This window comes from Glycine soja, chromosome 19, assembly GCF_004193775.1.
Source record: "Glycine soja cultivar W05 chromosome 19, ASM419377v2, whole genome shotgun sequence".
Lineage (NCBI taxonomy): Eukaryota > Viridiplantae > Streptophyta > Magnoliopsida > Fabales > Fabaceae > Glycine > Glycine soja.
In genome coordinates, this window is record NC_041020.1 from 3,498,578 (window position 1) to 3,567,835 (window position 69,258).

The 69,258-nt window shown below is 32.7% G+C and overlaps 4 protein-coding genes and 2 pseudogenes across 11 annotated transcripts in view; 4 read left to right on the forward strand and 2 right to left on the reverse strand.

Moving 5' to 3' along the window:
* Positions 1–246: 246 nt before the first annotated feature.
* LOC114399943 (chaperone protein ClpB3, chloroplastic-like) lies at positions 247–12,996 on the reverse strand. Of its 2 annotated transcripts, XR_003663868.1 has the most exons (11): positions 12,622–12,996; positions 11,102–11,320; positions 9,930–10,167; positions 9,215–9,410; positions 5,975–6,029; positions 5,560–5,710; positions 4,931–5,239; positions 3,373–3,638; positions 2,209–3,135; positions 1,455–1,845; positions 247–556 (listed from the first exon to the last, which is right to left on the reverse strand). XR_003663868.1 is itself a non-coding variant. In XM_028362174.1 (10 exons), exons 1-10 carry the CDS (start codon positions 12,865–12,867, stop codon positions 1,516–1,518), a joined length of 2,937 nt encoding a protein of 978 aa, XP_028217975.1. In that variant the 5' UTR covers positions 12,868–12,996; the 3' UTR covers positions 1,258–1,515. The 2 variants fall into 2 exon arrangements, 1 of the variants encoding a protein (XP_028217975.1); XM_028362174.1 differs by lacking the exon at positions 247–556 and having other exon boundaries at positions 1,258–1,845.
* An 8,195-nt stretch (positions 12,997–21,191) lies between these two features.
* LOC114399563 lies at positions 21,192–23,602 on the forward strand (annotated as a pseudogene).
* A 3,166-nt stretch (positions 23,603–26,768) lies between these two features.
* LOC114400236 (probable galacturonosyltransferase 13) lies at positions 26,769–33,872 on the forward strand. Of its 5 annotated transcripts, none has more exons than XM_028362579.1 (6): positions 26,769–27,482; positions 28,647–28,702; positions 28,818–28,973; positions 31,025–31,615; positions 32,128–32,430; positions 32,999–33,872. In XM_028362579.1, the coding sequence occupies exons 1-6, from the start codon at positions 27,296–27,298 to the stop codon at positions 33,281–33,283; spliced, it is 1,578 nt and encodes a 525-aa protein (XP_028218380.1). In that variant the 5' UTR covers positions 26,769–27,295; the 3' UTR covers positions 33,284–33,872. The 5 variants fall into 5 exon arrangements, with proteins under 5 accessions (XP_028218380.1, XP_028218379.1, XP_028218378.1 ...); XM_028362578.1 differs by having other exon boundaries at positions 26,770–27,482; positions 28,815–28,973; XM_028362577.1 differs by having other exon boundaries at positions 26,772–27,506.
* A 3,350-nt stretch (positions 33,873–37,222) lies between these two features.
* On the forward strand, positions 37,223–40,208 carry LOC114398020 (membrane-anchored ubiquitin-fold protein 1-like). Of its 2 annotated transcripts, none has more exons than XM_028360127.1 (4): positions 37,223–37,293; positions 38,126–38,406; positions 39,228–39,392; positions 39,900–40,208. In XM_028360127.1, exons 2-4 carry the CDS (start codon positions 38,274–38,276, stop codon positions 39,953–39,955), a joined length of 354 nt encoding a protein of 117 aa, XP_028215928.1. In that variant the 5' UTR covers positions 37,223–37,293; positions 38,126–38,273; the 3' UTR covers positions 39,956–40,208. The 2 variants fall into 2 exon arrangements, with proteins under 2 accessions (XP_028215928.1, XP_028215927.1); XM_028360126.1 differs by lacking the exon at positions 37,223–37,293 and adding an exon at positions 37,310–37,776.
* A 1,154-nt stretch (positions 40,209–41,362) lies between these two features.
* On the reverse strand, positions 41,363–42,163 carry LOC114398019 (annotated as a pseudogene).
* Positions 42,164–58,740: 16,577 nt separating this feature from the next.
* The window catches only part of LOC114400673 (alpha-1,4 glucan phosphorylase L isozyme, chloroplastic/amyloplastic-like), an 11,138-nt gene continuing 620 nt past the window's right edge, over positions 58,741–69,258 (forward strand). Inside the window, exons 1-15 of one of the 2 annotated variants that reach the window (XM_028363244.1) lie at positions 58,741–58,972; positions 59,021–59,181; positions 60,778–61,016; positions 61,101–61,202; positions 61,604–61,780; positions 61,912–62,187; positions 62,503–62,774; positions 62,890–63,007; positions 63,087–63,497; positions 64,032–64,184; positions 64,784–64,912; positions 65,721–65,957; positions 66,912–66,988; positions 67,957–68,143; positions 68,646–68,846. In XM_028363244.1, the coding sequence (XP_028219045.1) occupies positions 58,932–58,972; positions 59,021–59,181; positions 60,778–61,016; positions 61,101–61,202; positions 61,604–61,780; positions 61,912–62,187; positions 62,503–62,774; positions 62,890–63,007; positions 63,087–63,497; positions 64,032–64,184; positions 64,784–64,912; positions 65,721–65,957; positions 66,912–66,988; positions 67,957–68,143; positions 68,646–68,846 (2,781 nt within the window). In that variant the 5' untranslated portion in view covers positions 58,741–58,931. Of the gene's footprint in view, positions 59,182–60,777; positions 61,017–61,100; positions 61,203–61,603; positions 61,781–61,911; positions 62,188–62,502; positions 62,775–62,889; positions 63,008–63,086; positions 63,498–64,031; positions 64,185–64,783; positions 64,913–65,720; positions 65,958–66,911; positions 66,989–67,956; positions 68,144–68,645; positions 68,847–69,258 lie in introns of both variants that reach the window. The other variant, XM_028363243.1, reaches the window with a different exon arrangement.

Genomic DNA, 69,258 nt, shown 5'->3' on the forward strand with positions numbered 1-69,258 from the left:
ATTAGGAAATAAATTCATAACCTAATCCGTTTTCAATTCTATGTATAATCATAATCATGAAAATAAAAAATAGAATTGAAGAAAAAGATGAACATTCACAAAAACTAGAAATATACTAGAACTCAAATTCGATCTTGCTTGGAATAGATCCTTGAATCGATTAAGTGTTTAACCTTCCATGATCATCACCAATGAAAAAACCATGAAATTTATGCAAGAGAAAGGAAGAACAGTTGAGAAAATAAAGAGAAAAAAGAATTTGATTCTAAAGCTTACACAACAAGTAACTAAATCTATTCTTTACAAAAAATAAACTAACTAACTAACTTCCACTAAAATATAGTGACTACTCAAAAGAAAGGGATTAGCCTTGATTAGGCTTATCTAATCTACCTAATTAAACTAATTACACAAAACAAAATCCAAATTCACATCCCAATTCTCACTTTCAAGCCGAATTTGACCCTCGAAATGGCAGAAATACCCCAAGCTTATTTGTGACACAATTGAAGATATTTTTCTTAGCTCTCCATAGAATACTAGTGTCCTATAGGCCCTGCATAAGTCAAATAAGTAAGTAAGCACAAAAATCCGAAAATAAGTTACAATTATCAATTAAGCTCAATCATTTGCTTAATACTAAAATTAAATTAAAATAAAAAAATAAAAGTCAAAGAAATATTAATTGAGCTAAGAAGAATAGAAAAATATTAAACTATAAATGTTGAATCACACATGGCAACTTATCATTCCAATACTTTCTAATTTTTAGTTATCATTCCTATACTTTCTAATTTTTCTTCTTAAATGCCGTTCATGTAAAGTGCTTTGTAAGATGGCTGGGATGACATCTGATAGTTAGTAATGATTGATGCTATTGGAGAAAATTCTTATATAATTTAAAATCTAGGTTTATGGATTCTTAGATTTATTTATTTGAGGACTTATTATATTTTATTTAATAATATCATTGAGAACTGACACGTGGTTGTTTTAACATAACTGATCTTGAGTTTGAATCATACGTAGTGGTTTTACTCGATCAAAAATCTTGAATTTTATGTTTATGTCTTGACAAGTCCCATCCCTTCATATTTAAATAAATTTATAAACAAGTTCCTAATTTCAGTTCATAGATGCACATTAATTTTTTAGATTTACAGAAACCATCCCTCCTCAAATAGTATCCTTTCTTTTTCTTAAAACTCAAAACACTTGAATAGTTCTTTATTTTTTTAATTAAAAAATGAGAGAAAATTGTAAATTAAGGATAATAATTACCATGAAACTATATTACAGAAATACCAAAAATCTGCTCCTAATCCATCCGTGGACCACACCAACACTTCTTAAGCATGGTATTTGTATTGACCAATAAAAGTTATTCTATGAAGAACTATAAACTATATCATGCTATGAACAGGATCAGAGTTGCATTAGTATAAGAAAACGACCTATACTCAAAATTTGTTGTGAAACCTAACATGTGGAGAAACGAGGAGCAGTGAAGTGCGTTCACAGAATCTGTGGAAAGCCTTCCCGTCTGTCTTCAGCAGCAGAACTGGAATCAGCTTCAACCCTCCTAAAAACTAGCTTTTGTTGGGGAATTTGACCATTGGCAAGTACTGTGACTTCTGTGTCTACTAAAATTGTGTCTTCTTCCTTGAACTCTCCTCTAAGAATACCCTTGGCAAGTTCATTCTCCACGTTTTGCTGAATCACTCGCTTGACTGGCCTAGCACCGTAGTTTGGATCATACCCCAAACTTCCAAGAAGTTGGATGGCAGCTTCTGTAACTTGGATTTTCATCTTACGATCCACAATTCTCTTCTGCACACGCTCCAACTGTAACAAAGAAGAGAGTCTTGTGTCAAATTGAAAGAACGTGAAACAATTCCCAGAATTATATTTCATAATCAATATGTAAACAAGTAGTTCTTTTTTGGGTAAAATATATTTTTAGCCATTATAAAAATTTAATACATTTTTAGTCTCCACATTTACCAATAGTGATGTAGTTTTAGTCCATCATCAGAGACTGAAAACATGTGGTTCTGTTGAAATGTAGAGACTAAAAACATTAAATCTTTATAGGGACTAAAACCAAAATTTGAGACAAAAAACATATTCTACCCTTCTTTCTTTTTTAGGTATGTGTGGAGAAATGGACTTTAACATAAATGTATGTTTGAGTGAGGACAAAAATACCTGTAACCTGACAATACTACTTATTTGGTCGCGGTCTAGAGGCTGGAAAACAATATACTCATCAACTCTATTCATGAACTCTGGGCGAAAGATGGATCTTGCAGCGTCCATTACCCGCTGTTTTATAGCTTCATATGTGGACTCTTTGGGCACAGTGTCATCATCTGTATTGAGAATGTACTGAGATCCAACATTTGAGGTCATAATGATAACTGTGTTGGTAAAACTTACGGTCCGACCCTGTGAATCAGTTACCCTTCCATCATCCAAGATTTGAAGGAATACATTGAAAACATCTGAGTGTGCCTTCTCAATCTCATCAAACAAAATGACAGCATATGGTCGGCGACGAACGGTCTCTGTTAGTTGCCCTCCTTCTTCATACCCAACATATCCAGGTGGAGCCCCAATCAATCTTGAAACCGTATGCTTTTCCATGTACTCACTCATATCAATCCGTACAAGTGCTTCTTCTGTGTTGAACAAATATGAAGCAAGGGCCTTGGCTAGCTCGGTCTTTCCTACACCCGTTGGTCCCATAAACATGAAGCTAGCGATTGGGCGATGGGGATCTGAAAGACCTGCTCTTGAACGTTGGATAGCCTCAGCTACTGCCTTGACAGCAGGATCTTGACCGACAACACGCTTATGGAGCTCTTCCTCTAGATACAACAACTTCTCTCTATCTGATTGTTGAAGTTTAGAAATGGGGATACCAGTCCACTTGCTTACAATTTCAGCAATGTCATTTCCAGTAACTTCCTCTCTTAACATAGACTTACCAGAGTTCATATATTCATGCAATTCTTTCTCTGCACTTTCAAGTTGGCGTTGCAAGGAGTTTAGACTACCATACTTCAATTCAGCAGCACGATTAAGATCATACTCTCGCTCAGCCTGTTGAATCTCAAGATTTACCCTGTCTATCTGCATACATATATAAACATTGGAAATGATCAAAATCAGATTTTAATCTTCTAAATAATAAACCATTCTTTTGTGCAAGTAAATTTCTAATGTTAATGCATAATTACCAAATAAACCCATATACTTGCACTAGCTCAAAGTGATGAAACCCAGCCAAAAGCTGTGTTCTAAAAGTTCACTTATTTATAAACTGCAAATGCACCTTTAGCAAAAAATAACAAAAATATGATAACATACCTCCTCTTTAATCGACTGCAGATTAGTCATTACAGACTTTTCATGCTCCCACTGTCCAGTCAATTCATCCTGTTTCTCTTTTAAGAGAGAGAGTTCTGTCTCAAGACGATTTAATCTATCTTTAGAAGCCTTGTCTGTATCATTCATGAGAGAGAGTCTCTCCATCTCGAGTTTCAGGACTGACCGATTAATCTCATCAAGTGCAGTAGGTTTTGAAGTAATTTCCATTTTTAGTTTAGCAGCTGCTTCATCAACCAGATCAATGGCTGCAATTTAGAAGTAGCTCACAATTAGCACTTTATGAGCATTATTGATGTGAATCTACACATACAAAAAATGTAAGAGTAACAGTTTAACATTTTTGCTTAAAACCACAGGAATTTTTTATCAAACAGAAGGAAAAAAGGTGTTTGGTATTGACTATGCAAAACAGATATTGACTCAATGTTATTCAAAAGACAGAGTATTAACCTCAATTTATACTAGTATGAGACTCATAATTCTAATCAAATGAGGAAATCAATAAGGAAATATAATGAAAAACGGGAACCACACCTAAGTGATCATCCAAGATACATTATAAGCTATTTTCGATAAACTGAGAGGAAAACAGAGAAGAAAAAGGAGAAGAACAAAGCTGATTTTATTGATATGAAAAACCAAGTTAAGGATAGTTACAATCTAAGTATTTAAACCTCTATACAACAGAACTAACTATAACTAATTCTAACAGAAAGCCAACTAACTGATCCTATTGAGGTGCAGTTAGAAAAGCCCTTATACTCCCCGAATTACTAACTAACACGAAATGGGTGCTGTTAGCTTTTGCTAAAAACACCTACAGTAGATATTCAGTACAGAATGGGTGCTGTTAGCAAAGGCTAACAGCCCTTATAGACAAAATACAAAACAGTTTTCACAGTTATACATTGATATATACTGATAAGCTAGAACACTAAAATTATGACAATACTCTAAATATTCTGAAACTTTTAACAAAAAAAAATTAAAAAATTAACAAAAGATAAAAAAAAAAAAAGAGAAATTGTAGCTATATATTAATCTTCGAAATGCAATAAATTGAAAATGATTTAAACTATGGCACACGCATGCTCGCAACAGCAGGGAATTACTATATAGCTTTAAAGATCTTTACATAACAGTTTCTATTAACACCATATTAATGATATGCTATTTTCTTAGCATTGGGATTTCCATGGTTTTGGGAGCAACAGCAAACAAATTCTTCTTTAACAATCATCTATTCTGTAGATTATCCATAAACTATCAACTGCATGCTTCAATTAGTCATAAAATATTCTAATCCAGAACCCAAACATCATTCTTTTGAAACAAGTAAGGTATCATAATACTATAATTATTTACCAGGAAAAATGCTAATGAAATTTCTCAATCTTTGTGTAATATATATAACTTGCCAAGAGAATTGCAGGAAAAAACCTTTATCAGGAAAAATGCTAGTATTTACCAGGGAAAACCTGTATCATAACACTATAATTATTTACCAGGAAAAATGCTAGTATTACTGTATTAATACCTTTATCAGGCAAAAACCTCCCACTTATGTATCGATCTGAGAGAATTGCAGCATCCACAAGTGCACTGTCAGAAATGCGAACTCCGTGATGCAGCTCATATCTTTCCCGCAGTCCCCTTAGTATTGAAATGGTATCCTCAACAGAAGGTTGGTCAACATAAACTTGCTGGAAACGACGCTCAAGTGCAGGGTCCTTCTCAATATACTTTCGATACTCATCTAATGTTGTTGCACCAATACATCGCAGCTCCCCCCGACCAAGCATAGGTTTTAAGAGATTACCAGCATCCATAGCACCATTTGAAGCACCTGGTGTATGATGGATATAATTGCAATCAAATTCACATCCACGTGTTAATTAAAAATTACTGTTGTTACAAACAGACGCAATATTTTTTTTTTTTTTTGGGGGGGGGGGGGGAGGGAGGGGGGGAATATGAATTGAAATGTATTATCTTTCAAGATCTGAATATCCATTGATCTAAAAGGTTTTGGTATATCAATTATGCATCAGACAGAAAGAAAAACAAAAGTTGAAAGAAATTGAAGACAGTTGTCAGGACCCTTCAAACAGCATTTACAATACCAAAAATCAGCTTTCTAAAGTAGCAAACTCTTAAACACATTACCTGCCCCGACAACTGTATGGATTTCATCAATGAAAAGGATAGTCTGACCATCAGATTCTGTTACTTCTTTCAGAACAGCTTTCAGTCTATCCTCAAATTCTCCCCGGTACTTTGCTCCAGCAATAAGTGCACCCATATCAAGGGATATAAGCTGAAAAGAGACAAGGGTATCAGATCAATTTTACAACTTGACCAACACATGGTTCAAAAAGGGACACAAAATAAGATAAATATTACATTCGGAATTAAGGGTAGGATTTATACAGGGTATAATATAGTGAAAAAGAGATAAAAACTTAAAAAGCCAGATATTTTAATCCCACATTCCCATTCTTGCCCCCCTTTTTCTTCCATTTTCAGCTTATCAATAATAGTAGAAACTTAGAATAGCCAAAATATTAGATAAAGCACATACCCTTCGATTCATCAAAGCTTGAGGAACATCTCCTTGAACAATTCTTTGAGCAAGTCTGTTTGTAAGGCAGAGCTAGGTCAATGTATAATGAACTACCAAAACCATCCACATAAGGTACAAAAATTTGACCTAGTCATCTTCTAACAAAATTATGAGAAAAACCAGGACATCTGGTTCAACAAAAATGTTTCACTGGTATCAATCTCCATACCATGTACAGAGCACAGTTTCGATTTAAATCACGTCACCTGACCTGATGTGGCTTTAATATTACAGTTGGTGCAGTGTCGCAACTACATCACCCTGTAGTTGCAGATTGAATTCACAAGAAAAAACACAATGACCGTAATGTTGCTGCTTTTTTAAACAAAATAATATTTAATGATTGCAAACTTGGAAAAAATGCAACAACCTACATCACAGTAACTGCAAGGGCTGTGACAATAAACATATAATTGATTATATTGTTTCTTGCATTGATTCTAATCTATGCTGCTATAGGAAAGGTAAAGCACCACTGGATCGCCATCTTTATCCTAAATGATTGGTTTTAGTATAAGAAGAAAGTGGAATATAATGTTATTTCAAACAACGGGTCACCACTTACACCCAATTCCTAATTTTAAGGAACTTTTCTTTCAAAAGCAGAAGAGAAAATTATCATTTTTTTTTATCAACAAAGATAAATTATATATATATTCGAGTACCAGAGGTACAAAGATTACATAGGTGAGTTTGTCCAGGCAATTGGTTCCAAGTATCAGACTTAATACAGTGTGTTACATATATGAATCTATAACCTATTGATGTCCTATGATTGCTACCCTCGGATGATAAACAAAACCTTTTCTAAGATTAATGGACCATTGGTTAAAGTGTGTTGCTGTCTCCAGATTTCTGAACCATGTCCACAGTAAGAATGTTGCATCATCCAACAGTTTGTTGCCATTGGAAAAAAGTATGTTGTTCCTCTACTGCCATATGGTCTATGCCAAAGCCAACCATCAGCATTACCATCTGTTAGCCCTTATTCCATCAGCCAAACCAAATACATGTTGAAGGAAATGCTGCCTTGGATTTTGCAGGAAAACACCTAGGATATTCACCCAAGACAAAGATCCCCACCAAATAGGAAGGATTTTGCTGCAGTGGAAAAATAAATGGGCTGCATCCTCCTCCATGTTCCTGTAGAATGGGCATAGCATGTCATTAATCTTGACCTGTTGCCTTCGCATATTTGTTTTTGTTGGCAATCTATCTCAATTAACAACCTCCATGCAAATACTAAAATTTTGCTTGGAACCTTTAATTTCCATAATTCCTCAAAAACTCCGTCATAGCTCTCCTATATTGTTTCCCCCCTCCATATTATAGACTCCATTTCCATTTGCCAAGCAATGCAAGATTGAAAGTCCTGATGTCATTGATGCCTAATCCCCATTTTTTCTTTTGGGAGGCACACTGTCTTCCACTTAATCCAGGAAATCTTGTTCTGTTCAGTTCCACCACCCCATAGGAATCTGCGCTGTAAGCTTACTAGCTTGTCCACCACTCTATTAGAGACCCGGAAAAATGAAAAGTAGTAAATGGGAATAGATGTTAAGACCAACTATATAAGTGTCACTCTCCCCCCAAAGGGAATGTGTCTTTGCTTCCACTTTGTTAATTATCTCTCACACTTGTTGATGATAGGATCCCACAACTGACATTGCCTTGGGTTTGCCCCAATAGGTATGCCCAAATAAATTAAAGGGATGGACAGCAAGCTACAATTCAAGTGGTTTGCAGCCTCTTGCTTCCACTGGTCGACATTCCAATTGTTCCAAAACAACTTTTTGCAAAGTTAACTTTGAGGCCTGATACAAGTTCAAAGGTCCTTAGAATGACTTTGATTGCGTTGACATTCTGCATTGACGCCTCACCAAAAAATAGTGTCATCCGCATATTGTAGGATGTAGATATCCACATTATTTTAGCCCACTAGGAATCTTCTAAACAGATTTTTCTCCACAGCTACTCTCATCAATCCATTTAGAGCTTCAGCAACAATATTAAACAGAAGAGACACTAATGGATGCCTAAGTCCTCTTTGTGGGATGAATTCAGCCGAGGGACTTCCATTCTCCAATACTGAAATGGATGCAGATCTTAAGCAACCATCAATCCATTGAATCCATTTGGAACAAAAGCCTATCCTTCTCAACATGTATATCAAGAAATCCCACGAGACTGAATCGTATGCCTTCTCATAGTCTACTTTGAACATCAGGCATGATTTTTGACTCCTATAAGCTTCCTTAACCACCTCATTTGTTATGATCGCACTATGCAACAAATGTCTGCCCCCTATGAATGCAAATTGTCTTTCATCCATTATGAGTGGCATCATCTTCTTCAGTCTTTTAGCCAACAGCCCTAAGGAAGAAGATGATGCCACTCATAATAGATGAAAGACAATTTGCATTCATAGGAAAGTTATTGGCAGTGGTTTCATATTGTTGGTAGGGCAGTAGCTTAAGGATGTTGGCTAAAACTTTCCTTAACAACTGCCAATAACTTTCCTTATGAGTGGCAGTGGTTTTATATTGTTGGTAGGACAGTGATTTCACTAATATGAAACCACTGTCAATAACTTTCCTTTCTAGTTTGAATGTTTTTTCACTCCATATACATAAAATCCCTCCTGCTGTGTTAGATGCAGGTTGCGCTTCCCAACTTACTTCAAGATCTCCCCACAATGCTTGACACATGGATTTCTCAATTATCTCCTTCTTTGTCTCTTGAATACAGATCATGTCTATGTGCTCTTTCTTGATCATTCTTCTGATTGTTGTCCATTTGATCCCCTCCCTAGCCCTCTGACATTGTATGTGATGATGTTCATGGGGTACTGCTCCTATTTAAATTAGGCCAATCTCTTAATCTTAATTCCTACTTTCATGGCACTTCTATTTCGAAATATTATACTTTCATAATCATACAGAATGTAATATTTGAAACAATTATCATTTATTTCTTAAGAATATTAACAAAAAATAGAACTGTCATGTAAAAAAAAAAAAATTGTTTCACACCATCACAAGTGCCATTCTTGTATGTATGAAACAGGTTACATGTGAAACTCAGTTAACAGATAACAGTAGCAGCCTGTAAAATTTAATCAAAAAAATAATTAACAGTAAAATGCTAACAAATAAGACAAACACAGGCAGCACTTGGGAGGAAGACCTAAGCACTTACCCTTCAGAGATTGCAGTCTTTCCAACACCAGGCTCCCCAATTAGCACAGGATTGTTCTTTGTTCTCCTGGAGAGAATCTGAATGCACCTGCGTATTTCGTCATCTCTTCCTATGACTGGGTCAAGTTTTCCTGCTTTAGCCATTGCTGTCAAATCTTTCCCATACTTTTCCAAGGCTTCATATTTTCCTTCAGGATCTATAACAAATTTAAATTGGGACTTAAGAATCACAAAATATTTATAATAAAATAGTTCATGCACAGATACTAATGGCCCATGGAAAAGTCAAGCACAGCCTGAATTCTCTGTTTTTAGCACGTTCTGAAGAGATTAAGAGTCCATTTACTTTTAGAAAACAATGTCAGTTTTCATTTTCTGTCTTCCTTTTTAATTACAAAACTGCCACTTTATTTTCAATTTGTTTCCTGTTTTCGACGATTTGTACAGGAAACAGAACAACAAAAGAATCGCTTTCATTGTGTCTTGTACAAATCTTTGAAAACAGAAAATAGATTGAAAACAAGGTGACAATTTTGTTACTAAAGTGAAAATAGAAAATGAAAATAGAAAATGAAAACAAGATCTGAAGTTTTTAATAGCATAGATTTAACTCCCCCCAAAACAAAAGCAGGTAACAAGGAGGAAAAAAATGACAACGGTGACTTAAAATACAATTATACATTATAACTATAAAAAGCGGACAGATAGTAAATGACCTTGGTCAATAACTAACTGGCGTCCCCTTATGGACTCTATGGCAGATTTTAGTGCTTGCTGAGATATTTGAAAATCTCTAAACAATATCTTCCCAAATCGTTTATCTTGGGCAAAACCAAGAACAAAGTGCTCAACTGACACAAATGAGTCTCCATATTCTTTCTTGAAGTCCCTGGCTCTCTGAATCAATGCCTCCAAATCACGCCCCAACATTGAACCAGTGGATTCCCCTACAACCTAACATAATTGGACAAAATTCTAACAATCAGGTTCTTGGGCAACAGACATGGCTAGTAATTTACTCAGCCAGCAAAAAATATAAAAGTGTATTTTATAGGCATCTAAAAAGATAAAATGAGTACCCATGTGTTTGCTCCATATCATTTGCATTAGGCATATGCGCAAAACCATACATTGACATACAATAGTGAATTTGGGAATTCAAGTCATATTATCAGATACTATTAATATAAAAGAACCATCACAAAGATCCACAGTCTGACAATTACTGGACCTAAACTGCAGCCAACAGCTGTAAGTCAGCAATATTTCTAACATCAATACAATAAATAAGTCTTTTCTAGGACAGAACCAGAGGTGAAACTTTAAGTAATTATAGACTTGCCATACAATCATACTGAATGAAGGATGTGAATAAATAAGTGATTTCACCCACATCAAATGATATAATTTGAATAAAGGAAGTGTAAGGGTTCAAATTGCATATCACCATATATTAACTGTTTGATCAAAATTAGTTTTGCATTTTACTCTTATCCTCTGCAATTTTTGCTTTGGATGGGAACAACGCTTCATAAACTATGAAGATAGGTCAGCCATAACCACATACGTGGTAGTGCTATGTTAGTTTCATGATTCATCTCAATGTTATGTCATTATAAAAACAGAACTAAATGTCTATTACTTTCCTTCCAAGCTTCTGTTATACAGCTAGCATTTCCGTAAGAAAAAGTTGTGTACTTAAAATGTCTTAATTCTGAAGGAAAAGTACACCCATAATCCACCTTGCAAGAGAATATAGGTAAAACCAATAAAATCCCATGCCTAAAATAAATGCCAACAAGAGGAAGTGAGACTACAATAACAAGCTAAAAGCATAATTAAGAGCACCAAATCATATCCAAAGGATTTCAGATTATTTGTCAATCACCTTGGGTTGCCGCTGAATGTGCTTATCAGTAGTCTCCAGAAGCCGAGTATTATCTACCCCAACCTTAGAAAAGATCCGGCGAGCAAGTCCATTCTTTTGCTCTAACAAAGCTTTCATCAAGTGCTCAGTCTCCACAATCTGATGCTTGTTCTCCTTAGCTACTTCTGGTGCTGAGATAATTGCTTGCCATGCCATTTCCGTGAATTCCTGTTGTGTAATCTGCCATTGCATCAAAACCCAATATCAACCACTACATCTCCAACTAGACCCGATTAGCACAAGTGACCCAAAATCACAAACAATTCAGATTGCTACAATTGAAATGAATCAAGTTGAGTAGAGTTAAGCCAAGTTAGACCTGACTTGCATAGCTAATATCAACCCATTAAACTATAACGACTTAAATTTTCAACACAATAAAACCTACTTTTCTATATATCTTTACTCACAAGTAATTTAGCACTGAGACAAAAAATAAATACAGTTATAATTTAATTAAATTCTTTCTATAACAAGTAAAAACAAAACCTTCACCAGGAAATCTTTAACTCATTTTCAAGGAAACCATTATAGCTACAAAGCACAGCTATGGAGCAAGTTCTAGAAAAACATAACACATGTCACAACAACGAAAATACATAAAATTAATATAAAATTAACATAAACCACAAATCTTAAATCAGAATAGAGAACAGAGAACCAATGTTTCAGAAATAAAACACAACAAAATCTCACAGTTTATCTAATTATTACATATTTTCCCATCTTAGGTTTAAAAAAAGGTTAAATACGTATTCAATCCCAAAAAAATGATCATTTTTAGTCCCAAACAAATCACCTCTTCTTAGTACATGTTTGGATTGAAATTAGAAATACTGTGCGCATCCTAATTGCAAATCCATTGGATAAAAGCAAAAGCAAGGGTCTCTTCTTTGGCAAAATTATTTTTGCCTCAAAAGTAGTTTTTCACTTGAAAATAAAAAATGTACTTATCATGCTTATGAAAATGTGTTAGTTGTTACTGACGGGTAACACACCCGACACATTCTCATATTTTATTAGAGGCTAAAAAGGAACATTTTCCACTAAAACCATATTTATCCCATAGTTAATAAGTAGAGTACTTGGAGTGAACTAAAAAGTGACACGAGTCTTAAATTTTGAACTAAAAAAAAACAATTGTGGAAAAACGTTTTTTTAAGAATTTGTTTTTAAAAAAAAAACAGAAAACTATTTTTTTAAGCAAAATCAATTTAAACAAACAAATTAAAAACAGACCATTTCTTATTTTATTTTTTAAAAAAAATGTTTTTTAACAAATAAGTTTAAACAAATGCGCGCATAATAGTTCCTTCCCTTCCCTGATAGCTCACTAATCTTCAATCCTGAAAACAACTAAAATAGAATGTTTATAACAATGAATATTGTTATGAAGAGAAATGGTGGTTGGTATTCTCTTTCTAACACTCTCTTCATGATTGGTTAAAATTTATTAGAAATCATCGAATGTACAAGTTTACCTTTCCACTTGATGAAACTGTGCAGCGGACAAAGAACAATGGGTTTCTTCGCGTTCTCGAAGACCCATTTGAGAAAGCTTCTCTTTTCTTCAACGGTGTCGAATTCAAACCCTTCAGGGAAGTGGGGTTCGCGGGAAAGTTAAAGGAGACTCGAAGCTGAGAGAATCGAGTGTCGTTGTTTCTGTGGGCGCAAATTGGAACGGAGGGGCGAAGGGTGGGGCCCGAAAACGACGTCGCCGAGGCCATCGCCGGTAACCGGAAACGGCGAGGATTTTCCGGCGAGGTTGTTGGTGTTGTGGAGAAGGTTGTGTGAGTTCAGTACGGAAGCATGCGAATTTATTAAGAGGTTGGATGCGCTGGGTTCACCAACGTGGTTCAGTTTATATGTGATTGGATCATATTTTTATGTGGCATTATCATATTTGATTTCATTTAATTCATTATTATTATTATTATAGATAAAGTTAAATAAAAATAAGTTTGTTATGTTTTTTATCAACTGCAAAGGGATATGTTTATGCGAGGAATGCTGAATTTTGTTGAAAAATTATGATTTTTGTGGATCTCATATTTAAATTAGAAGATAAAATTATTCATAACAATTGTGATCTATAAAAAGTTACTAACAAATTTTACTAACTTTTCTCATGTTTAGGTGATTAATATATGAGATATTTAGTTATTTTTTTTAATTTGATTCTTTATCTTTTAAAAAAATTATTTTCATCTTTTATCTTTTATGTTTTTAAATTCATTTAGAATTGTAGATCTCATATTTTATTTTATTTTTATTCAATTTAATTCTTCCCCACTCTAAACCATTTTCGGGTTTAGGTTTGGAGCATGCGAAAAAAAGGGTTCATCCATTCACTGTTGCTTTTATCAGCGGCGCCTCCGTCGCCGTTGTGGGTTGGAAAGAAGAAAGAAAAAAAAAAACTCATTTTTTAGATAATTTTTAATCGCTAATATCTTTATTTCATTAATACTTAAGTTTGTCCCGTAAACATCATTTTGATCTCTTTTTTAATATGAAGGATTAAAATAAATTTTTTAATAAATAAAAGACTTGATTGAAAAAAAAAAATCAAATCAAATAGGTGATTTAGTTTATTAATGATTAGTTGAAGGAGAAACACTTCTTATCTCTATATGTATTTTTAAAATAAAAAGAGATAAAAAGTAATGATGACAATAGTTACATCATAAAAGATTTATGAATGAAATGGAATAATAAATAAATGGATGATTTAGGAATAAAAAATGTGTACTTCAAAGAAGATAATTATTTTTATTAATAGTTATTGATGAATATTATTATATTACATAAGTTTTGTATTATGGAAATAAATCAAGATTAAAAAAAAGTCATTTTCAATTATATGATGTATCAAAATTTGAAATTTCAAACTAAATTTAAAAGAAAACTGGTATATTAAGCATATATATTACACAAGACAATATTTATAACAAATAACTAAATTTAATATATAAATTATATTATAATTAAAATTAATGATAAATAAATACTACTTGAATGTATAAATTATATTTCAAAATTATAATAAACTATTTAGATATAAGATTATTTTCAACTTTAACCCAAAGAAAAGATTATTTTTAACTATTGTTTATGCAATGCAAGAAAATATTTATAAAACTTTAACCCAAAAATTTATAAAAAAAAAATAAGTATTTTAACATATAAAATATATTTTAAATTTATGATAAATGATTTACACGGTGGTATAAAGTTACTAATGATCATTTCTTTTGAAAATATTTAGAAATTCAATTTATAAATTAAAAGTGATAGATTAAAAGAGGTTTAGTTTTACTGATAGATTAAAACAGATAAAAAAAATTAAGATTTTTTAAAAATATTATCATCCAAGATTTTTTTAAAAGAAAAACACTATTGTTGAAAAATAACTTCTACAAACCCTCTCATTCAAAGTTGTTATTCTAGTCTATTTTAGATAGATGATTTATTTTAAAATTATTGAAATTGAATTTTTTTGATAATGATGCTTTTTTAAGGGAATGATTGAAGAGGGAAAAAAACTGACTTTAAAATCCAAATTAACTCCAGGAATCTCTCTAATGTGATTAATCAATCAACACTTCACATTTTGATATATTATCCCTTTGGTCTTGATATTGTGAACTAGAAGTTTGCAATCTAGTGATTCTATCAAGAAGATTAAACTTAATTAATTGAACATAATATTGACTTTTAAAAATTTTATGGTGTTTATCTTTGATTTTTAAGGATAAAAAAAACAAGAAGATAAAGCTTACATTCTGACTCAAAATCACCGAACGGAATCCTATTTTCCATGAAAAAGACAGCAATATTTCACTTCACAAAGCCAGCAGCAGGAGGAGAAAATGATCAACATCAGCTTTAAAATGATCAACATCTCCAAATATGCCCAGAACTAGATTATAACCAGATTTGACCGAGAAAATGCCTCTATGATGATCATGTTTTCATTATTATCATCAACAACAACAACAACAACAACAACAACGCCTTATCCCACTAGGTGGGGTCGGCTACATGGATCAACTTCCGCCATAATGTTCTATCAAGTACCATACTTCTATCCAAACCATTAATTTCGAGATCCTTTTTTATAACCTCTCTTATAGTCTTTTTGGGTCTTCCTCTGCCTCGAATTGTTTGTCTTCTCTCCATCTGGTCTACTCTCCTCACTACAGAATCTACCGGTCTTCTCTCTACATGCCCAAACCACCTAAGTCTATTTTCCACCATCTTCTCTACAATAGGCGCTACTCCAACCCTCTCTCTAATAGCTTCGTTTCTAATTTTATCCTGTCGAGTCTTACCACACATCCACCGCAACATCCTCATCTCCGCTACACCGACTTTATTCTCATGTTGGCTCTTGACCGCCCAACATTCTGTTCCGTACAAAATCGCCGGTCTTACCGCAGTCCGATAAAACTTTCCCTTTAGCTTGATCGGTACCTTTGCATCACATAACACCCCCGATGCTTTTCTCCATTTCATCCATCCTGCTTGAATGCGATGATTCACATCCCCTTCAATTTCCCCATCATCCTGTATTACAGACCCAAGATATTTAAACCGTGTGACTTGAGGGATAATATGGTCTCCTATTTTCACCTCTGAGTTAGAAACCCTCCTTCTTTTGTTGAACTTACATTCCATATACTCCGATTTGCTTCTGCTTAGGCGAAAGCCATGTGTTTCTAGAGCTCGTCTCCAAGTTTCCAACCTCTCATTCAATTCCTCCCTCGACTCTCCAAGGAGGACTATGTCATCTGCAAAAAGCATGCATCTCGGCGCTATCTCTTGGATTTGTTCCGTGAGGACATCCAGAATTAAGGTAAAAAGGTAGGGGCTAAGGGTTGACCCTTGATGTAAACCAATTGTGATGGGAAAATCGTCTGACTCTCCACCCTGTGTCCTAACACTAGTCGATACCCTATCATACATATCTTGGATAGCTCGAATATATGCAACCCTAACCCCTTTCTTCTCTAGAGCTTTCCACAAAATCTCTCTAGGCACTCTATCATACGCTTTCTCCAAGTCAATAAAAATCAAGTGCAAGTCTTGTTGGGCCATGCGATATTGCTCCATCACCCACCGTAATAAATAAATCGCTTCCATGGTCGACCTTCCCGGCATGAAACCAAATTGATTCTCAGTAACTTGAGTCTCCTTTCTTAATCTCCGTTCGATCACTCTTTCCCATAATTTCATGGTATGACTCATGAGCTTGATTCCCCTATAATTTGCACAATTTTGTATATCCCCCTTGTTCTTATAGATTGGCACTAACGTGCTTCTCCTCCATTCCTCCGGCATGCGTTTTGACCTCATAATTTCGTTAAAGAGTTCGGTGAGCCACTCAAGACCTCTATCTCCAAGAGTTTTCCACACTTCAATAGGTATGTTGTCTGGCCCCACCGCCTTACCATTACTCATTCTTTTCAACGCTTCCTTTACTTCCTGTTTCTGAATTCGACGATAGTACTTATAGTTCCGGTCCTCTTCTCTTGTGTCTAGACTGCTAGAGTCATATCCATATCCATCATTAAATAAGTTGTGGAAATACGCCTTCCACCTTTCCTTGATATCTTTTTCATGCACTAAGACTTTGCCTTCTTCATCCTTAACACACTTTACTTGATCCAAATCTCTAGTCTTCCTCTCTCTACCCTTAGCAAGCCTATATATAGATCTTTCTCCGTCCCTGGTTCCTAGAGCTTGGTATAGTCCGTCAAAAGCTTGGGCTCTTGCCTCACTCACCGCCTTCTTGGTTTCATTTCTAGCTATCTTATACTTATCCCAAGTTTCAGAATTTCTACACCTAGACCACTCCTTGAAACACTCCTTTTTTACTCTAACTTTGCTCTGAACATTTTCATTCCACCACCATGATTCTTTACCCCTAGGTCCAAAACCTCTAGATTCACCCAACGTCTCTTTAGCCACTTTAATAATCTCTTGGGACATCTTGTTCCACATATCATTTGCACTTCCTTGTGATTGTCCACACCAACCCTCCCATATCTTTTGTTGGAAGCTTCCTTGTTTCTCACCCTTCAAGTGCCACCATTTGATCCTTGGTGCTACCAGAGGACTTCTTCTCTTTGCCCTATCTTTAATTCTTACATCCATAACCAAAACTCTATGTTGGGTAGTCAAGCTCTCTCCCGGGATAACTTTACAGTTCAAGCAATACTTCCTATCAGACTTCCTGATAAGGAAGAAATCTATCTGAGAACATGTCCCTCCACTTTTGTAAGTGATAAGATGTTCCTCTCTTTTCTTAAACCATGTATTGGCTATAGAAAGATCCAAAGCCTCCGAAAACTCCAAAATGGATTTACCCTCCCCATTCATCTCCCCTAGGCCAAAACCCCCATGCACCCCCTCAAAACCTCTAGCCACGCTACCTACATGTCCATTGAGATCCCCTCCTAGGAAGACTTTCTCTCCTTGGGGTATATCCTGAAGTACCCCTTCTAGATCCTCCCAAAATTTTACCTTAAAGTGTTCTGCTAACCCAACCTGAGGTGCGTACCCACTAATAACATTAAAGGTGTCCTGTCCCACTACCAATTTTAAGACTATGATACGATCTCCTACTCTTCTTACATCCACGACATCCTTCTTCCACTCCTTGTCCACAATAATCCCTACCCCATTTCTTGATCTGATTTTTCCCGTATACCACAGCTTAAATCCCGAGTTGTCTAATTCTTTCGCTTTTTCACCTGTCCACTTAGTTTCTTGTAGGCACATAAAATTGATCTTCCTCCTCACCATAACATCCACTATTTCCATAGATTTTCCAGTAAGTGTGCCTATATTCCATGTACCAAAGCGAATCCTCCTGTCATGAACTAGCTTCTTTACCCACACCCGTTCACGAAAATGTGGGAACCCTTGCTTACTTTTCACTACATCCGGACGGCGATGCAGCGGCTCTTGTTCTTTTGACACTGTACTCGAGCCATACAGCGCGTTGCTTCCGGGCAACGACCTAGCATTCACATTATTACGTAATTGATCCATGTCATAGAGATTCGACAAAGTTTAACGTTGGCTGTCGAAAGCCTAACACAACCCTCTCCTTTTATCCGGGCTTGGGACCGGCTAAGAATAGCAAAGCTACCCTAGGCAGGATTTCATTATTATCATCATATTAAAAAAATTAATTTGTCGTATTTTTTTTTAGATTTAAGAATTAAATTTAAATTTTTTATTTTTTAAGATCATTTTATCAATATTTCACGTTTTTAAGACGAATTTGATTATTTATCTTGATAAAATTGATATATAAAAATACATGTCATATATACATAAAAACTTCAATTCTTAAACCTATTAATCAAATACCATAAATTAATAATACGGAGTCCTTTTACATACATATTCATCTTGGTTGAGAAATTAAAGTATCAACTAGGGTTTATTTGATAGAGGAGATGAGATAGTAAAGATAAAAATATGAGAGAAATTTTTAATTAAAATAGAGGATAAGAAATGTTGATCTCACACAATTTCTTTTGTTTTTCTCCCTTCATTCACCCTATTTTTCTCCTGCCAAACACACCACTAAGCCAATACGATTCCAATGAAGAGTGGAGTGGTAGATCTACTATACTAATGTGAACTTTATAGATGCCAACATCTCCTAAATCCTAATGCATATCCTTACTCTTGCCTCTGAAAAATATAAACATCAAGAGTATTGCATATCTTGTTGACGGGCTCAAAGATACAAGCATCTTCTAATCAATTAATTTTTTTTTAAGTTTTTAACATATGAAGGATTTGCGGATCAAAACATATGAACTATCTCCTAATCAAACCCTACCTGCCATTGAGAACTACCTATCTTATCCAATGAATACTTGTTTTTTTTTATATCCTGAAGAGATAGCATCATTTCCACTTACCTAAAAGGCTGAAATTAAGCAATTTAGTTTTTAACACTCAAACTTCTACATTAGTTTGAAGGATTTATACCCATGATCAGCAAATCAACTTGATTGATAATCAGAACGAAATTTTTTATTTTCGAAAAAAAAAACTCATGAACCATAACATCGCTAGAGCATGTAGACAAAGCAGTAGATTTGCACTGCAAAAGTGCAAACTTGGCTGAATCTTCCAAACCCACAAACTTCTTTATAAAACTAATTTTTGTTGTAGGTTAAAAAGTTACACTACATTTTATAACAAACTTGCTTTAAGAACAAGAACATTCAAATATAAATCACTCGGCCTAAAAATCAAATATAACGAAAATCAATATTGCAAATCAATCCAAAATTATTTTGCAATTAAGCACTTATTCAAAGACATAGAGTATGTTTAGGAATCCGTTGCAAAATTACATTTAAGGCTCTCTTACTTTTGCGTTCATTTTTCTTCTATTCACTGGATTTGTATTGAAACCAAACATACTAACTACTTGCTAAAGAAATTATATCTCTAAGAAAGCTTTCATCTCTTGGTCAAGGTGAATAAAATCCTTCTCAAGGTGCTGCAAACCAATATTGCAAATCAATTCAAACTTATTTTTGCAATTAAACTCTTATTCAAAGACATAAAACATTGTGTTCATTTTGCTTTTATTCTTTAGATTTGCATTGGAACACTTACAATAACATTTTCAGGGATGGTAAAGAACTTCTTGGGAAGACAGTTAGATTTCATCTCAAAATCAATTTATTTTTAGTGAAATTGTCCAACAGATATGTAAGCTAAGCTGTATTCTAAGGAATGAGACAACCGATGTGGGACTTGAGTATTTCTCAATAAAGACAATACAAGGATAAAGTGTGTGGCTGTGCCTGCCAACGAGAACCTAGACACGAGAAAGTTAACCAGAAAATGGCCAATTTATACTAATTTCTTGTAATTAAATTTTAGAAGGTTTCTAGTTATCATGTTTAACTTTTTTCTACGAGCAAATATTAGCATTGTTAATATTATTAGTTTTTGTTAGCTGAAACATTCGAACATGTGACCTTTTCCTTTATATCTCTTATCATTTTTAACTTGAAAATAATTTATGTTTCTTGAAATATGATATATATTTCTTAATTACTGATTTTAACTTGAATAATTTCCATTTTTATGGTATTTATGTCTCATTAATTTTAATACGTCTCATTATTTGCTTTATGTTTTATTTTAAATTGCCTTTATTATTTATTTTGAACATATCAATTATGGATTATTTCTTTTTAATCACATTATTATATCGATTTTAGATATGTTTTAAAAATGAATGATAATTAATTTCGTTGAAAAGAAAAAAAAAACATTTCAACACATCATACACGGGTAATTAATTTTATATTAACAACTTCATATATATTAAATCAATATGATAGTATTGTTAAAATATTTATTTGCATGCTAATATTTGCACATTGATTGATATGTTCCGATATAAGGTGGAATGTAAAGTTAATTATCTAAGAGATCTACAAACAAGGAATTGGTCAAAGCTTTTGAAAAGAGAACTATGCTACTGCTTTTCAATTATAAAATTAGCATTCCTTCATTAATGTATCGTTGGAATGTGAAAAAATAGTTGTCCCAATTTAATTGATGAATTAGGTAAGTAACTCATTTGACTTACAAAATTATAATCACGACAATTATTATTATTATTTTCCTCTATTCATCTCCATATTTTTATCAGTAAAGTATTAGTAAAATAACTTAGAACGATAATGACAAGGAATAACACTTTTTTTACCAAATAATACAGACTATTTTTTGTTTATGACTAAAATTACTTATAATATTGTCATACCTACTATAATGTTTACAGAAAAAAGGTCTAAAAATTAATATAAAAGAGACACAAATTTAATTTTATAGAAATTTATTTAAACTTATATTAATATATTATGAATATTAAATTCCAACCCGTGCAAAGCACGGATAACCGGCTAGAATTTTTTGTAATTGTGGACAAGGTACATAAGGCAGACATGTTTCTCTATTTTAATATTTTTTGTTTGTTCCTTAACCTTTACTCAAACACTTATTTACTTAAGTTTTTCATTCACTGTTGCATAGAGTGCTATCTCAAATCACTTTGAAACTATCTTAAGCTTTAGTTGGTGAAGGTAAGAACAACTCTCACGTGTATCTGCTTTTTCTGCTGTTGATGGATACATGATACCGTTGACTTTAAATTAGGTAGTCCAATTTGAAGAATTGAGCTTGGTGGTGGTGTTAGATGCATGTTGTTTTGGATTTGGATATTAATACTTACTGGTTTTGGCATTTTGAAATTTCTTTAATTTTGTTCTGCTGATTAACTGCTAATGCATTATCCTCTACACGTTTCTATGCTTTGGTTGTTTCCATTAAGTATGTTAGATTTATTATAAAAGAATCGCATGGCATGTGTTTCTCAATGGAATCCGTTTTAGCTTTCCATTCATTGTAATGTAAAAATGAATTATTTGTCATTCTTTTAATTCTCTCACTTTTTAGGGAAATGACCATTGTTTCAGCACCAATAACACAATGTTGGGATCTTATGATGTAAAGCAAGTTTTGAAAGTCTTTTTTATGACCAAAATAAAATTTGTTAATACATCATTAGATTTAGTTCATAGAGTTGTTGGTTAACCCCTGTATCATAGGGATCTTTTTGCAAAGATTTCTGTACTCATGTTATGTTTGTTTAATTGCTTATGAAGTTACGAAGATGTTTCCATGAACAGGCATGGTGTGCTAAGTGTTAAGTTAACTAATGCAGCCACACTCTTCATCATTGATCAGTAAATTTCACATGATTTTTACACACAAAATGATTGGTTTAACTGAGCAAGATGGAAAAGTTAAGAAGAAGAAGAGGAACAAAAAGGATAATAATTCAGATAAAGGACAATAATTGAGAAGTATTTGAGGGACCAAGTTGATGGTTTATTAAAAAATTTGAGAATGGGTTACTCATCAGCAACAAGAAAGCCACATGCGGTGTTGACCCCATTTCCATTTCAAGGCCACATCAACCCATTGTTCCAACTAGCAAAGCTGCTTCACCTCAGAGGCTTCCATGTAACATTGTCAACATTGAACACAATCACAAACTCTTTCTCGAATCGAGGGGTCCGAATGCCCTTGATGGCCTCCAAGGCTTTTGCTTTGAGACCACCTCCGATGGACATGGTGATGCAGATGTTGCTCAAGACATAATCTCTCGTTGTGAATCAATTAGAGAACACATGTTCCTCCCCTTTTATGATCTTCTTGTTAGACTTGAAGATTCTTCCACTAAGGGTCTTGTTCCCCCAGTTACTTGCTTGGTTTCTGATTGTGCCATGTCTTTTACTATACAAGTTGCTGAAGAACTTTCACTCCCTATTGTTCTATTTCAACCGGCGAGTGCATGCTCGTTATTGTCTGGTTTGCACTTTCGTGCTATTTTTGATAAAGGTCTCATACAACTCAAAGGTGTGAATTTAAGCCCTTTCTTTAGTAAAGTACATGTACTTGAGTAAATATTCTAGCATGACCAACGATTAATGTACATTGAAATAGTAATTGAAGGTAACAAAGTCCTTGACTCTTTGAAAAAGTTATTTTAAAGTTATCTCAAGTTTTTTTTATTAGTTTTCATATTTGTACATTTTATATATGTTTGTATATTAGTTTTCATGTTTGTATATTTTATATATGTTTGTATATTAGGTTTTTTTTTATATTTTTAAACTTAAGTACCAGAAATTGCATGTTTTCATAAATGGAGCTTGGAACAATTATTGGCTTTTGTAATTATGACCCTTTTTGTGGATCATTAGAGCTGACCTTGTCATGGGTGGCTCAGTGATTTTGTCATCTGAGTTTGTTAATGAAACTTCAGATAGAGGCCTAATAGCAAGCTGGCGTCCACAAGAGCAAGTGCTGAACCAGACTTCAATTGGTGGATTCTTGACTCATTGTGGATGGAACTCAACAATTGAAAGCATTTGTGCAGGTGTGCCAATGTTGTGTTGGCCTTTTTATGTTGATCAGCCAACAAACTGTATATATATATGCAATGAATGGAACATTGGGGTTGAAATTGACACTGATGTGAAGAGAGAGGAAGTGGAAAAGCTGGTCAATGAATTGATGGTGGGAGAGAAAGGAAAGAAAATGAGGCAAAAGGTTACGGAGCTGAAGAAAAAGGCAGGGCAGGACACTATTTGATTGTTGTGCTGTTTGAGAATTAGAAATAACTTCCTCAGTTAGATGAGTAACTTATTTCACATAATATTCAAATCTCTTATGAGATATTCTAAGCTGGAACTACTATAGAAAGCTGGGAGCCTAGTAGTTGCAGTAGCATATGTGCAAATGCTTAACACTTCGAAGAACAAATTCAATGCTTCAAACTTGTATTTCGCTAAACACTTCACTTTTTCTATATTAATTTTAGTCCTCATAAATTTATTTATATTTTAAATGATTTCTGTCATGTAAGTGATAATGTAACATATATTTAGACATGCCACTTCAGTGAATACTCGAAGATGATATATTATGTGATATGTCCAGACTCTGGATGTCTGACATATCATTGCTAAATGAAATTACAGATCACTCAATATAGTAAAATAAGAATAATAATGATAATGAACCGTTTAATTTTACTTCGACAATTTCACCATATATATATATATATATATATACTATTTTGATGGTCTTAGATTCATCATCGATGAGCCCTATAATATTATGATGATATTTATTATTTTGGTAAGATAATATAATTATTTTATGTTTATTATAGTATCATTATTGTTCTGATATTTTGGGTAAGGTATCAAGAGGCCAAGGGGATACAACAATGATTAATAAACATATTAAACCTGTACAAAAGAAATAAAATAAAAAGTTGTTCTAATTTTTTAGTGGTCGGAAAAGAGAGGTTGTTTCAAGAGCTTGCTCTAATGTTAAGCAAGTACAGATTTTCAAATGTCAGAACCTCAGAGAAACCAATCCTCTCATCACCCTTTATGGCCCACACTATAACTTCAGCCTCATGAAGGGCACAAATTCTCCAAGGTGGTCCTCACAACATGTTTCATTGCAGAGTTGCACCATGGCAGTGGCCCATATAAAACGAGCTAGTTTGGAAGCTACAACATAAATGGAGAGTATGTATTTAAATTAACTTTTTTTTTCTTCAGAAAAGTCTTCTTTTCAATGCTTAAAAGGGAAAACATATTGAGTACAAAAATTAAAATAAATTTTAAAATAAGCTAATTCAAACATTTTTACAGATTAGTGATTTGGATATTTTGTGCATTTCACACTGGTTCAAAGGGGTAGCTGCCCCTACTTTGTGTATAAATAATCTGCATATTTTTCTTCCACAAGTAGTTAACCATTTACAGGCTGCTACCTTTGTTTCCTAGAACCAAACAATAGTCAAATGCAGGGTCCTCCACAGCTCCCTTTTTTTGAATTCTTTAGCAATGAATAGTGAGTTTTCCTTCTAGTAAGATTAGTAATTTTAGCCCACGTTCTTTTTATGAAATTTTGAAGTAGTCTCAAACTGCTGGCATGTGGAATTGTCCAATTAGTGCGGGCATGTGGAATTGTCCAATTAGTGCTGGCATGTGGAAATGTATTCTCAAATTTTGAATTCTTTATTTTTTAATATGTCGAATGATGTTATGTAATTCAGGTAGCTGATCTCATTTAGTGGAATAAAACTTTGTCGTGCAATAGTAATGGGTATTCAATAGTACTATATTTTCTTACAAATTTTGGTATAAATCTTCTCAATACTTTCAAATTCTGGATGTTTTAGCTTTCTTTTATTCCAAAATTATTAATTTTTTTTACAAATTATAAGTATTGTTAAAAAAAATCACATATACCCCTTTTTAATAACTAGATTTGATTTTTATCAGGACTATCATACTTACAACCTATTTAAAAATAAATTTTAACAAAATTAAACCACCTTTATTTCTAATATTAAATAAAGATGTTTCAGATTAAATGCATTAATATTTTACACTTTTAAAACTTGTTAATAAAATGTTCCTTGGTCTGTATTAATAACATCAATAGATATCCACACACACAAAAAAAAAACATAACATCAACAGATTTGGAATGGAGACAATATTTTATAAAAGCTTCTACTCCATTTTTCCTTTAAAAACATCCATCATACAAGAAAAGACGCCTGAATTTGGAATAGACGTGGCCTGTGCAGCTGTATCATTTTTATATTTATTAGATAAGATGCATTGCAGTTTTAGTTATGAAACTTCACCATGCAACCGAATGCTTAGTTTGATTTTGATAGGTTTATATAGTCTCCTGCCCTTCCATTTTTATCCCTAGTGATACAAGAAAAGACACCTAAATTTGGTAAAGATGTTGTCTATGTAGCTAAACATTTCTTCTTTATCGGATGTTCTCTGGGTTTTAATTAGCTAAAAAATCTCACTTACAGTGTTACCATACATACCCCCACTCTATGCTTTTATGATAGGCCTACATAAACTTATGCTCTTCCATTTTACTTTTCTCCTTACAACAAAATTTGGTATAAATGCATATTTTCTAATAATAAATTTTATCTTTACTCACACGTTATACATTTAATTTTTGGATTCTTTTCTTTTTGTTTGTCAGAATTCTCCACTCGTCGGAATTCTTTATGAGTAATTCTTTTTTATACTTAGACAATTTGCTTCTTCTATTTCCAGGAACAATGTTTATCTTCACAAATCGACACAAAACTTTATAATGTGTTTTGTTGTCTTAACTCACGTTTTTTCAATTTTTTTTTTTAAAAAATCATTCATCCCATAATTACTCTAAGTTAAACACGTTTAACTATGAAGTTTTTAAGTGATGAATTATAAAAAAATTAGATACATCTTGTTGGAATAAATAATATCAATTAATTCGTTTAAATTATTTTTAATTATACAATCTCGTGCCTATATAACATCTAGATTCCTTCTTTTTTGGGTATTCATCTGGGTGTTAGTGACAATTAGTTCCATTATTATTTATGGATTATGACATGTGTAAGTTTTAGGTAAAGATAATAACATTGCCTCTAAACTTTTTTTTTGTTTAAATTCAGGTAGTTTCTCATCAAAAGTAAAAGACTAATTTTTTGAAGTAAACAAATTTATTTTTAAAGCTAATTTCTTTTAGCATATTTGTTTTTCTATATAGAATCCAGTATTATTTCTTTTGAAGTAAACAAATTTGTTTTTTTAAAATAAATATTTTTCTCCATACACACATTAAACTTATGATCAATCATTAAGTAGATTAAGTAAATTAAATTATTTTAACTAAGATTTCAAATTCTAATCATAAATATGCAGTTGCTTTAAATACTTTAAAAATCTTATCATTCATATCATCTTATCTTATTTATATAGAATTGTCTATAATAAAAAATTATGCGATCTAACAAAAATATTCTCAACATAATCTTATATAACATAGTTATATATTTTCCAATGTTTCCTCACATTACACCACTTTTTCTCACTAACACAAACATTTTGTAAGAGAGATTAACTATAATTAACCGCCACTTCCTCTCAATGCTATGCTATCCACATACTAATCCTAAAGACTTGTCCATAAACATAGGACCTACCTAAAATTAACAGCAGAAAACAATGTCCTAGTAGTTCCTAATCTCAAGGTCAAACACTCACCGCACGTTTCTCTCTCCTCCTTCTCTCACACACAGACACACACAGATACTCTCTTTTCTCTCTCTCTCTAACCCAACACGGTTTTGACTAACAAACAGAAGGTTTTCATATTTTTCATAATTTTCCGGAAATAGAAAACATAATTTCTCTCTCTGTGTTGGGTGTGTCTCTGTTTCTCTCTCTCTCTCCGTTGTTGTTGTTGATCCATGGAAGAGGAACTTCAGAACCCAGAAGAAAGTTGAAACCTTTGGGCTAAACTCCGATACCCAATTGGCTGAAAGCTCCAATGCGGTGTTGTTGGAGGAGGAGACCCTCCTTGAAGAAGGAAAATCGTGGATCTGATGATGGTGGGGACATGGGTGATGAAGATGGTTTCAGGTGGTTGTAGGGTTGTTGTGGGGGGCAACGATCCGGTGGTGGTGCGGCAGCAGCATAGACGACGATGCAGCTTCACTTCTCGCCTAGCATGAGAAGCATCACGATATCGAGCAAAAATGGGTTTATTGACTTGATGAAGATCAAGGTCGCAGCTTGCCACATTTCCTATCGAACCCTCTTCCACACCATCCTCATCCTCGCTTTCTTGTTGCCCTTTGTCTTTATTCTCACTGCTCTTGTTACCCTTGAAGGTGTCAACAAGTGCTCCTCATTCGGTACTCCTTTTTTTATTCATTTGGTTACATAGTGTATGCATTTTTTTTTTATTTTTTTTTGTATTTGGTCTTTAATCGAGTCTAATGGTATCTTGTGATCCATGTAGCCGAACTCCTATGGTCTGGTGAGATAACTGATGAGGCTTTTATTTATTTCATTTGGTTACATTGTGTATATGTTTGTTTTTGGTCTTTAACCGAACCTAATGGTATTGCGTGATCCATGTAGCAGCCGACTTCGCCTGGATGGATATCTGATAAGCCTTTTTATTATTCATTGGTTGCATTGTGTATATATTTGTATTCGGTCTTTACCCGAACCTAATGATATCGGGTGATCCATGTAGCCGACTTCAACTGGATGGATATCTGATAATGCTGTTATTTATTCATTGTGTGATCCATGTAGCTGACCTTACCTGATGGGATGTTTGATAAGGCTTTTGTTGTTGTTGTTGAGTGAATATGTTTTAGATTTTGGATAAATTGGTTTGGCATGTTTTTGTTTGTTTATTTGTTGTTCTAAGATGGATCTTGATTTGAATGTTGGGTTAAAAACTTTCACGTGTCAGGGAGACTGGAATTGTTATATTGCAATTGCAATCAATCATAGATTGTTTCTCTTGTGGTTTTTCTTTGTCTAGCTAAGATAGCATTTGCCTTTATTTCAAGATCTCAAGTGTGACTGGCCAATTTAAGTGTTTCATGATAATTTGTTGCATAGCTTGACTGCACTTGAACTCTGGAATAGTGATGATGCTTTCCTGACATGCATTGCTGAAACTTGTGCCCTGTTGTGTTTATTCTTTCTCGTGACAAATTGTTACATGCTTTTTGCCTTTTAGCACTGGAAAACTATTGTTTTATCATAAGACATAAATTAATTAAATCCTGGCTAGTGTTTGTGTTTTTTGAGGTCCCTGTCTTTTTAAAGCTGGCTTATGCTTTTATCACTTGTTGATGAAAGTTTTGATAGACTTTTTTTTCTGTCATTTTGAAACATCATCCCATGTGTTTGTGTCTTTCTTTCATTATGTTACCCATATTCTTAAAGTCGATTGTTTTGTACATATTAATATCATGTCTCACCTTTTGTCTATTTTTGATCCATGATTGTTTTTTTTTTTTTTTTTGCTCCAGATTGTTTAGGTAGGCGGTTGGGACCAAAGCTTCTTGGTAGGGTTGATGATCCGGCGGTAAATAATTTTTTTGTTACTTCAAATAGATATCTGATTATGTCATATCTACTAAAGATTTGATTAATTAACTATTATCTGAACCTTTCTTGTGATGATTGTAATGTTGCAGCAGAGACTAGTTAGAGATTTTTACAATATCCTTAACGAAGTAAAGACTAGGGAAATTCCATCTGCTCTAGAGCTTCCGGATTCATTTGATCAACTGGTTTCTGATATGAAGAGCAATCAATATGATGCGAAAACGTTTGCATTCATGTTAAGGGGAATGGTAAGTTTTTTGTTGTGCTTGCATAAAGTATCATGAACTTCTTTATTAATTGGTATTAAGTAGAGAAAGGATTGTCTGAAGTTGAATTCTGTTGATGTTTTTTAATGTTAGCTTATAACATATGACATAGTTTGAAAATAAACATTTTAGGCATTACTGAAATTTGAGTATCAAAAGGTTGAGGTTGGGATAATTGATGTGCTATATATGAATGGTGGCTAAAAACTTTTACAATAACAACACATGCTGTATGCTGGTACGATGATTCAGCTGATGGCATCTCTATATTTTCATCCTTTTTTGTATGTTGATTTGAACCTGCAAACTGATGGTGAAGTCTAGTTCTGAGATTTAGCTTGTCTAAAGTAAGAGGGATAAACTTTAGAGTTTAAAGTGCTGTTATACTTATAGCCATTGATTAGAAAATCAGTGGTTAAGACTTTCTAATTATTAGTATTAATTATAATTGTATTTTCTCCCCTAAAGTGTACCCCCTCACTTTAGATTTGGAGGAGCTAACATGTTTTAGTAGCATTTATACTGGCTGTTATGCATCATATCATATTCATTTGATCTTGTGCTTGTATCCTTATTATAATGTTTAGGGTCTAACTTTTTAATGGCTTTTTGTTTGCAACTATGATTCATTACATGAGAAAAATGTTTCAGCTCAAATTCATTTTGTTTATTGAATTGAGGCATTTAAAAGGATTTTTTTAAATTATTTAATCTGTTTGCTTAGTTATATTCCTAATTTACCTGTTACATTAAAGTTTATACTCTGCTGTGTATTACTTTTCGTGAAGTCAATCAGGAACACTCCAAGATTATGTAGATTGCTTTTACCAAGATATGGTTGGTCAACATCTACTGTGAAATTCAATTTATAGTTTGATTCAATTATACGAAGTATCATGATTGTGTTTACTTTCAGTCTTCCATTATCTGAATTTTAGGAAACTGGAGATAGTTTTTTATATGCCATACAACAAATAGTACTGTTCTTGTTATGGTAGTGTGTAGTTTATTATATACTTATTTTGAAATTTGAAATGTTGGACAAACAATCATAAGTCATTATATAAATAAGGCAATAATAAGATTATGTATTGGATGATTTGGCCAAATGAAAAACTGCTTCTTCCTCGAAGTGATTTTCTGGAATAGTGACTAAAAAGGTGCGAATTTTGTAGCACGGTTAAACAGGCATGTACCATGGTGGTTGCACTTAGCAAAATTTATCACAAATACCCAGAAAAAATTCATGTTAATAAGAAATTCTTTTATAAATATATTACAAGAACAAGAGATAAAAAAATAACAGAAAAAAAGAAAAAGATAATTAACTTAAATTTCAGGTTGTTTATATAATTCAGGAAGCCTAAAGAAATCTTATACTCTTCTAAATAAAAAGTGTAATGAATGTTAAGAAGTTGACAGATGATAAAGATAAATTTCAGCAATTAGAAATGCAATGTTCTTTCCTCAAATTGCTCATATTTTGCTCATCTTTGACTTGACATATCTTTTCGTCGTTATCTCTTTACTTCTACTTGATACTTACATATTGTGATTTGGATTAAGGCTTATCTTAAAATCATTTTATTTTCACATTATTATTTTTCTTTTTGGTTTGTTTGTCACAAGAGATCTTTCTCTTTTCCTTTTCTTGCACTTCAAAGTTCTCAGTTTTATGTACACTATTTATCAGCTGTTGGTAGTATTTTTTGTGGTCTTCATACTCTCATCACAAATAAATAGCAAGTACTGAGTAGTAGTGTAGTACTTTGCATCATTGTTGTTTTCATCTTGATTTTGGTTTACAACCTAATTAGTTATTTATGGATGATAACCGCTGGTTTATGCTAGGAGTTTGAGAAATTAGTGTGTATATGCAAGACTATTGTGTATAGCTTAGTGTATACATGTTCATATCAATAGTTTATTATTATTATTATTATCCCATAGCATAATCGTATTTATCATGTTTCAATAGTGATGCTATATGATAATTATATTGGTCTGTTACATTGCAATGTTTCTTTGAACAGATGCAGAAATTTGAGAGAGAAATCAGAGAATCTAAATTTTCAGAGCTGATGAATAAACATTTTGCAGCAAGTTCAGTTCCTAAAGGGATTCATTGTCTGTCTTTGCGTTTGACTGATGAATATTCGTCAAATGCCCATGCACGCAAACAACTGCCTCCTCCAGAATTACTACCTACACTGTCTGACAACTCTTACCATCATTTTATTGTTTCAACGGATAACATCTTGGCTGCTTCGGTAGTTGTTACTTCTACTGTGCAGTCATCTCAGAAACCTGAGAATATAGTCTTCCATGTCATCACTGACAAAAAAACTTATGCTGGTATGCACTCATGGTTTGCTCTAAATCCAGCCACTCCTGCTATAGTTGAGGTCAGAGGCATTCACCAGTTTGACTGGTTGACGAGAGAAAATGTTCCAGTACTTGAAGCAGTAGAAAATCAAAATGGGATCAGGAATTACTACCATGGGAATCATTTTGCGGGAACCAATCTCAGTGATACCAATCCATATAAATTTGCCTCAAAATTGCAGGCTAGAAGTCCAAAGTATATATCTTTACTCAACCATCTCCGCATTTACATACCCGAGGTAAGTTGGATTCAACAATTATACTCTTTCTGTCTTCTTTCTATGTTGGTCAGAATATTTGTCTGTAAGTTCTGCATTTCAAGCTCATAAAAGCTTCTTACCTGAATTTGCAGTGGCAAAAGTGGCTTGTCATTACTGAATCTCTCTGAATTCTCACGAATTATAATAATTAAAGAGAACATGAAAGCTATCTGTTAAAAGATGCAGAATTATGTTGAACTATTTCAAGTAAAATGCTTGGCCCAAATTATTTTTCAAAATGGGGGTTAATTAATAAAAGAAACATATGGCATGAAATGAGTGGAGGCATGATTCCTCCCATGGCAGCAGGTATTGATGCTGCTGCAAATAGATAATTGTAACTTATGGAATATTTGCATTGCTTTCATTAGCATTTAGCACTTATGTACCATTTTTATATGAGCCAATTTGAGCACATGAACATTTTATGTTGGAGAAATTTTCCATCTCTTATTTATGCTGATTGTGTTTCCATTATGTGTGTTGAACAGCTTTTCCCAAACCTTGACAAGGTGGTTTTTCTGGATGATGATGTTGTAGTTCAACGTGACTTGTCTCCACTCTGGGAAATTGATATGAATGGAAAAGTTAATGGAGCTGTGGAAACTTGCAGAGGGAACGATCAGTGGGTAATGTCTAAGCATTTTAGGAACTACTTCAATTTTTCCCATCCCCTCATTGCAGAACATTTGGATCCTGATGAGTGTGCTTGGGCTTATGGGATGAATTTATTTGATCTGCGTACGTGGAGAACAACAAACATAAGAGAGACATATCATACCTGGCTGAAAGAGGTAAAGTCATATATACTCAAACTAATACAATCCATTAATTTGAATTTCTAGCAAATTCTGAATTTTAAATTAATGCTGTCGTACTGATTCAAATATCTACGCACGTGCATATATATATATATATATATATATATATATATATATATATTTGTGTGTGGGTGTTGAATAAACCATCACTTTCATCCACAATTTATTACCCTGTCTCCCAAGTAATCCCTAAAGTAATAAAATTAATCCCTGAAATATTGAATATACATCACTTTAATCCTTAAGTTGGTGGATTTCAGTAAAGTTTAGGGACCAGTTTGACAGGTTTTTTAAATATTAGAGGGACTACTTGACACTATTTCTAATACTTCCAAGACTATCTAAATAGTATTTTATTACTTTGGGGACTACTTAGGAGAAAGGGTAATACTTGAAGGTTAAAATTGGTGGTTTTCTCTCTCTACATGTGTGTGTGTGTGTGCATGTATATAAATATGTGTGTGTGTGTGTGTGTGTATGCATTAGGTGGTAGTATGAGAACATATGTGATTAGTTTCTTATGTTCTATTATGTATGACAGAATCTAAGGTCGAACCTGACGATGTGGAAGCTTGGAACCCTACCCCCTGCTTTGATTGCATTCAAAGGTCATGTTCACCCAATTGACCCCTCTTGGCACATGCTTGGCTTGGGTTATCAGAACAAAACCGACATCGAGAGTGTGAGGAAGGCTGCTGTTATTCATTTCAATGGCCAGTCAAAACCGTGGCTGCAAATTGGCTTTGATCATCTTAGGCCATTTTGGAACAAGTATGTCAATTATACAAATGATTTTGTTAGGAACTGTCACATCTTGGATTCATAGTCTGCCATGAGATGCACTATGGTTAGAAAGAAAAAGTGCATGAATTCGAAAGGGACGAGTAAATACATGTTTCATCTAAAATTTTGCGGCTTGAGAAGGAAATATAAAATTGGTTGAGAGGGCAAAGTGATCAGTACATAGTGGGTGGAAAATTTGCTGCCACCCCCTAACATTTTTGCACACACAATTGCCATCCTGGCATGGCCTTAAGAATCAAACAGTCTTGTGACATACAAACACGTCCTATATTTTTGGTTGGTGAAAGGATATACTATTATTGGTCTTATGTGGGGCTACTATATCAAAAATTCCTTAGTGAATGTTGGAGAATAAACTGAATGCTGAAGATAAAAAAGGGTCATGGTCATGCACCTGTGTCATCAAACTAGTTCGTTGTTGAGAACACAAGTGCTACTAAGATAGTTTAATTTGTGAGGTTCCCCCACTAGTGCAGTGTTTTCCCCCCATCCTTTTTTAGTTTGTTAATTTTTGTTAGCATCAATTTTTACGTTCACCCTATTGGATTTGATATCATGATGGTGAATTGTAGGAGCAGTAGTTCATATGAGATTGCTTTGTTACAGGTCCATTGAATTGAGGAACTGTCTGTAGGATATATATATATATATATATATATATATATATATATATATATATATATTGTTATTCGTTGTGTACGATTACCAGACATTGGAAATGTGCAGATAATTCTTTTTTTTTCCACTTCTCCATTCTTGTAATTCCCTAATATGATCATGTTCTTGATCTTTGCACCTCATGCATTCATAAAGTTGATAGTATGTGCACAGAGAATATAAAGATTTTCTTATTTTATCATATTAAACCACAAATTGTCATGTTACGTTTATTGACTTCTTATATTTCTTACCTTAAAAGTTATACGAAGTATGATTTTTTTATATTTTAAATTTTTTTATATTAACAATGCACATCAATTAAACTCAAATAAATACAAATTTTATGGTAATAGAAACATTTTTTTCTTTCAGTTTTATTAGGAACAATGCCAAGGGAATAAAAGTGGAAGATTTAATTACGAAAGAATTTATTACACTTACCATGCTTAAGTTATTTATATTCGAGTTTTCTACTTTCTTTGATGCTTGTCGTGATTTTAGTGCTTACGGAATTATTCTCATGTACCAACTCATTTGTACTGAATAGACTTCATGTATATTTAGTTGTAATATTTTATATTCTCATTTGTTTATCTGAACTTTTCTTGAGGATTTTATTCACTTGTTTTCTAATCATTGGACCATTGTCTATTCAGTTTACCGTTTTATATAATATCGGAATCTTTTAGCTTCTTTCGTGCACTGTCTTATGTTTTATTTCTTTTCCCTTAATTTGATCACTTCTCTGTGTTTCTCTTACTTTTTTTTTTAAAAAAATATATATTTTAAATATGTTTTTCATATATGTAATATGTTATTTCTTTAGTTTATTACCTAAATTTTTTATATTTTTTATTTTACTATCTTACATTTTCAAACTTGTACTTTTTCTACCTTCCATTTGTTTAACTTCATTAAGTGATAACACGATGTTCCATTATCATATGACACTAATTAAAATTTAAAATTGTCAGATGGAAAAAAAATTAGACTGAAAAACAGATATATTACCTGATAACATATATATATATATATATATATATATATAAGTCTAAATTCTATGATTTCTACCTATTATTAGACTATTAGTTGAAACTTTTCTGGATTTTTTTTCAACAGTAAATTGACAACACGATTCATATACATAGATTTTGTAGCGATGACTAGGGTTAATTTATTCCCCTTGTTTACATAAGTCCAAAAGTACCAATGGTAATGAGATTCTACATGATCAAGATCATTGTTAACTTTAACGTACATTTAGTTAACCAAATAAAAAGGAATTATAAAATATGAAAAAAGAAGAATCTTAAAGAGGGATTTTGCCAAGTTGGTGATGACGTGAATTCCATTTACAACTATTCGACCTTAATGAATAATGACCCCTTCAAAGTGCGTGGAGGATCTTATCTTTCTTTTTTTTTAAGACGTTTAAAATCAAAGTTTGGACCTACCCATGTCATGTAACGTTAACCTTTTCAACATTTTCTTTACTCATGTTAGTTGACAAGTGATTTTGTTTGCATGATTAAAAAATTAACAAGTTTCAATTAGTTGTTTAGCTATATGGAAGAGCCTAATCTTCTAAATATTATAAATAAACTTCAAACACCCATTTGAGAATAATAGTTAATTAAGCTTGCAAAAACTCAAGAGAATGCTAAATATTAGCATTTATATGCAACTATCTTTCTAAGTTGTGGTCCTAGTACATATACAGTTGTTCAGAATTTATATATCAGGCATCATTAGATAGAGACTATTTCTTCGATGGGGTTTGTTAGCACATCAAGTATAGAAGTTTGAACAACACCTCTATCACAAAAGACAATAATATTGGCTGCTATGGCGTCTCTTTGCTCCCATTTTAATGGTCACGAGGAGTTTTTGTTTTTTAAACATGTGTATTATTTATTGGGGCAAATTATATTCAATCTGAATAGGATTTTTATGCACGATGAAATTATCTCTTCACACATTTAACATACTTGTATGTCCAACATTTAAATCTAAATCGAAACCGCTGATTAAATTGAAATAACCTCATACAATTAATTCACGTGCTTAGGGTTTGCCACGAGGACTTTGATCTTTAGCTTTTCTCTTTCATTTAGGTAACACTACAAGATAATAATGGGGCAGCTGAGCTAACTATTATATTTATTTTATGGATTCAAAAAAATGTTTTTTATACTTAATAATATATTTTTTTTAATCTCAATGAAAATTGTATTGTTTTTACTCTTCAATTTTTTTTCTTTCAAATATACTTATAGTTCTTAATAAGGAACTAAAAGAAAGTCTTGTGTAGTATACAAGTCATGTAAAATTTTAAAAAGTAGCACGGTTATTTTAAATGATCATGTGATATTTATATATATATGGTCATATTATCCAATTTTTTAAATAAAAAAGTCACGACAATTTTTAAGAAACAAACATGACTTATGAGTTTTAATTTTAATCATTTATTATAAGATCTAATGGTTGATATTTGTTCTTTTTTACTCTCAGGTAGAAAAAGAATCTCCCACTAAATAATAAATATGTCTTCATATATAAAAAAGAGACGAGAAATCAAATTATTGTACAAGTAAGCCATTTTTATCTTACCCCGCTCAATAATTTTTTTTATAAATATTGAATTTCATTAATCCAATTGCTAGTTTGAGAGTTTACATTAACTACATCAAGTTTTAAAAACTTCATATAATTTAGAAATTATTTGATATTTTATCAATCAACCTTATTTTCATCATATTATATATTTTTAAAATATAAGTAAATATTGACTGTGAAATTAAGCAAATATGAATTTTTAATCATCTAAAATTCCACATGCATGATGCATAATCATTAAGATATCACCATTCACGTGATTCATTATTCAATGAGTTTGGATTTGAAAATTTTGCATTTTATAAAAAAGTTACGAAGAAAGGTAAATGTACAAAACTCACGCCTAGTCAAAATTTCTAAAATTGTTTTAAAAAATGATTTGGTAGATAACCAAATTCTTTTGTGAAAGTAACAAATTGATCCATCGGAGATCAAAAATTCAAATTTAATAAATGTATAAAAAGTATGAGAAATTAATTCTTTAAATTTAATAAGAAATTAATCCTTAAACATTATTATTTATACAAATTTAACCGTCTGATCAATTTGTTCTACTTTTAATGTAATTTGAGATTAAATTTATATTTTTTATCTTCAGACTAATTTCGCATCACATCCTGTGGGATGAATTTGATTATTTAGTGGAATGTTTTTCTTTTACCTTGTACCGACATAACGAATTCATGCTAGTTATGATTTGACGTAACATTGTTGGCATTGACCTGGTTACAGAAGACACGGTAGGAAAGCATGGTAAGTTCGCAGATGTTAAGAATGTGCAAGTGACATACACACAATGTTGTTTTGTTTGATTGAGGCTTCTGAACAGTTTCTGACACCGAAATTGAGCCAAAAAGTTGACCCTCTTTGGATGAATGAGAATATCATGTTCCTCACATTAATACAACATGGAGATTCCAACAATTGAAAACTCCTAAACACCCTTCTCTTCCAACCCCGTTTCATGCTTCCTTCCAATCCTTTGGTGTGATTTCAATCGTTTCATAAGAAAACAGCACTCAGTTCTTCTTCTTCTTCTTGTTCTTTCATCAATCATCATCTTTTTCATTCAATTTCTCTGATTGACAAAATTGCCACACAGATCAGTGATTGACCCAATTGAGAAAAACCTTAAAAGTTCCTTTTTTATATTTTATTTTTGGAATTCTTGCTGGTTTTGCAGGTGCCCCAGTTGGGAATTCAAGATGGTTCTGTGATTTAACAAGGGCCTCTTGAGTATGGATTTGGTTTTGTTTGGCTTTAGCTGTTTTTAGAAAGATTCTTTTGTCAGTTTGTTGAATTCGGTTATGATGTTTCCTTTTAAGCACTACTTGTTTGTTGGATTTCAATCACTTTATTCTGTTATATTTATTTTTTTATTTGGACAAAACCCAGCTAATTTATCCTCTATTCATATTCTTATGCCTTGGATTTTAATTTATATATATTTCAAGCCTCTTCATAGTTTCCATGGTTATCTAAATATACCATTTGAGATTTTGAATACTATTTGGGTATTGAATGTCACTTGAGAGGAGTGAGGACTAATACTTTTTCTTTTGTATAATTGCATCAAATTTTGCAGAATACTACTCAAGTGAGATACTTTGATTTAACTCCCTTTGTTCATGGATGGAAAACTCAATTGAAGTAATTCACTGGACTACTTTGTCCTCTTGGTCTGAGGTTGAAGCTATTTGATTTCTGAATTTCGCTAGTTTCTTAATCTGAGTATGGCTGGGAACCAAGATCAGTTAGAGATCAAGTTTCTGTTGAGTGATGGTACAGATATTGGCCCCAAAAGTTATGCTGCTGCCACTAGTATTGCAACACTGAAAGAAAGTGTTCTTGCTCAATGGCCAAAAGGTTAGTTGTATGTCTTCTTTGTTTTTGGAATAGCTTTTGGTCCTCCTATTAATTAATACTAAGATGTCAATGTCAGAAAGTATTATATTGTTCCTGTTTGTTAGTCTTTTTTTTGTTGGTTTCCTTCTTGTTTTAATGACCTCTGTACTGCATAGTAAGAAAGACTGGCAGTTGGACAAAGTGTTGATGTAGTAGAAGTCATGATCATTAATAATTCTTTCAAAAAGGCCTTTGTGTTGGACAAAGTATTGAGCATGCCTTTGTGTTGTGCCATGGTTTAGTGATCTCCCATTTTTCCTTCAAAAAGGCACAGTCTTTAGGAGTTTGTAAATTTTATAGAAAGGCTTTAACTAATGCCATATAATTGTTTCATGTCTCTCCATAAGTAGTTTCTTAAACTTAAACTCCTCCTCTTGGCCTCTCTTATTCCATGTCGTGTTGTGTCTGCTTGTTCCTCCTTACAGTGACATTTTTTGTCATAGTATTTTATCAAAGCCATAAGCTGAATTTTTTTAAAAATTAAGGTGGTTTTAATTCCTTTGTAATTTCTCTTGAGTATGTTTGTAGCTAAGGGTTCATGCCATGTGGTTTTTCATATGTATTCCCATATTAATAACAACTAAGCTTACCAGTGCCATATTCACTGCAACTTGCTGGTATATAAGATACAAAGAAAATCACATGCATTTGCAAATAAACGTGATGATATTTTAACTGGACAATGTTCTGTCATGCATTCCAATATTCCATGATCTTTGCTATTATTTTTAGTGATATATTTATATATATGAGATATGTGAGTTTGTGTTTATGTTTTGAAGATAAGGAGTATGGACCAAGAACTGTAAAAGATTTGAAGTTAATTAGTGCCGGAAAAATATTGGAGAACAACAGAACAGTGGGAGAATGTCAGAGTCCCCTGTGTGATCTACCTGGTGGAGTTATAACAATGCATGTGGTTGTGCAACCACCTTCTGTGGAGAAAGGTTTAGTATTACTAAATACTGTTTATTTTATAGGCATGCCAAAAGTCTGTTTTACTTGTATATACAGCTTCAAGATTTAATGTTCTTTTCTTGTATGATTGCATTGAGTTCGAGTTCTTTTCATTGCTTGTAGCTAAATATATATTTTTTTTCAAATTTTGAGTAGTGGTCTAATAACTGAACAGTTTTCATTGGAAAAACACTTTGCTTGTACACTGATAAGTAAAAACTAAGTACTTGTGTAAGTATTTGAGAGAGCTTGTAAAAATAACTTATAATATGTTCACAAGTTGTTTTCAGCTAGTGTATGAAAACAGTTTAACCCAATTTCCTCTTTATTTGTGAAATGACTTATACAAAAGTGCTTTTATGATGAGTGCATAAATATAAAACTTCTGCACTTATGTGTGACTGAACAATTTTGAGTTCATTTGGTTTCGGTGTTTTATCTCATCCTTTTTTTTACATTCTTTTTCTTTTCTTTTTTTGTTGTTTCTCTTCAAACAGATAAGAAAGTAGCAAGTGAAGCGAAGCAGAGCAAATGTGTTTGTGTGATATTATAGTGTCCAAATTGAATAGAAGTTGTCATGTATTTAGGTGGTTAAAAGTTACACTTGTATTCATTTTAAAAGTAATCTATGGCTTTCAAAAGATTTCCTCATACACAAATTCTTTGGGTGCATGCCTCATTGTCTGATTGATGTAAATGCTGATTGAAATGAACTCTAAAATTATTCTCGTGCTTCAGCTTGATGCAAAGTGCACCTATAGCTAAACCTGTTGAAAATGTGCCTTAATTTACGTAATGTTTGTTTATGTGGTACCATAGGTATTATGTATGCTACACCAGTTGAGGCAACACTGACTGAAATACATACATCTCTCATAAAATGGTTTAACTACAATTTTTCTTTAATGGAAATGACAAAGTCTCATGTGGCTGACTTTTATGTTTTAAAAAATAGTGGGCATCTCATGTGAAACTCGTCACATGACAATCATTTCTTGCTGACCTGACAAAAAGAACCCTATGCAGATGAATAATTTCAAAATAGTCTCATTAGTAATTATTTTATAATAATGTTCTACTTTAGACTTTAGTCAATCACTCTATGTTTATATATAGCCCTAAATCGAACAGAATTACAATCAATGTATTTAAATATTTACAAAATATTATATTAATGAATTACGGACACTGATATATATATATATACACACACACATATACTTATGATACCTAAGGCATATTTTTCGTATTATTTATTATATTATTTGTGGAAATATGTGATTCTAAGACAAATTTATGCATTATAGTAGTATCAAATAGTGGAAAAGGTGTGCTAGCACCTGTGATAAGAACAAGTTGGATGGACTGAGCTGAGTGTACATTTGGTGTACTGCATTCGGCACACAGCATCGAATTTTAATGAAAAAACGTTTCAAAATGTTGAGTTGAAAAAACCAGCAGGGATAGCCGTTTGAAGCATTGAATATGTTCTTTGAAGTGTTAAGCATCTGCACATATGCTGCTGCAACTACTAGGCTCCCTGCTTTCATCTATTTCCAGCTTAGAATATCTCAAGAGATTTAAATCTTCAGTGAAATCAGTTACTCATCTAACTGAGTAAGTTGTTTCCTAATTTCTTCATATTCATTAAGGATCAATAATGGAGTAATGCCATATTCTAGCAAAACATTATTTCAATTCTATATAATCTCTAACAACACAACAATCAAATAGAACACAAATGGAAATCAGAATGCTGATTCAACACCAGTCTGCATGTAAGTAGACAAATCAGATAAGACTATGCAGATTTGCATAGTTACAATGCAATAGATAGCTACATGTGTTTTAAATATAACAACCACTTCACACTGATGCATCATTTTTGCTTCACAAAAAATCCACAAATTCAAGAGAAGAAGGTCAATGAATTATCACAGTACTGCTTTGCGGGGGAAAATCACACTTTTAAACTAATTTTGTCTAAGAAGCACCTCACTAATCTCTTTGTCCAATTTCATGTATGAACGACCATTGGTACTAGTGTCGTTCTCTGCCTTCTTCTTCAACTCCATAACCTTTTGCCTCATTTTCTTTCCTTTCTCTCCCACCATCAATTCATTGACCAGCTTTTCCACTTCCTCTCTCTTCACATTGGTATCATTTTCAACCCCAATGTCCCATTCATTGCATATATATCTACAATTTGTTGGCTGCTCACCAAAAAAAGCCAAGGCAACATTGGCACACCTGCACAAATGCTTTCAATTGTTGAGTTCCATCCACAATGAGTCAAGAATCTACCAATTGAAGGGTGGTTCAGCAATTGCTCTTGTGGACACCAGCTTGCTATTAGGCCTCTATCTGAAGTTTCATTGACAAACTTAGTTGACAGAATCCCGCGCCACCAATAACAAGGTCAGGCCTAAATCCACAAAAAGGGTCTCTTGCTATTGGCCAAACCCCATGCAAACTCTAAAAGTTTCTCCGGAGACATAACCGTGATGCTACCATAATTCACATAGACAGCAGACTTAGGTTCCTTGGATTCAAGCCACTCAAGACACTCAGCATCTTCCTTTCAAAGGTTGGAACCTAAAGATGCCAACTGGTTCTTTGGTGGACTTTGATTTAAAAATGAAGGGAAAGGACCAATGGTGTAATGAGAAGGGGGCATAGAGGAGAGAGCATTCAATACATCACTCTCAAGTTCATCAAAAGTATTATGAAAATAGCAGAGGCTCTGCAAATTATTTGCCATTTCAATGAGAAATTCTACTACAAAGTTATTTGGATCTGTTGTCCTTATAAAGCCAGTAAGTCCTTCAGTCTAAAATTTTTCATGCCTGAAATACAATACAGTCCACTTTTGTGTCCAAATACCCATTTGTCAAATAACTCTCATCTGCAGTCATAATTACAAAAACCAATAGCTCTAAGGTACATATATGAAAACATATATACAATATACAACCAAACAATTTCTTCATTGCTTATATTCATTCATTACAACTTGAGATAACATTAAAATAACTTTTGCAGTTTTGCGAGGACTTTGTTACTTCCAATTACTATTTCAATGTATATCAAGTCTTTAATTGGTCATACCTAATGGACACTATTACTCACACTAGAATTACTCATATACATGTACTCAGGGACGGATCCCACAATTTAGGGGTTGAAACTTTTTTTTTACTCTTTTCTTTATAATTATTTAAATATCTAGATAAATAATAATTTCCAAAAACTATTTACTAATTTTAGAGTAAAATTAAAACTTTATATTTTATGATATAATTATTAACTATTATTGTAACAACAATATAGTTTTATACTAGCTATGACTTTAGGAATTGTTTCAGTAAGCTTATCTAGAATCACTTTAGGAGAAGAAAAAATAAAACAAATTTTTCTATAAGCTCAAATTAACTTATACACGGATTAATTTATAGAAGTTCTCTCATTTTTTAGAAAAATATATGACAGAGAAATTTTATAAATTAATGTATGTATAAATTAGTTTTAACTTATGGAGCTGCTTTCATTTTTTCTTTTATTTTTTCTCCTACATGTACTTCTCTGGATAAGCTTATCCAAATAATCAGGTAATCGTTGTAGTAATAACAATAAACATAAATAGTTTTATACAATTTTATACAAATTAACTTCAATCATTATTAACAAATACAATTAATTTTACAGTAATCAAGTTAGAAGTAGAGAGAGAAATGTGTATCTCCAACACTAGAATTTGTGAAATAATGTCTGTGGAGAGAGAAATGTCCCTTGCACAAAGATAGGGAAATTAAAGTTCTAATTCCTTCTTCTTTTCTCTAACGCTTGGAAACCCTAGTAGAACAACTAGAGAAAAAGCTTGAGGAATCTTAAGGAACCATTAGAGACATTGCTATTGCTTCCGGAATACACACGTGAGCCCGCATAGAGATAAGGGATGAATTTATCACAATTGGGGTTATAATAAACATGTGTAAGAATCTTTAGAGGATCAAATTGGGGTTAATTTTGGGGTGTGTTTTATTTTTTCCTATATAATGATAACTATGAATTGCTTATGTTTGACAGGTCAATTGATGCCCTGATACGAATTGGATGATTTAATTGAGTGTTTGGCTTTCAAGGTTAGAAACCTAGAAATTTAGGAATTCTTGATTCTTGCATGTTTTCTTGAAATTGATTTAGGGGATTTGTTTCTCATGATGCGATCACATACTCAGTGCTATTCATTTTGAATTTGGGTGTATTTTGAAGTATGAATTGTGTCTCTTTTGCTTCACGAAACGAAGGTTTTTAGTGAAACACAACCATCCTTGATGAGAGCACACCCGTGCTTAGTGAAAATCAGTTATTTTAAGCCCGTGTTATTTTCCTGACAACATGAATTAACTTGTAGCCTAAACATGACTAAGAAAATGTTTGAATTAGGCTTTGTAACATCTCATTTTTTGTAAATAAATTAAAAAGGTTTTTTAGTAAAAGAAAATAAAGTTTTAGAAAATGGTGAGGTTTTTATAATTAAATAAATAAAGAGAAATAGTTGTATTAAAATAATGATTTGAAGAAGAAAAAAATATTTGATTTATTCATTTGATAGAAAATAAAATAGAGTTCATTTTTATAAAATAATAAAAATAAATAAATAGAGTAAATAATAGGCTTTGAGTACCCATAACTTTAGGTCAGTTCAGACTCACGATACTCTCTACGCCTCCTCTTTCTCTCAATTTCGTTTTCCCCCTCCTCCTCCCAAAACCCTCTCTTTTTTCCGCATACCACCAAACCTATCTCAAAAAAATGACGATCTCAGACTTATTCACTGTTGGATCTTGTGAAATTTGAGAACTAGGTTCAGAACTCATTTCTGAACATTCTCAGTGTTGGGAATTATGAAAACATGTTGGAGCTGAGAAAAATACCCTTTACATCGTAGTTTTTTTCTTTCCTACAGGAATCCAAAACCTTCTCAGTAAAACTATGATCTCGAACTCGTTAACCGTTAGATTATTGTGAAATTTTGATATATGGTTCGTGATTCAATTCCGCACACTTTCACCGTTGAGATTTTCGAAATAATATTCATGGAGAGAGAAAACTGAATCGCACGAAGACAGTACAAAATGGAGGCTTCAATCCCTTTTCTTTCTCTCTAACGTTTGGGAAACCTATCAGAGTGGTCAGAGGAAAAACTTGAGGAATTTCAAGAAATTGCTAGAGGTAAGGGATGAGTTTATCACACTTGGGGTTAGAATGAACATGTATAGGGATCCTTAGAGGATTAAATTGGGTTTATTTTGGGATGTTTATTGAATTTCTCTTTTATGATTATAAATACAATATTGATGTCCTGATGTGAATTGATTGATAAAATTGAGTCCTCTTAGTGTTTTCGTTTTTCATACCTATGATTTTGATTAATTGATTTTGATAAAATTGTGCAAAATTATTTGAAGGGTTTTACTTCCCATGTTGTGATAAACCTTTTTTATAAATTGTTATATTATGATTATGAAATTGTGATTCAAATTGTGAGTATGTGATAAATTGAACCTGTGATGAAAGATGAAATACATGTGTATTAAGATGTGTGTATTGAGTTGTGAGTTATGAACTGTGCAATCACACAATTGTAAGACCCTTTAAGGGCGACGAGTATTATTATGGGATCCACTGTGGGAACCCGACGAGTTTAATCACAAGCGTGACGAGTTAAAATAATTTTGAAAATAATTGAGTAGTTGTGTGTATTGCATAGTTCATAGGTAAAGTGTATATGATTCATGAGGTGTGATAACATGCTACTTTGGGATTATACCACTGTGATTGTGACCGAATATATGTGATAAATTGAGTATATATTGACTCGTAATATATATGTGCATTGAGATGTTGTGTGCATTGAGTTATGAACTATGAATTATACAATCACACGACTATAAGATCCTTTAAGGGTGGCGAGTTAATGCTAAGACTTTTTAAGGGTGACGAGTTAATGCGAAGACCCTTTAAGGGCGACGAGTTAATGCGCGATGAATATTGTGATGGGAACCACTGTGGGGACCCAACAAGTTTAATCACAAGCGCAACGAGATAAAACTATTTTGAGAACAATTGAGGAATCATGTGTTTTATACATTTCATAGATAGAATCTGTATGCTAAAATATTTTCTAGGTTAGACCTGAATCAAGAAGGAGAGACCTTGACGAAATCTTCGGAGTGTAGGCCTTGGGGGTAAATAACCCGATTTGAGTGCTCCTTTAAGCCTATGTTGATCCCATATGGTTGGAGCATTCTCACAAAACCGCATAACCCTGACTGGTCTCCCTATGATTTCACCTAGTGAGAGTGACCTGACTTGCTAGTGTGTGATTTGTCTTGTCATGTACTCCTAGGCGCCCGACGAGGTTTTTCACTGACAAGGTATCACATTGCATATAGGATTGAGTCTTAGTGTATATGTTGCATAGCGCTTGTGTATTGATCGGTATTGATTGACTTGGTGATATTGTGTTTTGATCCTTGAGTACGCGAATGTTGTGAAAATGAAAGAGACATGTTGTGTTGTGATGTGATGTTGAGCGACAAAGTGATGAAATGTCGTGAGTTATGTTTAAATAAGTTTTATTTTGTTTATATGATATTTATACCTACGAGATGTCTTGTTTCTCTCCAATAGTTAGGAATGTGATAACTCACTCCTTGTGTGCTATTTGTGCTTGGATTCTGTGATGATCTTGAACCTTGTGTTCGTGGGAGCAAATGATTAGTTGGATGACTATGAAGAACCTCATGCTAGAGGACATGGGAACATAATACTCTGATAGGATGTGACATTAAGGTATAAGTTTTTATATTAATTGTATGAAATCTTGGACGACCTTGTTTTGAGCCGAGATGATTTATTATTTATTTGGACAAGTTTTATTATGATGTTAGAAAAGTGAATGTGAGCCTTTTACCCTTTTGAAATGCTTGTATGTAAATGTATTTTAAAAACTTCTAATTAAATTTGATTTCTTATTTCTTTTATTATTAGTACATATATGTGAAGGGTAGAGGGTGTCACAGGCTTTATGGTCTGCATGAAATTTGTAGCACTAGATGTTAGCAAACAAATGTTTCCGGTTTCCACCCAATTTGGAGTTGTATAGCCCCCTAGAGTCAAATTACTGAGCAAAGGTCGAGTTGTCAGGATTAAGCAATGATCCAATGTTTACCTTAGGCTTAGACATAGTTAATGGTCAAAAATGGTTTTTGTGATCAACATAAGAGTTGTAGATAATTGTCTTAGCTTTCAAACAAGATAAGTATAAACTTAATAGGATTAGTACATCCCATGTACTTGTAATTTTACTCTACAAGAGTCGTAGTAACTTAGGAGGAAATGTAAGGATATACTTATTTTCTATACATGTACATGTGGTTGCTATTAATCGGATGAATAAGTGAATGATTATATGCCTTAAATGTTGGAAGATTGTATGTGTGTGTGTGTGTGTGTTTTGTGAAGTGTAAATATTACTAGTGTGTGATGTGATATGATTCTTGAAGCGTAATGACATGCCGATTTGAGATTATGAAATTGTGATTGAGATTAAGTATAAGTAACAAGTTGAGCATGCGTTAATTTATGAGCTACACGTAAACATGGAACAGTGGGTTGTGACATTGTGAGATAGTAAATTATATATATGGGATATGATTTGTGAATAAGTATTTGGACAATCCTTGATGTGATATTACTTGTGTTGTAAATTGTGAATTATACAATAACCCGAGTGGTGTTTATCTTGAGAAAAGTGTTTATGTTCAAGGTGTTAAAAGGAAAGTGTAGGGTTTCAAGTTAGGAACCTGAGGTGTTAAATTGTAGCACAATGGTTTAAATGTGTTTAAAAATAAGTGTGAGATTATAGGTATTGTATAATTCATGAGCAACCTTTGCATGCAAAAGTTTTTTTAGGGGTTGGACCTGAACCAGGAAGGTGGGTCCCTAACGGATTCTTTGTAGTTTAGGCCTTGGGGATAAATATACTCAGTTTGAGTGTTCCTTTAAGCCTATGTTGATCCCATGTGGTTGGAGTATTCTCGCAAAACAGAATGATCTTGACTGGTCACCTTATGATTTCACTTAGTGATAGTGACCTAACATACTCATTGTGTGGTGTGTCTTGTTATGCACTCCTAGGTGCCCCGGTGTTGTTTTTTATTGACATGATACCACATTGCATATAGGCTTGAATTTTAGTATAATTGTTGCATAACGCTTATGAATTATTTATTATGAAATTAGTGAGTGTTGTTACGTCTTGAGTCAAGTGTGTGATTAGTGATTGTAAAATGAATTTTAAATGATAAAGTGGTGAAGTGACATGGATTGTATTAAGTTGAGTTACGTGATAAATATTTCCATAATGTATTTTTCTTACGTCTTTATTTATCCGTATTTTATTTTAAAATGTGATAACTCACTCCACGTGTGTTGTTTGTGTTTGGATCCTTTAATGATCTCGAACCTTGTGTTCGTGGGAGAAGATGGTTAGGTGAATTGTTTTAAGAAATATCGTGTTGGAGACGCCGGGACACAATGCTCTGATAGGATGTGACATTAGGGCATGAGTTTCTATTTTAATTGCATGATGTTCTGAATATGTTATTTTACTTTATTTTATTATGCTGCTTAACTTAAGTTCTTTTGTAAACTTGAACGATCTTGTTTTGAGCCGAAAATGTTTCTGAGAAATTTTATTTGATAACAGTGAAGCGAATGTGAACCTTTTATCCACGTGGATTTACTTACAATTTTATTGAATAAAATCGATTTAATTAGATTACGCGTTTTATACATTTTTCCCATTTATATGCATGTTCAGATAGAGGATGTCACAATGTGGCCTTGAAATGGTAATAGAGTCAACACAACATGCGACTTTCTTGTTGTTGATGAGTAACGCATCTTTTCTTGTTGTGTGAAGAGTGTACAATAGGTGGTTGAGATAAACTAAGCAATGGTATTGATAGGCTTAAATATGTTAGTGATCGAATTTCATTTTAGATCTCTGGTAAAAAAAATTGTTTTTTCTTCCTAATATTTGAAAAGTTTTATTTCTTATCAATATTATTACGATTTCTCTATTAACTGGTGGCATAGCTGTTAACTTTTTAAAAATATAATTTGTGACTATTTTAAAACCGTTGATATTCATTTTGAAATTAATATTACAATTTCTAGCGGCTAAAAATTGCTAGAAATAATTAATGCACAAAAATTATAGAAGAAAAAAAAATCAAAAACACTACAAGCAAGAAAACATAAAATATGTCAATATTAGATTTTGGATATGATTGGTGGTGGCTTGTTTGGTTTAGATCTAGCCAAATATGGTGAAATAGTGTTGTGGGAGGTACGAATCTGGACTGTTTGGTTCAAACCTAATGATGGCTGTGGTGTTTGGTTTAATATGAGTGAAGATAATGAGTTGGTGGTGGGTTGGACACAGTGGTGCTAAGGTGGTGTAGGCGGCGCATGACGGTGCTAGTAGGGGTCCCATCAGCATTGTTGAAGGCATAAAGGTGTAGGGGTCCCTTGTCTATGTGTTAGAAAAAGTGTTTGGTGGTGAAATGGTCACGCGTGCGATCAAATCTTGAGGTGGAGGTTGCACACAACATCGGAGGAGGGTGACAGGGTTGGTATGCGACGTCAAAGGAGGGAGGTGGGGGTTGGTGTTTAACGTTTTTCTTTCATGTGTCTCTCTCTCTTTCTCTCTTTTTTTTTTCCTTTTTTAATTGATTGTGATGGTTTTTAACTGTCAGAAATTGTAATACGAAATTTGAAATGAATATTGACAATTTTAAAACTCTTCCAAACCGTATTTTTAAAAAGTTAACAATCACGTCACTATTTAATAGAGAAATACTAACAACAGAGATAAAAAAAACATAACTTTTTAAATATCAGGAAGTAAAAACAAATAAAAATTATTAGAGATAAAAAATGAAATTGGAGTATATATCAAGAAGCACTAACCTATTTAAACCATATTAATAAACATATCTCTTTTTTTAGTAGGTAGTACATAGTACACATATTTATGTCATGTGCAAGTTATGTTCTCTCTTAGATTTCGAAGTCATAGAGTCTCAATACAATTGGACTATATATGAAACCCACTTAATAGGTTGAATTGTATTGGACTATATATGAAACCCACTTAATAGGTTGAAGCAGTCTGTGAAATCTGCTATGGTGTTTGCCAAAATATGAAAAAGTTTGATGCCTTTTAGATATGTAAAAGACTAAAAAAAGATTGATTTTAATCTCTCAAACATATAACTTCGTCACTACCATTAAGTCACACGGTAGGATTGAGAATAACATGTGACAGACGTTGACATATCAATGTTAGGTATGAGAATGAAGTCTTGGAGGCCAATGACTAGCCATCAAGGGCATGGGGGACCCCTCGAGTTAAGCAAGCGTTTGTGTTAGTGCCTATAAAAAATAAAAAGCATTTGTGGTTGTGTTCAGTGTGGACCAAGGTTACAAGCCTCTGTGAAGCAACTTAGCTAGTTGGAACAATGGGTTTGTGACACCCTCTACCTCATACATATATGTACTAATAAAAGGAAAAAAAATCATAATTAATTAAAAGTTTTTAAAACACATTTAAATGAAATCCTTTCAACAGGATAAAAGGCTCACATTCACTTTCTTTTACATCATATTCAAACTTGTCCAAATAAATAATAAAATCATCTCGACTCAAACAAGACCGCCTAAGACTTCATACAATTAATATAAAAACCTATACCCCAATGTCACATCCTATCAGAGCATTGTGTCCTGATGTCCTTCAGCACAAGGTTCCTTAAAGCAATTCACCTAATCATCTGTTCCCCCGAACACAAAGTTCAAGATCATCACAGGATCCAAACACAAACAACACACAGGGAGTGAGTTATCGCATTCCTAACTAATAGAGAAACAAGACAACTAAATATACATATCATATAAATGAGATACAACGTACTTAAACATAACTCACGTAATTCCACCATTTTGTCATTTAAAATTCACTTTTCAATCATCAATCATATTACACATGAATCATACCCTCTGATCAAGACATAATAACGCATCAATTTCATAATAAAAAATTAGCAAGTGTATGCAACAATTATGCTAAGACTCAAGCCTATATGCAATGTGGTATCATGTCAGTGAAAAACCATCCTGGGGCGCTTAGGAGTACATAACAAGACACACCACAACATGAGTATGTCAGGTTACTCTCACTAAGTAAAATCATAGGGAGACCAGTCAGGGTCATGCTATTTTGCGAGAATGCTCCAATTATGTGGAATCGACACAGGCTTAAAGGAGCACTCAAACTGGGTGTACTCCCAAGGCCTACACTCCGAAGAGTCCGTCAGAGCCGCTCCCTCCTGATTTGGGTCCAACCCCTAAAATTTTTTTGCATGCAGACACTGCTCATGAATTATACAATACTCACGACCTCACACTCGTGTTTTAAACAAGTTTAACACAATTGCGCTACAATTTAACATTGGTTCCTAAATAGAAAACCTACACTTTTCCTTTAACATTGCGCATAACACTTTTCTCAAGATAAACACTGGTCGGGTTGTTGTACAATTCACAGCTCGCAACACAAGTAATGTCACATCAAGTGTTAACCACACACTTATTCGCAACTAAAACTCATGTTCACAATTTCACATCTCATAATATCACAATCCATCATCACATGTTTACATGTATATCACAGATTAATACACGTTCAACTTCGCACTTGTACTAAATTTCAATAACAATATTATAATCCCAAAGCAACATGTTATTCCATAATTCATCACAAATTCAATTTATAGACACTGCTCATGAATTATACAATATTCACGACCTCACACTCGGGTTTCAAACATGTTTAACACATTGCGCTACAATTTAACACTGGTTCCTAAATAGGAAACCTACATTTTTCCTTTAATACTGCGCATAAACACTTTTCTCAAGATAAACACTGGTCGGATTATTGTATAATTCACAGCTCACAACTCAATACACACATCTCAATACACATGTATTTCACCATTCATCACATGTTTAATTTATCACATACTCACAATTTGAATCATCTTTTCATAATCTTAATATAACAATTCGTATAAAATGTTTATTACAACATGGGGAGTAAAACCCCTCAAATAATTTCACACAATTATCATCAGGAACACTCAAGTTTATCAATCAAAATATAAAAACATCAAGAGCACTCAAGTTTATCAATCAATTATCATCAGAACATCAATTAGTACGTAAAACATAACAATATTGTATTTATAATTGTAAAGGAAAAATTATAATTCAATAAATATTTCAAAATAAACCTCAATTTAATCATCTAAGAATCCCTACACATGTTCGTTCTAACCTCAATTGTGATAAACTCATCCCTTACCTCTAAGCGGGCTTATGTGTGTATTCTGACGATGATTGCGGCATCTCTAGCAATTTCCTGTGATTCCTCAAGCTTTTCCTCTGATTGCTCTGATAAAGTTTCCAAACATTAGAGAGAAGAAGAGATTGAAACCTCCATTTCATGTTCCTATGTGCGATGCATCTTTCTCCCTCCACAAACATTATTTTACAAATTCCAACGGTGAATACGTGCACAAATGAATCGCGAATCACATCAAAATTTCACAACAATCCAACGGTTAACGAATACATAATCATAGTTTTACTGAGACAGTTTTGAATCTCTTAGTTTTCTATGTATATTTATTTAAGCTTATTTGTAGGTGCCTCTTAGTTTTCTATACATATTTGTTTAAGCTTATTTGTAGGTGCCTCTTCGTTTAAGCTTTCTTAACCATTCAATTAACCATATATCTCCATCAAGCATTGTAGGTGCCTCTTAGTTTTCTATATATATTTGTTTAAGCTTATTTAAAAAAAAAACAAAATAATTATTTGCCGTGTTTGTTTAAAACTACTTTTTATTTAAAATTAATTGTTTTGTGTTCTTTTAATAAACAAATCTTATCTACTTAAAAAAATGCTTATATAAAATGGCCTCCTCCTATATTCATACCGCTACTTAAAAAATCAAAACCCACTGTTCCCGTTACAATGATTTAGAAAAGCAGCAGGATCTTCCAAATCAATACTTGCAAGATCTGGACCTTGCTATGTTGCATTTTCCCCCTCAATACCCTAGTCACAAATTTGAAACTGAAGTTGAGTTTCCTCCTTCAATGCCCTAGGTCACTCTAAATTTTCCCTCCAATAACATTCAACCTGTTACTTTATCCAAGTCCCTGCAAGGATGGAACCCAATTAATTAGACATTGAACGGATTCGTCAACATTTATGTTATACAACTTATATTATTGTATAGACTCACGATTTTGTAAATGTTATATTAATGTTAAATTGTTAATTATAAACATATAAAAAGACTAATTTAGTACAAAATAAACATAAGAGCATGGTTATTAGTTCAAGGCAAAGACTACGAAAGCTTTAAGTCCATAAATAATTAAAATTTATTTATTAGTAATTTTTATACTAAATTACACATTTAATCTTTTATTTTATTATTAGTTTAATTTATTTTTTGACAGAAAATGAACTATCTCATTTCATTCAAAATAGCATATAATGAACTATCAACGACATGGATGCTAGCTAGTAAAAGAGAGTGATGCTCTAGCTAACTTTTTAACAATATTATTGACTTATCTCCTTATAAAACTCACCAATAAGTTTCGAATTGTTCATAAAATGGTTCTACACTTATTGAGGATAATTTGCATATCAGTATTTTGGCTATGACAGCTAGATAATTCATCCATTATTGGCTTACAGTCTCTATTTCAATCACCCTATTCTGATATCCAATTTGCTGGATCCAAAGTAAGCCTTGTGGTAAATGCCATGCCTCAGATTCTGTTGGATTAGAAACACCTTGCATTCCAATGAGCTTTTGCTTTTATGAGATTCCCATGTTCATCACGGATGCAAAGGCCAACTCCAAAACCCTATTGATTATTAAACACTACTGCATCCATGTTCAACTTCAGTCATATTCCTCCAAACTTAATCAGATTGATTGAGATCTCACAAGGATTCTGTCTGAAACGAGAATTTTCATGCCTTCTTTGCATCGGTATGTCCTTTCTTAGTACTCGGCACAACAACTTTCCAAAGGGTGGAATAACTGAAAAAGACACTATAATTCAAGTAAGATCTCGACTCAGAATAATAATTATGAGTGAACAATAATCTTTTCTCTCCAGAATCTCACTTTTATATATATAAAGTACGAACTTTATTGGACCATGGACCTTGGACTTTTAGAAGGTGAATACCATCTCAGATAATTTGTCTCTAAGCATATATGATTACAAGTGTTAATCCCCATTATTCCCTAATTGAAACTTTTCTATCTTATACTTGACTGAATACTTATTCGGTTATCCTTTGTCGAATACCTATCTAATACAGTCATATCCCAAAAATATCCAAAAAATAAATGTCAATTATTTTCAAATACCTGATTAACAAAAAGAACATTCATTGGGGCAATTAATTCCTTTTGTCAGCAAACGAGTTCTTGAAGGTAAGCAAACTCGCAAGATCCTGCATAAAAAATACTTAATTAGAGTATACTTATTTTGTCTAGTATTTTTACTTTGTGTATTTTGTTATCTTTGTTGTTTGTAAGTTGTTAGTAAGCTATTAATTAGTTATAGTTTTAACTATATATAGTTAATTAGTAATAAATTGAGTTAGTTAACGGTTAGTCTCTTTATATATAGAGATGACATTATTCTTTTGTAACTTGTCTTTCTTTTTCTTTTTTCTTTTGATCAATGAGAAATCAGAGTTTATCAAACTCTATTATAATATCAGTGTTGCGATTTGCACCATAGATTTTTTTATTTTAATCTTGGATCGATTTTTTCTTCTCCTCTTCTTTGATCCTAGATCGGTTTTTTCCTCCACCACTAGTGTCGTATACTCTAATATACTTTATCTTAGAAGGGATGTGCAGTTTCCAAATTTGCATCCAATCACCATCCACCTTAAGATGTAAGATGTTCACATTGAAAATTAATAGTTGTCATGAGGCAGTGGTATGTTGTGCGGGGCTGACTAATTAGCACCATTTCTTGTATATTTCCATAGAAGCTTATCTGAACATGAACTATTTAGCAGTGGGATTTTCTGAATTTCCTGCACATCTCTTTGACCGAATTAATAACGGATCAGTAACATCCTCTAGTCATATGAATTGGTTTCGTGATCAATGAGAGAATTAACAGTTAGATTCTCTTGAATTAATAGTTAACTTTAGTCCTTAATATTTTAAATTTTGGTTAATAGAGTCTTTCTATCAATTTACAATTAAGTTGTTAATTAATAATCATAACATAATTTTTTTATAACTGGAAATCAAATATAATGCTAGGGATTTAGGATTTAGTAATTTATGATAACTCAGGTACTTTTCCTCATTAGAAAAACCAAAAAATAATATGTATTGGTCTCTATGTGTTTATGCATGATAATTAACATAGTGATAATTTTTAATGATCATAATAATTTTTAAGAATTATAAAAATTAAAAACCACTTTGTTACAAGAACTTAAAAATTGTAGTATTCTATTTCTTTCATATGAATCATGAATCATGAATCTTAAAATTATTTGAGGGCTACTCTAGATCGATACATTTCAATCAAAAACACTTTAAATTTTGCAGCAAATGAGTGACTAGATCAAATTGAGTGGATTATGTTAATTTTGTGCCGCAGAAAATACGTTTTTCTAACCCAAAAACTTGACTCAACTCGTTCTTGATTGAAATGAAACAATTTTCAAATATGTCACTTACATGGGAGAGACAACCTAAATTCCTTGTTCAATTACAAAAAAGTGGACTCAAAGTGTGTATAGATCCAAACAAGTTGGATTTCACAAAACTCCTCAATTATCCAAACTCATACCCTTCATCTGGACATCATGGGGGGCCTGGCATCAATCTTCTCAAAAGTGGTCAACAACAATTTGGAAGCTTTTCATCCTTACTTACCACTTATCATGAAGATTCAAGACCTTGGACTGGAATTAATGCCTGTTTGCAGCACACTCTAAGGGAAACTAATTTCTATGCAGATTGGCTTAATTGCTAAATATGGGACCAATCATCATGATGGTTTGCTTTCTTGGATGCATTGCCCATCTGTTCTAACTCCCCTTATGTTTACTGATGTAATGGGAGTAATTCAACTTAGGAGTTAGTTCAGTAGTTGTCTTTATGTTTTTCTGTTTTCTGATGTATGAAAAATAATTTTTTAAATATATTATGGTGGTTAAAACTCCCATTGGGTTAATTACACATGCGAAAACAAAAAAACACATCCAAGTTAATAAGGGCTGTTTTGTGACTGCTTTTGATCGTCTTTACATTAAAATAAATGAAACTTAAATCATGAGTATAACTTATGAATTGACTTTTAATAATATAAAATAATTTTACATAAATATCTAATTAAAAATTTAACTTTTAAATAATTATTATAAAAATTAATAATTTTATTATAAATAGTGGATTGTGATTCAATAATGATGTAAAAAAAAATTTAGTATAATTTTTTTTATATAAGAACATATGAATGTATTATATATTACTACTTATGAATGTATTATATCCTTACAAATGGACGTCCCAAATAGAGTTTCATAAAATAATGATTTGGTAAACTTTTTTTCATGGAGAGACCCATACACGTGATGACATTACTAATTAGTACAAATGGACGATCCAAATTTGGAGACAAATTTGGTAATGGAGACAAGTGCCTCCTACAAATTTCAGAAAATAATAATAATAATAATGCATGTCTACCCCTTCGTACGTTGTGTGGATAGAAAATATCTACGCACTATTATAGTGCCCTTGAAACTCCAAAAGTGCTACAGTGAAATGACTTCAACGGTCTAATTACATTCATCAATAACTCAAAAAAAAAAAATGCTTTTTATGCACATTTTCGTTAATTAAATCATATTAAGTGATAGAGCCAGAATATAAATATGCACAAAATGAAATTATAAGATTGTAATCGGGTAATAAAATCTATAAAAATGTAAATTGCATGCATGCCTTATATAGTTGTATCAGTTGAATCATGTAATGCGATGTGAGCACAACACTTTGTTTTCATTAATTATACCAAAATAATATATTTTTGAACTCAAGATTATAGATTAAGTTGAATTAATTCTGCACCGATTGGTTTGTATATTTGATAATTATATAAAAATATTATATCAAAAATATTATTATATAAAATAACATAATTTAAACATGTAAAGTTGTTAAAAAAAACATGTAAATTAATCAAATTTGCGTCCAATGCTAACACAAACCTACACGATCGCGAGTGCAAATGCAAATAATTGTAGCAATGTTTTTTTATTTATTCTAATGGTGTTTTTACTGCTTACAAAATAGTTTATGTTTGATTTTAGTAACTAACTTTTAAAATCGCAACTTTCTTCCCTTTATTTTTAAATGAGAAAGAAGCTTAAAATTAAATAATCATTCAATCATAATTTATTATATATAATAAATTTTGTTGACTTTTAAATAATTTATTATATATAATAAGTTTTATTGACTTTTAAAATAATTTAAACAGTAATCTATAATTGGATGTGAGTGTAATATTATGAGTATATACATATTAAACTTTTTTAAATATTCAAATCTTAGTTTCTAAAGTTATTAATTTTACTTTTGAGATGAAAACTTATAATTTTAAATACTGAAATATAAGAACAAAATATTATGAACTTTTCACATGCTCTCTCCCATCTATATTTACTAACATTTAAGTTTAATGTAAACGGATTAAAAATAATGAATTAATATATTCTTAGATTAAAATACCTTTATTTAATCCTCTTTTTCTAACAAAAAAAAATTCATAATTTATATTTCATATTTCTATGTCTGTTTTTTAACTCTTGCACGTGATGGATTCTTGAACTATCACATACACTTTCTTTCTGATCATGTGAACATTCCTCGATCTACTTTGTTTTTATTGTACAGTTGTACTAATCTTATCAAAATTAAATGTTATTAATATAACATCTATCGTTTCTCTTTATTTCAAATAAATATATAATTAGAAATATTAATTAGCTATTAAATATTTAAAATGTCAATGATCTCAAATCAAAATTAGAAAGGTAAAACAATAATTAATCATTACGTTATCAAATTATAGCACTTTTATATTAAGATTATATTCTTTAAGTTATTTTAGTTAATTTTTAATTTTTTTAATAAAAAAAGTTTAACAACCCAAAAAGAAAATTAAATAATTTTTAACGTTTATTTTGAAACACTAAGTAATATTTTTTAAAATATTAATTTTTAACTTCTAACTTTTTATATTTTATTTCTTTTATGCGTAAAATATTTATTTAATTTTCTTATTATGTTTTTTACATATGTCATTTTACACTTTTTAAATATTTTATCATTTAGTTCTATCGAAAACTTATAATTTAATAAGTTAAATTAAAATCTTTCAACTTTTAAATTATTTTTCAACTAATTTTGTGAAACATAATCTCCCTCAATCTCTTTATACCACTTAAATTATAAGTGGTGAGTGATGTAAAAAAAATTTATTATGTAATGAAAAAAGTTATATGTAATATTTGAAACCTATATAAATAAGTGATGTTTAATCATTTTTACACAACTCAATTCATAATATTTTTATATTAATTATTTTTCACAAAAATATCTTAATTATGAATTATTTTTCTGAGTACAACAAATAACATGAAATACTTTAAATATTTGTCTTTTGCTTATTTAATGAATAATGTGAAAACTTCTATTGACAAGAATTATTAGATGACAACAACTATTAGTTTAAAAGATGATGAATGAAATATGATAATATGTAAAAGGTAATCAAATAGGTTTTTGATCTCATAGACATTCCTCTAGTCTTAATATGCAAGAAGAAAAACTTTTTTCTTTTTAATATAAGAAAATTTTAACTGTTCTAATTTTATTTTTTTTAATTGAGATTAGAATTGCATGATTCTAAATTTTCTTGTTATATTTTGAAGGAGACAGAATACATAGTCTTACGTGGCAATCAGCCAGAGCGCCAACAGAGCAGTTGCAGAGGGTAAACGGTGATGTCGAAGATAGAGAATGAAATCTGGATTCAATAAGTGAATGCTCGTGATTCGATAGCATTCACATCGTTTCTCTATCTAACACGATATAGTAACACCACCATCTCCATTATAGTAGACTCAACACACACTCTAACACCCAACGAAGCTCGTGAACAAGATAAGAAACAAACAAACCAACGAGGCTCTCTCTCTCATTCATTATTGATTTCGAGTGAAGAGAGAGATTCGAGATTTGCGATTCCGCAATGGCTTCTTCTTCCACGACAATGCGGTTCTCCGCGGCCTCCACCGGCGCCGAGGCGGCGCTTCCTCGCCGGAGCTCCGTCGCCGGATTCATCGGCGTCGCGGCCAGATCCTCCGCCAAATCGAGGCTCCGCTTCATCGGAAGGAACGCGAACTTGAGCCTCCGGATGAGGAGGATGAGCTCTTTCTCCGTCGTGAAGTGCGTCTCCGGAAGCGAGGCCAAGGTGCAGGATACCGTGGCCAAACAACAAGGTCTCAAGCTTTTGCTTCTCTCTCTCTCTGCTTTTTCATCGTTGTCGTCACGTTTTGTTGTTGATTTTTGTTCAGCTTTTCTCGAAAATCAAGTTGAAATTTGGCAACATTTAGTTTGGAGCAAATGTTAGCTCTGTGATTTTCTTAAAAATTTAAATAAGCATGTGAATTTGGTTGCTGTGAAGTGAGAGATGCAGTTTAGAGTTTAATTGGAGAGTGTTAACTGATCACAGGAAAACTAATTTGTGATCATTTACTTTCTTCACTTTTTAGTTTTTACGCTTTCACTGGACATGCCTTTATATGTATGCATATATGTAGGGTAATTAAGTGAAAATTCTTTTCATTGTGAGAAATGAGTACTAAAATTCTTAATCATCTTATTCAAATGGATGGTTAAGATTAAAATTAATTAAAATAATCATCCATTTATGATTATGCGACCAAGATTCATATATATTGGTCAATTATAACTTTGAACTTATGAAAATACTATGGAGAAGTCCTCATGGGTGCTAATATACTTCCATTTATTTTCTAGAAAATTAGTAGAATTGTTAAAATATTTACAACTTGCTGGATTTCATAAAATACCCCCAAAGATATAGGTTGTTAAAATAAATCTTCTAGAAAAGTGGAAATGTGTGTGTTTAAACTATAAAGTGAGAAAACTATTTTATCTTTTAAGAGTAAATTGTGACCATACAATCTTACAGAGATAGTCACGACTAAAAGCTATCAAAAAGGTCACATGATCACTTTAAAAAGTTTTTTGACTTTTATATTTTAATTTTGATAATTTTTTATGTTACATCTAAAATGGTCAAGATTAGTTCTTTTCACCCTCAAATGAAAGCTTCCCTCTCATTTGACATGTGTGTGATATAACATGCATGCTCCTGCCTTGTTAGCATTGGAAAAGGATTGAGATCCAATATTTTCTTGGTAATGTTAGTAAAGCACACAAGTCATGCTTTTGAATGATATCTCATTTTTCAACCACCAAAGTTCTTATCAAATTGGTTTTTATGTTTTACCCCCCCTCCCCCCCCTCCGCGTTCCAATTGATATAATATAATGGTTGAATATTGTCTCATTAAGCTGCCTTATTGCTGCTTTGAGTCATGACAAGTTATGCAGAAGTTTGTGGATTTGGATTCTTTTTTTATGCTGACATGAAATACATGGTTTATTGTTGGAACAGGGTTCCCTCACTAGCTTGTTGTTCTGATGAAATGGAAGAAAACAAAAGAGACAAATTTTTAAAATTTGAAATGAAGGGAAAGCTTGCAAAGAAAATTCTGTTTCTTGAGTTTTCTTTTGTTTGTACTCTCTCTTTATTTTCTCTTAAACCAAAATGTAGAAACTTTCAAATTTAAAAAATTTTCTCTCCATTCAAACATGTGGTAGTTTAACATTATCCAGATTTAATCATTAATATTTTGTTATCTTCTCTTTGGGGGTAGAATGAGAAGGGGAGTTTTTGACAGAAACTATTCCTAAGTCCTGACCTTTTAACAAGTTACCAATAGTTATATTGTGTCCAAAAACTTCATTATGGCCTGATTAATCTTTTGTTTTTATTGTTTCTTTTAGAAGCTACAACCTCTCTCAGCTCCTTCACGCCAGATGCTTCATCTATTGCCTCAAGTATTAAATACCATGCAGAGTTCACTCCATTGTTTTCTCCAGAGAATTTTGATCTACCACAGGCTTTTCTTGCAACTGCACAAAGTGTTCGAGATTCTCTCATTATAAACTGGAATGCTACCTATGATTACTATGAGAAACTGAATGTTAAGCAGGCATATTACCTTTCGATGGAATTTTTGCAGGTTGGGTGCTACCATAATTATTTGAATAGCTTCAGACATTTCTGGCATCTAATGTTTGTTTCCATTTATTTTTCTATCTTGCAGGGTAGAGCATTATTAAATGCAATAGGCAATCTAGAGCTAACTGGTCCCTATGCTGAGGCTTTGAGCAAGCTCGGGCATAAATTAGAAAGTGTGGCATACCAGGTGTGAATTTCCTACTGTATCTCTTCTTTCTCATTTTTAATTCTATAATGTGGAATGTTTCACTGCTCTCTAAACTTAATGTTTATATAGCCAGAACCCCATAAGTCAACATCAAAATGACCTCTTCAGTTAAAAAAAACTGATGCGCTTTCCAAAATATTAGTCAAAAAAGGACCAATTATGTTTTTCTTCCAATAGCATATTTGCAATGGAGTAAGTCAATTGATGTGCTTCAAATTCTTATCAAGTTCCTTTTTCTACATTTCCCCCCAAAATGTTGCTGACTCACAAACCTTTTTATTTTACTGAGCACCTACTGCAACAGGAGTAATCTAATCAAAGTTAATATTTGGCTGCATTTTCTTAGAGTTGAGCAATTCATTTTGTTTGGCCAATGATAGGAGCCAGATGCTGCACTTGGAAATGGTGGTCTTGGGCGTCTTGCTTCATGTTTCTTGGACTCTTTGGCAACCTTGAACTATCCAGCTTGGGGTTATGGATTGAGATATAAGTATGGTTTATTTAAACAGCGAATAACCAAAGATGGGCAGGAGGAAGTTGCTGAAGATTGGCTTGAGGTATGTTTAATTATTTATTGACAAGTGCTATTGGCATGTACTTAAAAATTAAAATTATAATGTTTGCATCAACACCAAAATCTTTCAGTTCTGTTAATATTTCTTTCTTTGCTTGTGACCTCGTCAAACAGATGGGCAATCCCTGGGAGATTATTAGAAATGATGTTTCATATCCTGTAAAGTTCTATGGCAAGGTTGTTTCAGGGTCAGATGGTAAAAAACATTGGATTGGAGGAGAAGATATAAAAGCTGTTGCACATGATGTTCCCATACCAGGATATAAAACTAAGACTACAATCAACTTGAGACTTTGGTCTACAAAAGCTGCATCAGAAGAATTTGATTTATCTGCTTTTAATGCTGGAAGGCACACTGAAGCATCTGAGGCTCTAGCAAATGCTGAAAAGGTTTGGATGATATAGCTAGTGTAAACTCCTTTATTAATGGTAAAAGACCCTATGAATCTATAAATGGACCAATTGGATAATTGGTGTGAGAATAAGTATTGCAAAAAATAAGTATTGTAAAAATCAATCCTCTCCATGAGTATAATGTATCATTTCATATTGTCTTTCGGAATCTTTATAATGACCTATATGAGTCTGTATGTTCCATGTAAATTTTGTGGAAAATATGGAGGCTTTCCAGTTAATTTCAATTTGTTAAAATCTGAATGAGTTAATAAAAGGACATTTCATATGGTATTTCTTATTCAAATTCAGATATGCTATATACTCTACCCTGGGGATGAACCAATAGAGGGCAAGATCCTTCGCCTCAAGCAACAATATACTTTATGTTCTGCTTCTCTTCAAGACATCATTGCTCGTTTTGAGAGAAGATCAGGAGCAAATGTTAATTGGGAAGAGTTTCCCGAGAAGGTTGCAGTGCAGATGAATGATACTCACCCAACGTTGTGCATCCCAGAGCTCATGAGAATTTTAATAGATGTAAAGGGCTTAAATTGGAAGGATGCTTGGAATATTACACAAAGGTATTCTATCTTATTTATTTATTTTAGTAAGAGATGACTGGTGATCTCTTATTATCAGTTAATGCATGATCTGAGTTGGTTGACTGAATATATACTATCTGCCACTGTGATCTAGGACTGTAGCATATACAAACCACACTGTTCTTCCAGAGGCATTAGAGAAATGGAGCTTGGATCTTATGCAGAAACTGCTTCCACGCCATATTGAGATAATAGAAATGATTGACGAGGAGGTAATACTGAAATATATGCATAAACTCTCTTCTTTTGGGGTACAGGCATTGAGTTGTTGCTGATATCCATGCCTTGCAGCTGGTTCGGACCATAATTGCAGAATATGGCACAGAAAATTCAGACTTGCTGGAGAAAAAATTGAAGGAAATGAGAATACTAGAAAATGTCGAATTGACTGCAGAATTTGCAGATATACTGGTTAAGTCCAAAGAGGCCATTGATATTCCTAGTGAGGAGCAGCAAAGTTCTGAACAAGCAGAAGCAGAAGACGAAAAAGATGATGATGAAGTGGAAGCAGTTGCTAAAAAGAATGGAACAGATGAAAGTTCCATTGAGGATGAGAAAGAAGAGTTGCCTGAGCCAGTACCAGAACCACCAAAATTGGTTCGTATGGCAAATTTGTGTGTTGTGGGTGGTCATGCAGTGAATGGGGTTGCAGAGATACATAGTGAAATTGTAAAAGATGATGTTTTCAATGCATTTTATAAGGTAAATATTTCCTTGGTCAATGCGATGTAGTGCTTGAATTGAGTAATGTTTCTAAATATCTGCAATCCATTTGAAATCACCAAATAACTCTTAGCAGTCAACACTTATCTCGACCAATGGGAGGAAACAACTTTTTCTTGCCAAAAGGGAATAATAGCCATATAAAATATGGATGTTTCCACATTTTTCCTGTTTCAAACTGATTGCTCCATGCTCTTAGAACGTGGGTTATGAGCCTAACTCAACCCTACAAAATTGGTTTGCAAGACGAGGGTTGTTCCCCACATACATTAATTTGGCCATATCACTACTCGATGTGGGATCTTGGATACTAGTGTGCACTACAGTAACTGATATACACTAATACATGCATGCTGCCATTAAAAGATAAAAGTAACTTCCCACACTTTTTATGATATGTATTTAGTATATGCACCTGTAATAGCATTTGGTCCTTTTCTGTTTTCTTTAGATTATGACAAGATTTTAGAGAAATTGTTTATATCATTGACCTCTATGCCATGTTTCTTGTAGTTGTGGCCCGAGAAGTTCCAAAACAAAACAAATGGTGTGACACCAAGGAGATGGATCAGGTTCTGCAATCCAGATCTGAGTAAAATAATAACCGAGTGGATAGGTACTGAGGATTGGGTCCTAAATACTGGAAAATTGGCCGAGCTACGGAAGGTAGTTACTATTATTTAATTTATTGTTCTCGTTCTTATCCTAGTCTTGAATTTTTCCTTCATAAAATTAAAGAGGGGTTTGCAATTTGTTTTTATATGAATGTCAAGTTTTGCTGCACCAATTATACTACCAGATAGCCTAATGCTTCTTGAAAACAAATTTTCTCCAATTTTGGCAGTTTATAATTCTTGATACAAGTTTTCCCAAAAGAACCTACTATAAATAAGAAACATAATTGCTTCTATCTAACCTCTGAAATGTAACTTTCTTGCATTTGTTGATCTCCTTCAAAAACTTATTTTTCAATGAAATAAATTGTCTTATTCAGGAAGTTATGAAATATCTTTTTAAATCAGAATTCCAGGATTAGCTTAATTTCATTCAGCCTTATTAGAATACATATTTAATGAAATTGTAAATTTAGTATTTATAATGCTATTAAAGGTATTTGTGGGTATTTTGTGAAATTGGTAAATTAGCATTTAGCATGTTATAGACTAAGTTGTGTTTTCATTAGCATCACTTGATCATATTAGTCTCAACCTATTTTCGTAATCCCTGTAATTATAGCTGACCATATTAGTATCATTTATGACTAGTTTGTAGACAATGAGGATCTACAAGTGCAGTGGAGGGAAGCAAAGAGGAGTAACAAAGTTAAAGTTGCAGCATTCATCAGAGAAAAAACAGGGTATTCTGTCAGTCCTGATGCAATGTTTGACATCCAGGTAAGATGTTTTTTTAGATTGGCTCTTGATTGGGCTGTAAGTTTTAAAAATGGACTGAAAATTGAAAATGTTGTAACGGTCTCACATTGGTCATTGGTCATATATTGTGATTATTGTAATTTGGTTTACAATCAAGGCAGGCTATTAGATACCATCATGGTTATCAAACTTTCGAGTTAACTTTGAAACTCTTACAATTTTACGAGTCTACGTAAACAAACGATTTAACTGTCTAGTAAACTCTTTTTTGGATAAACTCGTGTAAACTCTTGAATCAGCTAGCGAGTCAACGAGTTTGAAATCAATTATAATTCTTACCCCCTATAGATCCACAACGACAATGTTTCACCATGACTCAAACAATTTGAAGAAATTAACTCCTTTTTAAAATGTTCACTTCAGTAACTTATGTTTTTATGAATTTATTATATAATTTGGTCATATAGATCTAGCCTTATTTTAGGAAAGTAATAATTCTGTTTTGCTTATATAATGTGCAAAGTATCATAAGTAATGAACACGAAAATGTCCTTTTCAAATGCCTAAGCTTGCCTTGTTAGATGTATAGTCTAGCTCAACATAGGCTGAAAATAGGCTAGGCTGTAGGTCATTGATAGCCCACCTGTCATATTCCCATTTTCCTACCCGATTATAAATTACTTTTAAACATCAAATTTTGTACTTTGAAGATACAATCCTTTCTCCTGACAATTTTGTTACGTGTGAGTTCAATTTCTACCCAATCCATTTGTACTCCCTATATAGTTTTGCTAAACTATTCACTGTTGGCTTTATTATTTTTGTTTAGGTCAAGAGAATCCATGAATATAAGCGACAATTAATGAACATATTTGGAATTGTTTACCGATACAAGAAGATGAAAGAAATGAGTGCGGCAGAAAGGGAAGCAAATTTTGTTCCTAGAGTTTGTATATTTGGGGGAAAAGCATTTGCTACATATGTGCAAGCCAAGAGAATTGTGAAATTTATTACAGATGTTGGGGCTACAGTAAATCATGACCCTGAAATAGGAGATCTACTTAAGGTACATATGACTCTGTTTTCCAACAGCTTTTTTTCATTTGTTGGTTTATGTTTTGTTAGGCATATTGTTGTTGAAAATAAAGATCTAAAGCATTATTCCTATACCAGTACTTTGGCCTCAGGATCTTTTTTGGGTTTTATATTTGACTTTTATGATCTATAAGCAAGTTGCTCATATGTTGTTAATTTGAAATGAATTTGCATTTTGTATAGAAATAATTTTTTAGTAAAATTTAATATGAACACCACATTGGAAATGTAAGTCCTTATGGTATGGCATTCTGCTATGCAAATATAGAAGAAAAAATATATGTACCCAGAGAAAGGAAAAGACAAAAAACAACTGTACGGTAACATAACATATCATCAAACTGTGTACACATGCAATATTCCAAAATATACACACATATAAGTACTTCTGTTTACTATTAAAACCAACAAATTTCCACTCTGATCAAAGCTTATTGTTTGGTCCTATGACACTGTTGTTGGCATCCTTGGATACATTTCTCTTAGTGGACAATGTTCGTCCTATAGAAGAAATAATAAAACAATTCTGGGATATTCTTGCATTGTATATCCCCCTGCTGCTGTGTACAGAGATCCATATTCCATTCAGTTGTTTTAATTTTTGCCCCTCTATAAATAAGATTTGCATCATCAGTTTTCTAATATACTAAATATGGAGAATAAATTTCTCTATTTTTGCCATTTATTTTATAGAAAACATTATCATCTCAGAGGGGAGTGATTGGAAGGAATGGTTTACCAAATTTCTTTAAAGCCTGATACTTTTTTTTTCTTTATTGTTGCCTTTCTTACTGGACAAAACTTCTAGAATTCTTGGGTACTTTGTTAATTTCCTACAATTTTTTCAGTAAGGTCAGATTTTTGCAAGTGGATGCTACAAAATATTGTTAATTTGTTTTTTATTTGGTTGTTTATGTTTAATCAGGTTGTTTTTGTCCCTGATTATAATGTCAGTGTTGCCGAGATGCTTATTCCAGCAAGTGAATTGTCACAACATATCAGGTAGTTATATTTCATATAGTTGGTTTGCATTATTCTTTGGATTGTACACTTTTACTTAAATGGTGATCTACATGTACTAATTAACATGATTCTGCCATTTGCACTGATTGCAACTGTTCAAATTTTGACATGAATAGCTTTAAATAGAAAACATTGAGTCAATCACATCAAATTGTCTAATATTCATATGTTAATCAAGATGTAGTTCATACGACCAACTACTGCTACTTTTGTGCATGGAAAATTGAGCATGTTATCTTGAAGAAAATACTCGAAAAATTGTAAAAGGTGTTTCTGTTGTGTCCAAACATATTGCATATTCAACCTAGGTTTGTTTAGAAAGTATCAAGAGAAGTTTCTGGTATCGATAGTCTTTATCTTGACATATATGGCATCTTCACAATGTGAAAGCAAAAATTACTGGTGTTAGATCAGAATCTCAAGGTAAACAACTTCATCCCTTGAATTACTGGTGTTGTATAGGAAGGTATGAGAGAAGTACTGGCAATTTCCTGAATTCCTGTATAGATTGAGATTAGCTTGAAGAATCTCTAGCAACAAAACTAAGATTGCTCCAATAGAGAAAATAATACATAATTTTGAACCCAAACTTGTTTTAAGTAGTTAGACTTTTAACTAAAATTGATCCGATAAAGTCAGATTGAGTTTACAGGATTGTTTGACGAGAATGAGTCTGAAAATTTCATTGACAACTAAGAACTGATATATTGATATTGACGGGTCCTTTTCAAGTACGTAAAGCAGAGGATAGTCATACTTTCAATTGTGAATGGAAATATGTATCAAGTATTAGGGAAAACATTTTAATTTTGGTAAAAAAAATTACCTAATATCCAGTCTTGACCAATGACATGTGAGAGTGAGATTGGCACTCAACGTGCATTGGGAAATGGGATACAGGTACAACAGACATACACTAATTTGTGTTCCCTGTTCTGCTCGTGTAGTACTGCTGGAATGGAGGCAAGTGGAACTAGCAATATGAAATTTGCAATGAATGGCTGCATATTGATTGGAACTTTAGATGGGGCCAATGTTGAAATAAGGGAAGAGGTTGGTGCAGACAACTTCTTCCTCTTTGGTGCCAAGGCTCATGAAATTGCTGGGCTGAGGAAAGAAAGAGCAGAGGGAAAGGTCTGTCTTAATACCCATGTTGTGCATTTTACTTACTGTGAAACATAGTTAATGCCATGCTGTTTGGGGCATACAAGCATAGAACAAATATTCCACTGTTGAAGTTTCTAATGTTAGTAATAAGAAATTCACGGATCCAATGACTTCAAAAGAATTGAACGAGGAGCCATATGAAGTGAAATCCCATGTACGGTTTTGTAGTGTGGCAGTAAGGGTGACTTATCTGTCAACTTTTCCACTTCTCAATGGATTGGCAGTAATTTTTTTACTGCATGTACATTCCCAAAATGATGATGTTTTTCCAAAATCAAACTTTGTTGTTCAGCATCTTGGACTAGCCATCCTTTAGAAGGTATTGTTAAAAGGTCATCAATTCCTAATGAAATGGATGTAACCGTAACTTGACGGAATCCCAAGAGTCTTTACTTGATCCAGGAATTATTGACAAATTTTCTAAAACTTAAATGATTATAAGCTAACCCAGTAGGTTTTTTTAATCCAGTTTGTGCCTGATCCACGATTTGAAGAAGTTAAAGAATTTGTCAGAAGTGGCGTTTTTGGATCTTACAACTATGACGAATTGATGGGATCCTTAGAAGGAAATGAAGGTTTTGGTCGAGCAGATTATTTCCTTGTAGGGAAAGACTTCCCCAGCTACATAGAATGCCAAGAGAAGGTTGATGAAGCATACCGTGACCAAACTGTGAGTTTGTATTTTCCTATTTGCTGACGAATATTTGTTTCACATGCTATAGCCTGTTGGAACCATGCACCAATTCCATCTTTATTATAAGCATGTTTCATCAGATGAAAAATACTAGCAACACACTCTTTTGAACACTCTTTATTATTGTTTGAAATTAATTAAAAATCAGAAGTTTTAGGTCTCACTTTATAACGAGTCTTACCCATGATTTTGTAGTTTCTTATAAATTTTTACCAATAGCAAACAGTGCTTTTTTTTTTTTGTTCAACCACTGTAATTAGGATTTTTGGATGCCTGGTGGGACCCTGAGGTATCCTCATAGGCTTCAATCATTTGGACTGACTATAAAACTAATCTTCGATCCGAGACTTAGACACATTTAAAACTTCCCGTCCCTTTCTAAGAATGT

Bases quoted from the DNA above. Each gene is read 5' to 3' on its own strand.
- LOC114399943 (XM_028362174.1), bottom strand. From the start codon at position 12,867: ATGGCCTCGGCGACGTCGTTTTCGGGCCCCACCCTTCGCCCCTCCGTT. The intron at 11,321-12,621 runs GTAAACTTGTAC...ATGCAATGGCAG, and splicing joins CAGTTTCATCAAGTGGAAAG to ATTACACAACAGGAATTCAC. The intron at 5,711-5,974 runs GTATGTGCTTTA...GTCTCTTTTCAG, and splicing joins AAGCTTTGATGAATCGAAGG to CTTATATCCCTTGATATGGG.
- LOC114400236 (XM_028362576.1), top strand. From the start codon at position 27,296: ATGCAGCTTCACTTCTCGCCTAGCATGAGAAGCATCACGATATCGAGC. The intron at 28,974-31,024 runs GTAAGTTTTTTG...TTCTTTGAACAG, and splicing joins CATTCATGTTAAGGGGAATG to ATGCAGAAATTTGAGAGAGA. The intron at 32,431-32,998 runs GTAAAGTCATAT...TATGTATGACAG, and splicing joins ATCATACCTGGCTGAAAGAG to AATCTAAGGTCGAACCTGAC.
- LOC114398020 (XM_028360127.1), top strand. From the start codon at position 38,274: ATGGCTGGGAACCAAGATCAGTTAGAGATCAAGTTTCTGTTGAGTGAT. The intron at 38,407-39,227 runs GTTAGTTGTATG...TATGTTTTGAAG, and splicing joins TCTTGCTCAATGGCCAAAAG to ATAAGGAGTATGGACCAAGA. The intron at 39,393-39,899 runs GTTTAGTATTAC...CTCTTCAAACAG, and splicing joins ACCACCTTCTGTGGAGAAAG to ATAAGAAAGTAGCAAGTGAA.